The sequence below is a fragment of the Notolabrus celidotus genome, unplaced genomic scaffold (genome assembly GCF_009762535.1).
Source record: "Notolabrus celidotus isolate fNotCel1 unplaced genomic scaffold, fNotCel1.pri scaffold_281_arrow_ctg1, whole genome shotgun sequence".
NCBI lineage: Eukaryota > Metazoa > Chordata > Actinopteri > Labriformes > Labridae > Notolabrus > Notolabrus celidotus.
Window position 1 is genome coordinate 1 of NW_023260121.1, and position 54,603 is coordinate 54,603.

At 43.2% G+C, this 54,603-nt stretch overlaps 4 protein-coding genes across 6 annotated transcripts; 3 read left to right on the plus strand and 1 right to left on the minus strand.

Moving 5' to 3' along the window:
- The first annotated feature begins 8,294 nt into the window (after nucleotides 1-8,294).
- LOC117809433 (homeobox protein goosecoid-like) lies at nucleotides 8,295-11,096 on the plus strand. 2 transcript variants are annotated; one of them, XM_034678981.1, is made up of 3 exons: nucleotides 8,295-9,039; nucleotides 9,699-9,904; nucleotides 10,736-11,096. In XM_034678981.1, exons 1-3 carry the CDS (start codon nucleotides 8,643-8,645, stop codon nucleotides 10,853-10,855), a joined length of 723 nt encoding a protein of 240 aa, XP_034534872.1. In that variant the 5' UTR covers nucleotides 8,295-8,642; the 3' UTR covers nucleotides 10,856-11,096. The 2 variants fall into 2 exon arrangements, with proteins under 2 accessions (XP_034534872.1, XP_034534874.1); XM_034678983.1 differs by having other exon boundaries at nucleotides 9,702-9,904.
- Nucleotides 11,097-12,232: 1,136 nt separating this feature from the next.
- LOC117809434 (CAP-Gly domain-containing linker protein 3-like) lies at nucleotides 12,233-35,835 on the minus strand. 2 transcript variants are annotated; one of them, XM_034678984.1, is made up of 15 exons: nucleotides 35,766-35,835; nucleotides 28,007-28,426; nucleotides 24,913-25,052; nucleotides 21,562-21,655; nucleotides 21,291-21,452; nucleotides 21,043-21,161; nucleotides 20,661-20,897; nucleotides 20,112-20,162; nucleotides 19,726-19,861; nucleotides 19,383-19,538; nucleotides 19,096-19,227; nucleotides 18,874-18,997; nucleotides 18,720-18,787; nucleotides 18,540-18,612; nucleotides 12,233-18,378 (listed from the first exon to the last, which is right to left on the minus strand). In XM_034678984.1, the coding sequence occupies exons 2-15, from the start codon at nucleotides 28,401-28,403 to the stop codon at nucleotides 18,324-18,326; spliced, it is 1,944 nt and encodes a 647-aa protein (XP_034534875.1). In that variant the 5' UTR covers nucleotides 28,404-28,426; nucleotides 35,766-35,835; the 3' UTR covers nucleotides 12,233-18,323. The 2 variants fall into 2 exon arrangements, with proteins under 2 accessions (XP_034534875.1, XP_034534876.1); XM_034678985.1 differs by lacking the exon at nucleotides 20,112-20,162.
- A 4,256-nt stretch (nucleotides 35,836-40,091) lies between these two features.
- LOC117809435 (E3 ubiquitin-protein ligase TRIM39-like) lies at nucleotides 40,092-43,062 on the plus strand. Its single transcript, XM_034678986.1, is given in 3 exon segments — nucleotides 40,092-40,134; nucleotides 40,342-41,156; nucleotides 41,158-43,062. Coding segments are annotated over 2 exon segments (1,722 nt in total). The 5' UTR covers nucleotides 40,092-40,134; nucleotides 40,342-40,343; the 3' UTR covers nucleotides 42,067-43,062.
- A 1,434-nt stretch (nucleotides 43,063-44,496) lies between these two features.
- Nucleotides 44,497-49,307, plus strand: LOC117809432 (mitochondrial import inner membrane translocase subunit TIM50-like). The gene is made up of 3 exons (XM_034678980.1): nucleotides 44,497-44,934; nucleotides 47,454-47,610; nucleotides 49,237-49,307. The coding sequence occupies exons 1-3, from the start codon at nucleotides 44,512-44,514 to the stop codon at nucleotides 49,305-49,307; spliced, it is 651 nt and encodes a 216-aa protein (XP_034534871.1). The 5' UTR covers nucleotides 44,497-44,511.
- Nucleotides 49,308-54,603: the final 5,296 nt, after the last annotated feature.

Below are 54,603 nucleotides of genomic sequence, written 5' to 3' on the forward strand. Positions count from 1 at the left end.
ACTTCTGCACCGCCTCGGGTGACGAACAGCACGGCAGGAGGGAGGCTGAGTGTGTGTGTGAATGAATTCTCCCGTGTGTATTTAGGCCAACTACGTGTGTGTGTGTGTGTGTGTGTTGTGTCTCCTGCAGGCTGTGCAGAGCAGTGAAGGTCGAACACTTCTCTAATGACTGTCTCGAGCGTGTGCATTTTCAAATTACACTACATTTCTGTCTGAAGCAGGTGAACGGAGAGAGAGAGAGAGGAGGAGGAGGATGTTGAAGAGAGAAGAAGAAGAAGAGTGAGTCGCAGGAAGAGAGGCTGAATGAAGGAGAGGAGGATGAAAAGATGAAACAGAATGGGAGAGGAGTGTGAAGACAGAGACGTTACATAATGGTTTTAACAACCAGCCGTCTGTGTGTCTGCTCGCTGTCTGCACCGCCTCCTGGTGGTCGCAGCAGCACACTGCGGCGGTGAATATTCAGAGAGGGTCATTATTATGTAAGTAGGCTGAGAGATAACAGAGAGGCCGTCTTTACAGGAGGCAGATATTAAGAGGAGGAAGAGGACAGAGAGGCTTTTTTCTTTCTCGAGTTCAATCTAAAACCAGAGCTCACAAACGACTGATCATCACTTTCACTTAAAGGGATGTTTACTTTATGAGTCTGTGAGCGTGCACCTTTAAAATCCTCCCAGTCCGAGTGTCTCTGACCGCAGCCCAGGGCCCGCCGTGCGTCCTCTTGACGGCTGTGTTTCGTGATGTTAGCAGAAGTTTAACAGGAGTTTAATAGGTGAGCTCCCCGAGGTGGAGTCATCTGTGTGGAGGAAGACAAGGAGTGTAAAGAGGACACGTCCCTGTGGGGCAGCGGAGTCACTGACAGACCTTTTAACTGGATGAAGATTCCTGCAGCTTCACCTGATTCACCCTCAGTCACTGAATCAGTTTGAAGTCAATGTTTCTCTAGCTTCAACGCTGAGGCTGAAGTATTGTGCTTGTTGTGTCGACTGATTCACCAGTTTTTGTCCTTTTGGGCCAAAGTGAGGATTCGAACCCACGACCAATGCATCAAGGACATTAGCTTCTGTTCCTAAAGGTGCATTTCGACCAAGAGTCCCGGGTCTTTTAGCCCCCAGAACTACTTTCCCCTGAACTAAAAGGTTCCTGGTCCCCCATTGTTGTCTGCGTTTGGACCGTGGGCTGAAGTCCTGGGTAGATTGTGTAAATCAGGACAGTGACGTATGGAGGAAAAGAAGTAAATGCACTACACCACCAGACCAGTAGAGGGCAGTAACACAAAGAGGAATGCCATTCATCACAGATCGAAAAAACAATGACTGTGAATGGTTTTTGGAAAAAAATTGAAAAAAAAAATTTTGACAAAAAGAAATTTGACAAAAAAAAAATTGACAAAAAAAATTTTGACAAAAGAAATTTGACAAAAGAAATTTGACAAAAAAAATTTGACAAAAAGAAATTTGACAAAAAAAAAATAATTGACAAAAAAAATTTTGACAAAAGAAATTTGACAAAAGAAATTTGACAAAAAAAATTTGACAAAAAAAAGATTTGACAAAAAAAAATTTGACAAAAAAAATTGACAAAAAAAATCAATGACTGAATCAACACAACAGTTAGCTTTAAAATCCTTTTGAACTCAAAAAGCCGTGATCGCAGAGATCGGCCGGTGTTTTGGTTTAAACGGCGACCCTGTTAACTGGAGACTCTCAACCGGATGCATCCCTCATAAACGTCTTTAGACCATCATTAAATATCTGATGAGGATATTTTGAAATCTTAATAAAAACTAAACTAGTTTGCATTCCCAGGAAATCCCTCTGTGTTTCAACAGCTGTGTAAACTCCACAAACACTGACACGTTCAGCTGAAGGTCTCCAGTTTACAGGGTCACTTTTAAAACCGGAACACCGGGAGGAGAGACGCATTCACGGTGGGCTGAGAGAAGACTACTGTTACAAGCTGCTAAATCAAGAGAATCACAGCTTCTTCTTTTGAAAAGTACACACACATACAAAAAAGATAGAACAAATAAAAACTAATGAAAGAAAGAGAAATCAAGAGAATCACAGATGGAAAAAACAATGACTGTGAATGGTTTTTGGAAAAATTTGAAAAACAAAAATTTGAAAAAAAAAATTTTGCCAAAAAAGATTTTGACAAAAAAAAATTTGACAAAAAAGATTTTGACAAAAAAAATTTTGACAAAAAAAAATTTGACAATAAAAAATTTTGACAAAAAAAAATTTAACAAAATAAAAATTGACAAAAAAAATTGACAAAAAAAAATTGACAAAAAAAAATCAATGTCAGAATCAACACAACAGTTAGCCTGTTAGCATGAAGAGACTCAGCTGGTCTGTTTTAGATGGTGCTATATTTCATCACAGATGGATTCACTGAATCAACACGTGAGAGGAGATAAGCGCGAGTAGCAAAGACGTTTCAACACGGCTTTAAAATCCTTTTGAACTCAAAAAGCCGTGATCGCAGAGATCAGCAGGTGTTTTGGTTTAAACGGCGACCCTGTTAACTGGAGACTCTCAGCCGGATGGATCCCTCATAAACGTCTTTAGACCATCATTAAATATCTGATGAGGATATTTTGAAATCTTAATAAAAACTAAACTAGTTTGCATTCCCAGGAACTCCCTCTGTGTTTCAACAGCTGTGTAAACTCCACAAACACTGACACGTTCAGCTGAAGGTCTCCAGTTTACAGGGTCACTTTTAAAACCGGAACACCGGGAGGAGAGACGCATTCACGGTGGGCTGAGAGAAGACTACTGTTACAAGCTGCTAAATCAAGAGAATCACAGCTTCTTCTTTTGAAAAGTACACACACATACAAAAAAGATAGAACAAATAAAAACTAATGAAAGAAAGAGAAATCAAGAGAATCACAGATGGAAAAAAAAAAAATGACTGTAAATGGTTTTTGGAAAAAAAATTTGACAAAAAAAAATTTTGACAATTTTTTTTTGACAAAACTTTTTTTGACAAAATTTTTTGTTGACAAATTTTTTTTTTGACAAAAACAAATTGACAAAAAAGTTGACCATGTCGAAAAAATAAATTTTCCTCAAACTTGAAATTGTGCTCCAAAAGCAGAAAAACATGAAAAAAAGTGAAAATGTTGAGCCTGCAGTTTAAAACATGGAAAAAGCAATGAATGAATCAACAAGTCTAAAGTCTAAGTCTGTGAGTTTGCAGAGGACCTCGTGGCTCTGTGGTGTAATGGACAGCGCATTGGACTTCTAGTCAGACACAGGAGGAGTGATTCAAAGGTTGAGGGTTGGAGTCCCACCAGAGTCGAGCTTTATGTCGTACTGGGTCGACACCATAATGAGTGCTACATGCTTCAGAGTTGGTGTGTCCACATCACTCTGCAGTACTCCCTCTGAACACTAGGTGCTTGCATGAGGGTGCATGAAGTCTGTTGGTTTACGTCCATGATAAGGAGATCAGTCTCTGCAGGGATCCTTTCAATGTTAAAACTCTGTGCACCCTTAATCACTTAGGCCCCAAAATAAGGCCCATGTTTAAAAATAGCAGCCCCCCCCCTTTAACAAATAGCACACTGAACAGAGCTGATACTCTACATCCCAATGAAGCCGGCCAAACAAGTGACTCAGTGGTTCTGAAGCCCGGCCAGTAAAACTTGCAGAATCTTGAGGTGGAGCCAAAGAGGCATGGTGAAAAGTGTGAAGTGTAGTGCAGAGTCCACAGAGTCCTGAAACCCTGCCAACAGGCTCACTGTACAGGAGGAGTGAAACCAGTGAGCGGACATGGAAGGAAAGGATGAGCCGGTGCCAGAAGAGCACGGCGAGCAAAGAGCTGACACCCGGCCAAAAAGTCCTACGAGGCCGCCGCCGCCGCCGTCCTGCTTACTAATCAAGTACAGTACAGAGAGGAGGAGGGAGGAGGAGGGAGGAGGGCTGCATGTCTGGAGTCAGGCTGCAGAGAGCGACGGGCTTCAGGACATTCTGCTGATTCATGCTCAGAGACGAGGCCGAGGGAGACGAGGCCAAGAGAGAGAGAGAGAGAGAGAGAGTCAGAAATATACGACACCAACACCTGATCAGACAAACACACCAGCTGAGAGGAGGTTAGGATCCTGCAGGACGGATCAGTGTGCAGGAGGCGATCAATAACACACTGACAGACGACTAGTCGGTCTCTTTCACGGGTTTTTACCTTCAATAATACCACCATCACGTAAAAGCATATACTGTATAAAACATGGGTGTAGACTCAGTGACGCCATATTGGAAATGCAGACTCAGTCCACCAAGAAGCAGACCAAAACCATTTTTCCAACCAGGCTTTAAACTTTTTATATATCTGCTGTAAAACCATCTTTTTAAATGGTGTGTATGCAGCTTCCTTGGCTTTTGCAGCCAGCCTCTAGTGGACACTAAAGGAACTGCATTTTTTTTTAGCACTTCCCCACTAGCTTCATATGTCAACACCAAAGGTTTCCACTTGGTACTACACTTATCTGATTTGATGCAATCATAGGTTTCATGTCTTTATATTTAAAGCTCCAGTAGGGAGGTTTAGCCAGTTATGAGACAGACTTTATTTAATATTAGAGACTATTTATTTTTCATTTCACTGTTAAAAGACAGTAGAAGGAGATTTTTTTTCTGCCTTTAAATGTTCAGGACACAGTCAGCACATTTTTTTAGAGGTACTGCTTTGACCACAGGGGGGCGCCAACACTGACACACACCAAAAGGTTCCTCACAGGAGCTTTAAGAAGTGCATGGTCCTTTCTGCTGTAGGGGGCGCTGTAGTAACAACTTCTAGGAAACTCCTGAAATAAAGCTCCTGAAAATCTACCAAGTAAAGTGACATTTATGAATACAGAAAAAAAAAATGAAGGCCGCTAAAAATATAGAATTTGGAAGGCAGAGGAGCAAAAAATAAATAAAAAAATTTATCAAGGCATCATTTTAAAAAAAGTCAAAAATCTGACTTTAATCTCACAATTCTAGAATTCTGAGAAAAAATGACAGAGTTCTGGAATTTTGCTGCTTTTCTCAGAATTCTAGAATTTTACTACTTTTCTCAGAATTCTAGAATTTTACTACTTTTCTCAGAATTCTAGAATTTTGATATGATTGGCAAAATTCCAGAATTCTGTCACTTCAATCTCAGCATTTAAAAAAAAAGAAAAAAAGACTCCTTAAAAAATGTATTTTTGCTTGCCTGCCTTCCTAAATGTATTTGTTCCTCTGCCCCTGATCCTCTTCTGTTTATAAAAGTGAACAAAGATGTCTGAAATCTAGAGACTTATTTCCTAGTCCTGATTTTAAAGATCCAGTTGAAGTGAAATCTCAGTGTCAGAGTTTCTACCTCCCTGATGTCATGATGATTGGGTGTGTATTAGCTCCCTCTGTGATTGATGTTTGAATACACCTGAGCTCACAGGTGTTAATGTCTTAACGGTGCTTTAATCTTCTGTCACTCGTTCTCTCTCTTCTCCTCTCAGGACTCTAAACGATCCTTCTGATCACACAGACTTTAAAGACAGGAGCCTGATTGATCTGTTATTGATCACTGATTGATCTTCTCTCACAAGTCAGAGTGAGCTGACATCACACCGAGAAGGAGGGAAACATCCAACCTTACATATGAAGAAGTTTACATGATGTATATCCTCCTCTATCTAGTTCTGTTAGAGAAGATGTTTAATCAAACTTGTTATTCCAACAATACAGATCACAGATGTGTGTTTGCAGTGTGGTCAGGCTTCCCTTTACTGCAGCAGAGAGTGACATCTGCTGGCTGTTCACCGTCACTGCAGGATCTCCTGAGCCAGTGCAGAAAATACAAGAACTAACATGAAATATTAAGTGTGTGAACATCAAGACATGATGACAGACATGACTCTGTAGTGGAAGTCACTGCATTAAAAACAGACATGACTCTGTAGTGGAAGTCACTGCATTAAACAGACATGACTCTGTAGTGGAAGTCACTGCATTAAAAACAGACATGACTGTAGTGGAAGTCACTGCATTAAACACAGACACGACTCTGTAGTGGAAGTCACTGCATTAAACACAGACATGACTCTGTAGTGGAAGTCACTGCATTAAAAACAGACATGACTCTGTAGTGGAAGTCACTGCATTATAAACAGACATGACTCTGTAGTGGAAGTCACTGCATTAAAAACAGACATGACTCTGTAGTGGAAGTCACTGCATTAAACACAGACATGACTCTGTAGTGGAAGTCACTGCATTAAACACAGACATGACTCTGTAGTGGAAGTCACTGCATTAAAAACAGACATGACTCTGTAGTGGAAGTCACTGCATTAAACACAGACATGACTCTGTAGTGGAAGTCACTGCATTAAACAGACATGACTCTGTAGTGGAAGTCACTGCATTAAAAACAGACATGACTCTGTAGTGGAAGTCACTGCATTAAACACAGACATGACTCTGTAGTGGAAGTCACTGCTTTAAACACAGACATGACTCTGTAGTGGAAGTCACTGCATTAAACACAGACATGACTCTGTAGTGGAAGTCACTGCATTAAACACAGACATGACTCTGTAGTGGAAGTCACTGCATTAAAAACAGACATGACTCTGTAGTGGAAGTCACTGCATTAAACACAGACATGACTCTGTAGTGGAAGTCACTGCATTAAAAACAGACATGACTCTGTAGTGGAAGTCACTGCATTAAACACAGACATGACTCTGTAGTGGAAGTCACTGCATTAAACACAGTCATGACTCTGTAGTGGAAGTCACTGCATTAAAAACAGACATGACTCTGTAGTGGAAGTCACTGCATTAAACACAGACATGACTCTGTAGTGGAAGTCACTGCATTAAACACAGACATGACTCTGTGGTGGAAGTCACTGCATTAAACACAGACATGACTCTGTAGTGGAAGTCACTGCATTAAAAACAGACATGACTCTGTAGTGGAAGTCACTGCATTAAAAACAGACATGACTCTGTAGTGGAAGTCACTGCATTAAACAGACATGACTCCGTAGTGGAAGTCACTGCATTAAAAACAGACATGACTCTGTAGTGGAAGTCACTGCATTAAAAACAGACATGACTCTGTAGTGGAAGTCACTGCATTAAACACAGACATGACTCTGTAGTGGAAGTCACTGCATTAAACACAGACATGACTCTGTAGTTGAAGTCACTGCATTAAACACAGACATGACTCTGTAGTGGAAGTCACTGCATTAAACATAGACATGACTCTGTAGTGGAAGTCACTGCATTAAACACAGACATGACTCTGTGGCAGAAGTCACTGCATTAAAAACAGACATGACTCTGTAGTGGAAGTTACTGCATTAAAAACAGACATGACTCTGTAGTGGAAGTCACTGCATTAAACACAGACATGACTCTGTAGTGGAAGTCACTGCATTAAACAGACATGACTCCGTAGTGGAAGTCACTGCATTAAAAACAGACATGACTCTGTAGTGGAAGTCACTGCATTAAAAACAGACATGACTCTGTAGTGGAAGTCACTGCATTAAAAACAGACATGACTCTGTAGTGGAAGTCACTGCATTAAAAACAGACATGACTCTGTAGTGGAAGTCACTGCATTAAACACAGACATGACTCTGTAGTGGAAGTCACTGCATTAAACAGACATGACTCCGTAGTGGAAGTCACTGCATTAAAAACAGACATGACTCTGTAGTGGAAGTCACTGCATTATAAACAGACATGACTCTGTAGTGGAAGTCACTGCATTAAACACAGACATGACTCTGTAGTGGAAGTCACTGCATTAAACACAGACATGACTCTGTAGTTGAAGTCACTGCATTAAACACAGACATGACTCTGTAGTGGAAGTCACTGCATTAAACATAGACATGACTCTGTAGTGGAAGTCACTGCATTAAACACAGACATGACTCTGTGGCAGAAGTCACTGCATTAAAAACAGACATGACTCTGTAGTGGAAGTTACTGCATTAAAAACAGACATGACTCTGTAGTGGAAGTCACTGCATTAAACTAAGACATGGCTGTTTCAAATTTAAGAGAAGTTAATATTTTCACAAAACAATAAATTTGTCAGTTTTAACATTTTATATTTATGTGATTGTCTTTGCAGTATTTCCACTTTAACATTTGTAAACTATTTTATTAATGGTTTATTAATTTGTTTCATGGTTTGGAATTGGGTTGTACAATAAAAACATTAAACTTCATTATAAGACATTTTTTAATTTATTTAAGAGACCAAATATTGAATATTTTCAGTTAAGAGGTTGATTAAAAATGTCAGAGAGTAAAGTTGAATCACATTGAACCAATACTAGCTGATGAAACAGACTTAATAAAGTCCTGATAATCAAAGTAATAACTCCTAATGGACTTAATGTTCTTCTGTTATTGAACTCCTTTGAAGGAAGGGGAAAGTTAACAGCTGAGCTGGAGATCAAATGAGATGACTGAAGCTGTTAACAGTTGAATAAACAGTTTCCATGTTCAGTCATCATCACATCATCTCTCACTTCAAACCATCAAAGAGGTCAGGGGTCAAATCAAAGTCCAGAGTCCTCTCAGGTCCCACTGAAGTCCAGGAGTCTCATTAACACATTAAAGACCTGTCAGGTGTTTGATGGAGGAGCCACACTTTAAAGCTCCTCCTGGACCCCCTGCAGAGTCCACGAGCTTTACTCTGACCCTGATCATGGACGGGACCACAGTGACGGACTTCAGCATCGAGAGGATCCTGTCCCCCCAGCTGGGACTCAAGCCGCAGAGCAAGCACCGAGCCCCGGACGGTTACCTGCAGGGGATCCCCGGGGGTTTCAGTCCGGATTACACAGGGCTCTTCAGACCTCCTGGGGCCTTCACGGTCCCGGTCCCGGTCCCGGTCCCGGCCTCGGTGCCAGGCTGCCTGCAGTACTCGGGGATGAAGTTTGGAGAACCGTTTTACGGAGTCCATCACAGGGACTTCAGCTTCCATCCAAACACAGGAGTTTACCTGCGCTACAGCCAGCAGGACCCCACAGGTAGGTCCACCTTCAAAACCTGGTCTCTGTTTATTATTGTGTCTCAGTTTGAAAAAGAAAACTTTATTTATTCAAGGAAGAGTGACACTTATCAATCAATCAATCAAACTTTATTTATAGATCAGCTTTCATACAAAGGAATACAATTCAAAGTTATTCACAGCGACTGAAAACAAGAAGAAGAAATAAAATCACTTCTTGTTTTTTAATATTTCTGTTTAATATTTTATTTTATTATTATTTCTACTTCTTGTTTTCAGTCGATGTAAAAAAAACTTTGAATTGCATTTGATCTGTTTGAAGGGTGATCTATAAATAAATATTATCATTATTATTATTTTAAAATCACTTCTTGTTTTTAAATATTTATTTCCATTATTTTATTTTAAAAATAATAATAATATAAATCTTTATTTATAGAGCACTTTTCAAAAACTAACTACAGTTAGTGTAAGTGTCATCACTATTTCTAAATGATGTTCTGTTCATTATTATCATGGCAGCTGTTTCTCTTGGCAATTCTACAAAGAATGTAAAAATATTTTTGTTTTATTTTTTCTTACATTTTTACATTTAATTTGCAGGAAATGTTTAATAATAAAATATATATATATATATATGTTTATTAATAATAAAGTGTTTCCTTTTCTCTTCTTTAGCAGGTTATCAATGTTACCACCAAGCAGCCGTGTCTGCGCAGCCGCAGCAGCAGCAGCAGCAGCGTCAGAAGCCCCGGATGAGGACGGTGTTCACGGACAGTCAGTCCAAACAGCTCGAGGCTCTGTTCGAGTCCACGGACTATCCCACGGTGGATGCGCGCGCAGATGTGGCGAGACGCACCGGGCTGAGTGAGGAGACCGTCAGGGTGAGTCTGAAGGTTTTAATCAGTCTGAGGTTTTAAACACTGAGACTCAAGTTTACCATGATGTGAAGTTGGCATCTGATTCAACTGTTTTTATTAAGGGGACAAGGACCTGATCCAAAACCACTATACCTGGACTTTACTGTTCTGGACTAGGTCTAGATAATCTAAGACAGCCTACAGACTCTTTAAAACACAGAATCACATTTTTAAACATTTATTCTAGCTGGGGAAACACATTAAAGGGTCATTTCACAGTTTTTCCTGACTGGACCACATAAGACCAGGTCCTGATCCAGAACCCCAATACCTAGACTTGTCAAATCTGGACCAAGTTATTCTGAAGAGTGTAAAAACTCTTTAAAAACCCCATTTCAGATTTTAGAAACCTTTAATCTGTTTATGAAAATACAATGAAAAGCGATATTTAATATAAATTATTGAAAATAAAAAAAGTTAAATCGCCATTTTTTTTACATTTTCACAATGCACTACATAATTAAGTTGGGTTTTAAGAAGTCTGTAGAGTCTCTAGTCCAGATCTAACTAGTCTAGGTGTAGTGGTTTTGGATCAGGACCTAGTTTTCTTGACATTCCTGCAACAGATACATTGAGAACTACGAATCACATACTTACTTCAGCATTGTTTTGATGTTCTGCTGCTCTTTATATTAAACCCACAGACCTATAAATGGTTTTTCCCAATATTTATAATCAGCTAAGTCTTTAAGGCCCCCCTCCTGAGCTCCCCCTCATCAGGCCGACTTATTAAACCAATTTAAAATGTCTAAATCAGTAGTTAAACTCTCCTTCTTCTTCTTCTTTGTGTTTCAGGTTTGGTTCAAGAACCGCCGAGCCCGCAGGAAGAGGCAGCGCAGCGGGTCCAAGGTCAAGTCCCCCTCCCCGCACCCCTCCACAGGAGCAGAGAGGAGGATCTTCAGCTCCTTCCTCTGAACCTGACGGACCGTCCACCTGCTGCTCAGAGGTCAAACTCACCTCCTGCAGCCGCCTTCAGAGGTCAAAGGTCACCTCAGGACACTTCAAACATCTGCTCACTGCAGCTGCTCTGATGATGCGTTTAGGAGCTGCTGGGAAAGTCAGACATTTGAGGACTTGAAGTTTGGATCTCCAGTTTTAATTTATTTTGTAAATGTATTTATTGAAATCTGCTTTTTAAAAACACGGTTTTGGAAACACGAGCGCCTTTTGTTACCTTGAATATTGAAATAAATGTGGTTATAAAATCAGTCCTGTGTTGTTTTTTATATTCATCGTTTACTTTGTTTAGAAGCTGGAAAAACAGATTTAAAAAACTGAAATAAATCAGCTAAAATCACCTCCTTCTTTTTGGCTCAGGGGTACTGAAGTACTTCTACCTTTCAGAGAGAGTTGCACTTTAAAAACTGGCCACTAGGTGTCAGTGTTACACATGTACCAAGGTTTTGCAAGACCTGAAACCAGTGTGGGTGCAGATTTCAAGATGCATGCACCATTTTAGACTTTAGCTTTTTCTTTTCATGCTGCTTACTTCTAATTTAGGTACTTCACATTGCATGGAAACTATCTTCACAAACACGGTCATTTAACCTTGCAGGACACAGGATTTGCTGGTGTACTCCTGCTGTTTGTTGTTGTGTTTGAGGGTTTAAATCCAATACTGTATCAGTTTAACACTCCTAAAATACCAAATGAGCATCGTCTGTTTCATTTCCTTGCTTCAAGACGTCTCTGTTTTTAAACTCTGCTTGCTCCTGCAGTCGTCTGATTGAAGATTACAGAAACTGGCATTTATAAAATGTGTGTAGGACACATGAGAAGCAGTTTTGATCCGGATGTTTGAACTCTTTGACTAAATCTCAGTTCGGATGACAATCAAGAGCTTTACTTGTGGGGGACCTCGAGTGTTGATGTTAGCCTCAGATTAAGTTGTTTGAGTTAAATTAGACCTAAAAATAGATCCTGAGTGACGCTTAAAATCCCTCTTAAACTGAGTAAAAGGAAAACAAAGCTAGTCAATCTTTAACTCTGTGCATCATTAATTAAAATACAGTTAATAAATTTTACTTTCTGAGTAAGTCGACATCAAAACAGAAAGAAATAGTGAATAAAGGGTAAGATTAGATAAGTTTAAACTTCTCCCTACTCCTTTTAGTACATGTAAAGTAAAATGTTTCAGTGCTTGTTAATGGAACTGATGGATTTGGGGTTTTTTGTATAACTATTTCTTCTTTTTTACTTTTACATGATCCAAATAAAGACATCAAATCAAATCAAATCAAACATCTGAAAGTGTCTGCAGAGAGGAAGTCCACTGGACACGAGCGTTAGAAAAACAACATCAAATTCTTTATTATATTCATAGAGTTATTATTAGAAGCATTTCCATGCTGATGAAGAAGAAGAAGAAGAAGAAGAAGAAGAAGAAGATACACTTATTGAAAAAAACAAATCAGAAAATACTGAGAGAGAGAGAGAGAGAGAGAGAGAGAGAGAGAGAGAGAGAGAGAGAGAGAGAGAGAGAGAGCATGCAGTGAGTATCTGTTAGGATGAGGACGTCCGATTGCTCGTTCTCCCGTTTCCCCTTTTTAACGCCGTCAGCTTCTTCACACACTTTAAAAAACAGGAGTTACTCACACACGTGGACCATGAACGCACGCACGTTACAAAACCGGAGAACATAAAGTACACTTAGTGAAGTTATCAAAATATAGGCTATATACTGAAGACTCTGAAGACTCTGAAGACGCAGTAATGTTAAAAACAACCAGTGTGGAGTTAGTTTCTACGAGCTGAACAGGATAACCTTCAGACACAAACGCTGATCCATCAGGGAGGATTTAAAGGACCAAAGAGGTGTTACAGAGGGTTTTAGCTTAGCATGAGACGGTTCAATGCTAACGAATGTTTTCCACATCAGCCTGCAGAGTTTCATGACAGAGATCAGAAGCTTTCTGAGACTCAGAGCTCGTGATGCGCCCTCTAGTGGCTGTTTTAGTCATGACGGGAGAAGAGGTTTAACTTGTGGTGTTTTTCGACCGCAGGAACTTTACCCCGGAACCAGGAACTTTACCCCTAAACTAGGGACTTCACCCCTGAACTAGGAACTTTACCCCTTAACTAGGGACTTTACCCCTGAACTAGGAACTTTACCCCTGAACCAGGAACTTTACCCCTAAACTAGGGACTTTACCCCTGAACTAGGAACTTTACCCCTGAACTAGGAACTTTACCCCTGAACTAGGGACTGTACCCCTGAACTAGGAACTGTACCCCTGAACTAGGAACTTTACCCCTGAACTAGGAACTTTACCCCTGAACTAGGGACTTTCCCCCTGAACTAGGAACTTCCCCCCTGAACTAGGAACTTTACCCCTGAACTAGGAACTTTACCCCTGAACTAGGAACTTTACCCCTGAACTAGGGACTTTCCCCCTGAACTAGGGACTTCACCCCTGAACTAGGAACTTCACCCCTGAACTAGGGACTTCACCCCTGAACTAGGAACTTCACCCCGGAACTAGGAACTTTACCCCGGAACTAGGAACTTTACCCCTGAACTAGGGACTTTACCCCTGAACTAGGGACTTCACCCCTGAACTAGGGACTTCACCCCTGAACTAGGAACTTCACCCCTGAACTAGGAACTTTACCCCTGAACTAGGGACTTAACCCCTGAACTAGGGACTTTACCCCTGAACTAGGGACTTCACCCCTGAACTAGGGACTTAACCCCTGAACTAGGAACTTCACCCCGGAACTAGGAACTTTACCCCTGAACTAGGGACTTTACCCCTGAACTAGGGACTTCACCCCTGAACTAGGGACTTCACCCCTGAACTAGGGACTTAACCCCTGAACTAGGAACTTCACCCCTGAACTAGGGACTCAACCCCTGAACTAGGGACTTAACCCCTGAACTAGGAACTTCACCCCTGAACTAGGGACTTAACCCCTGAACTAGGAACTTCACCCCTGAACTAGGGACTCAACCCCTGAACTAGGGACTTCACCCCTGAACTAGGGACTTAACCCCTGAACTAGGGACTTCACCCCTGAACTAGGGACTTCACCCCTGAACTAGGGACTTAACCCCTGAACTAGGGACTTAACCCCTGAACTAGGGACTTCACCCCTGAACTAGGGACTTCACCCCAGAACTACGTGCATTTTGACTGGAGGAACCAGGGTCTAAATTTAGTTCAGGAGTAGATAATCTCCCCCCTGAAAAGCCCCTGCTTGGAGGGCAGTTTTTTTCAAAGGTCCCAGGACTTTTGGTTGAACGTGTCAGTGTTTGTGGAGTTCACACAGCTGTTGAAACACAGAGGGAGTTCCTAGAAATGCAAACTAGTTTAGTTTTTATTAAGATTTTTTTCTCCATATGTCACTGGCCTGATTTACACAATCTACCCGGGACTTCAGCCCAATGGAGGCACAGGAACCTTTTAGTTCAGGGGAAAGTAGTCCTAGGGGCTAAAAGACCCCGGAACTCTTGTTGGAAATGCACCTTTGGAGTCTTTGGGCGACGGATGGTTTCAAACAAACACTGGTGCAAGAACTTTGCAGCTACATGTAACGTCGCTTATGTCGTACTCAACCAAAACATCAAACATCAAAAACCTCTGTGGAAGTTTCAGCTGAATTTTAACTCTTTAAGCTCTGTTTTGGTCTCCACCACCTCCTACAGTTGGCTTTGTGTCCCTGCTGCTCTTCAGCGTCGCTCTTTAACTCTTTAACTTCTGAAAGAGACTCTGTGATTCAGTGGTTTTTAATCAAAGAGCCAAAACAGACAAACACCACTTTGGTCCCTTAAAGGAGGAGAACAAATCCAGAGTATGTGACGAGTCGACGAAAGCTTGTCTTCGTCGTCGTCGCTCTTCGTGGTGAGATGAGTAACCGGTGACTCACTAGTGACACTTAGTGGCCAAACCAGAGCAAGCTCCACGTTTACAGAAAGAACACCATGTTCAAACCAACGGGGACGTTATTGACTGAACCGTACGTTTACTGTTACAAAGACGAACCTCACCATCACTGTGGTCCACTGACACCGACGTTCACCGGGAGGATGGAGGAAGCAGAGGATCCTGGCGATCCTAGTGTGTGTGTGTGTGTGTGTGTGTGTGTGAAATCATAAGCTGGGGGAAGTGTTCTGTTCAGGGTTTTGGAGGTTTTGGACGAGGGACGGCTGGGAGAAGGAGCGACCGGTGAGAATTTGGGGAAGGTAAAGCGTTGAGTCGTCTGCGTATCGCTTGAATCTGAAGACGAGGGATTGGTTTCTGGACGGTTTCGATCACTCAGGAGGTTTTCTGCCTTTAATTTGAGAGGCTGAGGGGAGCTGGAGTCCGATGCAAGCCAGACAAATGTGAGTTTCTTGGTTTGATAACAGTTGGAATAAAGTTTCTTAAGATATCCCAACTAATCAGGACCTCCAGAAGAATGTGAAAGTTGAAGCTGAAGTCTTTACGGGTAGTTTTAAAGCTCGGTGGCTCGGACAGACGACATCCCAGCGTACGTTCTGTCATCGCAGGAGTTTGTGTCCAAAAAGCTAAACTGATCAGACAGGGTTCCCACTCTTTTCCAGGACATTTCCAGGGATGATCAAGCTGGTATGACCGTCTAAATTGAGTTCCTAATTTAGTTCCTAAATAGTCTAATATGTTCCTCTCAGTGGAAGTCTACATTGAAAGACGTGCAGTCTCTCTTACATGATTAAAAATGATGGCAAATTGATTATAGAAGTATGCAACCACAGATGGACAGCACTTCACTTTATTAGTGCAACCAAGTAACAATGATGGCTAACTCTCATCTCAGCTTTCTCTTTTCTCAGAAAATATAAAATTAGCTAAGAAAGAAACAAAAGAGCCAGCAGAGGACTCTGGAAGCTGCCTTACTGAAATAAATAATAATGATAATAATCAGAGGATCAGTGCATTAATGAGCTAAATAGATCTGAAGGACAAAAAATGGTCACAAATGTTGAATGGGGATGTGTGTTTTTAACCTTGTCAGGTCGCACACAGTCATGTTGGAATCATTTTACAGGACTGGAAAACTGGACAACTGTTTTCCAGGTTTTCCAGGACGCGTGGGAACCCTGTCAGAGCCTAGGCCACGTCATCCTGCAGCTCAATGAGGATGTAAAGCTCCGGTCTGGTTGAGCCGAACTGGACGCCTGATGGACTTAAGCGCTGTAGTTGTCATTAGTAGATACTGAAGCTGATTCCACGGGCACGAAAAAGAACGACTATTATCGACAGCAGTGTGCGGGAGCAACCACAAAGTGCTTCTTTAGGCTGAGGCTGCAGAGCGCGAAGACCGGCGGAGAGAAAACCTCAGAGCGTGAAGACCGGCGGAGAGAAAACCTCAGAGCGTGAAGACCGGCGGAGAGAAAACCTCAGAGCGTGAAGACCGGCGGAGAGAAAACCTCAGAGCGTGATGGATTTACTCCAGACAGGAAGAGCGACGAGTGAGGGACTGGTTTCAGAGGATGGTGGATTTAAGAAGCCAGGATGTTTCAGGACTTGTGTTTGATGTTTCAAATCTCTGAATGCATGATGCTCTTTTGTTCTGGGCTTTTGAATCTCCCAGTCCCCGAATCAGTCCCTTCCACCTTTGATTCTGAAGTTGAAGTTTCGCCGTCTGCAGCCTCGGGCCGTCAGAGTGTGAGCGTGCTCGTCTCTCTGTGTCCGTGTGCTTACAGAGCGTGAAGAGACATTAACACAGGAACAGTTTCCACACAGAGATAGGTACACTGTTTACATATTGCTGTTTGCAGGTATACTTCAAGAGAGAGTTCAACATTAAGCACACACGTATGTTTTTAGATTAACTTCTTCGTAGATGCTCACATTCACGAAAAGAGGGGATGAGAGAGGAAGGAGGGAGAGAGAGAGAGAGAGAGAGAGAGGAGGGACACAGATATGTACAACTGATTATCATCCACAAACTGATTCAGTGTTTCTGTGAAGCGGACGTCAGGGGGCTGAAAACACTTGGATTTAAAGGTTTGAAGTCTAAGTGGTGGTTTTGGGTTTGTTAGCACTTTTGGTTAGCGACAGGTTACAGCTCTTCGTTTAACTCCGAACACGGACTCATGATTCTATTTGGCAAACTCATAAAGAAAACTGTTCCACGGCGTTCACCACTAACTACAGAACCGATGGGTTCTCTTTCCTTTCTCATGCAAAGATGGATAAACTTCATCTTCCAGCTGCACGCCTCCCTCTAACTCGTCCTGGGTCCAGTCTCTTAAAGAGACCAAGAACCGTTCAGGGAGATCCTCAAACGAAGCCGACACTCAGGCGGTGACACGATGATGAAACACGATGGCGTTGGTTGACCCTGTTTTCAGTTCGACATCTGAGATTAAAGCATGCAGGTGATAAAAGGTTCAGACGGTTTTTAAGGGATTGAGATCTGATCTAAGGCCCTGACTTTGACCCGGTACAGGTGTAACCCTGGATCTCTGATACCTCTTTTCGACCCACTAAAGGGGGATCTGAGCAGAGACCGAGCTCTCCAAGGCTACGTCCAAGCTGCAACCCGACCCTGCAGTTTTCAAACTAAAACACAGACCGCATCTTCTCCTATGGTCTCAGTTTTAGGGGTTCTTGAACGCCGGAGCAGCCAGGGGCATGTCCAAAGGGCTTGCATGGGCCCCCCATTGATATCTGATAGGCCACCCCTGGTGCAACAGCAAAAGTCCCCAACTATGATTGGCAGAGGGACTTGCATCAAGGTTTTGGGATTCTGCAAACATAGACTTAAGGCCAAATCTGTTAGAGCTCCCCCTGGTGGCTCAAAGAAGTCCAGGCAGGCTCTTGAAGTTGCAAACGTTAAAAGGAGAGAGCAGTAGCGTGGACGTAGCGGATGATCCAGCGTTCGTTTGGATCGTCAGAGAGCGAGTGCAGGGCTTTCTAGTCGGGTCTGTAGTGTGCAGAGAGACCTTAAGACTGAGGGCGTTTAAGTTCTGGGTCCGATACCAGACTCTGTCAGAGTTAGTCCTTGTTGAAGCCGTCTCTTTGTGATGTTGGTGAGACCCAAATCTAGCAGCAGCAGAGTTCAAACTTAAAGCAGCACAAACAGACGAGGACGACGCTCGGACACTGAGATCAGATCGTTGATGAGTCGTGGATATCACCTCTGGGGGGAGGAGGGGGGATCGTTTAGCAGAGCTGGATTCTCAGTTTGGTTAGAGGAATGCAGGACGTTTGATCAGATACAAGGCACTATAGATTTTGCTATAGAACGGCTAAATTAGAGGGGGGCGGAGTTTCACTACGAGAAGTTTAACCGACGGACGGTGAGAGTCTGAGGAGGGGAGGAGAGAGCCAAAGTAAAAGATGAAGAGAAAGAGAGAGAGAGAGAGAGAGAAGAGTGGAGAGATCCATCCGGTGGAGGAAGAAGAAGGAGGGCGTGGTTAGGACTGCATCTCGGCACGCAGCATCCACGGGAACCAACAGCAGAACAGCAACCTGCAGGAGGAAGAGGAGGAGGAGGAGGAAGATGATGCATGAGTGAAGAGAGAGCGGAGATGCTAACAGCTCGACGCAAAACAAGAGCAGAGCTGCAGAACTTTACAGGCGTGTTTGCTCTGGATTAACCAGGACCGTCTGAGTCCTCTGTGTGGTCTCACCTGGATATGGAGCTCTCGGAGGTCAGGTCTTTAGGGGAACGCATCGTGTTGAAGTTACGCTTCGGCTGTGCCACTGCAGGAAGAAACAAACAAACATGAGACGAGTCGTTCCTGAGAGCTCGGATCCTCAGATTGTGTCTTAAACTCTGAAAGAGAAGAAGGAGAGAGACGGACACTCACTGGTGACTTGGTGGACCTTCTTCACCATGGATTTGTCGTTCTGCGAGCCGTCTTTAGGGCCTCCGATTCTGCAAAAACAAACAATGAAGGCATCAAGAAATGAAAAGTATTCAACAGAAGAATAGAAGAGGAAGAAGGAAGTGTGCAGCCTCACCTCTGCACGCGGGAGGGCGGAGCAAACACGCCGTATTTGGGCAGGCAGTTGAAGTAGCGGACGCCGAACACCGAGCCGTCGTGTTTCCCTGTCGGCTGATCCAACTCGATGCCGAACCAGTAACCTGCAGGGACCCAGACCGGGATTACAAACGTGACCTCTGTGAGTCTTAGATGTGTGTTAACATGCAGAGCGTGGAGAGCGAGCCTTCAAAGAACTCACCTGGAGCGAAGTCTGTCTTTCCATAGAAACGGACAACGCCGTTTTTCTGTCCGGCCACCAAAACCTGATCCCCAACCTCCACGTTCAGACCCTCCGGATCCAGACTGGCGACTGACGTCTTCTTCCTCTGGGCTGCAACACACACACGCACACACACACACACACATGATCAGACCAAGACACAGAAGGCGACCAGAGGAACTTTCCCCCTGAACTTCATGCGTTTCGACCCAGGAACTCTTGGTCGGAATGCACCTTTAGGCACACATGCATCAGAGCTGTGTTACCTCTCTCTCTCTCCTTCTCCTTCTTCTCTTTCTCCTTCTTGGTCTTCCCGGCGAGGCGGGAGGCCAGGTCCAGGCGGGGGGTCCTGGGTGTGGAGGTGACGGATGAAGGTGTGTGATCCAGGACTTTGCAAATCTTTGAGACGGGAGCAAAAATCCCTGAAAGAAAGAAAGAAAGATTCAAGACTCAGAGGCGGCAGACGGAGCCGGTTCGCCCTCCTGATTCATCTAAAGCCACAACCGGCTCCTCTTTTAGCTCTGTTTTGGTCTCCACCACCTCCTACAGATGGTTTTGCATCCATTGGCTCGATGCAGGGGTTCAAAAACTTGCTGCAGCAGCTGTTACCTAGCTTAGGAGGGCAGATGAAGTAGCGCACGCCGCCCACGCTGCCGTCGTTCTTCCCCTCAGGCTCATCCAGCTCCACGCCGACCCACTGACCGCTGGCGAACTCTGTCGTCCCGCAAAACCTCAGAGTGCCGCTCTGAGAGAGAGAGAGAGAGAGAGAGAGAGAGAGAGAGAGAGAGAGGGAGAGAGAGAGATCTGTAAGAATAGGTGTGTGTGCAGAGAGGTAAAAGCTGTGTGTGTTTGCTGCTGTGGTTCATGGCGGGGAGAGAGAGAGGGGGGGGGCGGGGCTGCAGATGGAGTGAAGGTAAAACAGGACCTGATTGGTCATGGGACAGGAAGTCAGTTCAGTTAGTCTACAAATCCAGCCGGCGTCCGCTCCAACAAACCTGTTTGAGGGGTTCAGGCGGGCTGTCGTCGCGGTTCAGGTCTCTCTGGAGCTACAGAGAGTGTGAGAACGCACGGTTCAGAGCTCAGACAGCACGGCGGCGGCCATGACAGCTCCACAGACATCACAGAACAACACTTTCATCCGTGCACTTTAACGCAATCTGACGGGGAAACATCAGAGGCGACTGGACTCGTTTGAGGAGCATGAACAGAAATAAAAACCTGCTCTTCATGTTTCAGGATTCAAACATTTCCCTCCCTGATCTTCCCAGGATTTATCCTGTCTCACTTTTTGCCTTGCAGGGAATAAAACAGAAAATGTCAGCTAGTATCGCCGCTAAAAGGACCTCAGCATCTCCCTCAGGTCCTCCTGATTCACCTAAAGCCACAATCGGCTCCTCTTTTAGCTCTGTTTTGGTCTCCACCACCTCCTACAGTAGGTTTTGCACCCATTGGGACCCACTTTTAAAATACACACATTAATCTAATTCAATAAAGCTCGGTGTGAAAACCACCGCCTGCGTCCCTGCTCCTCCTCAGTGTCTGACCTTCATGTCGTCCAGCACGATGCGGTCTCCCAGCTTCAGCCCCAGAGAGGTCAGCATCAGGTTCCCGGGGATGTTGTCGTAGTTGGGCAGCGTGGCTCTGGGGAGGTTACAGCTGAGGGGGACGGCGTCCAGCAGCAGCTGCCTCAGCTCTTTGGCCACCATGGCCGCCTCCGCTTTGTCCAGACTCATGTCCATCGGGTCGGGGACCACATCGGCGGGGACCTGGCTCTTATCGTTCTGCAGAGAGAGGAGGAGGAAGAGGGAGACGGTCTGACATGGCTGCAAAGTAATCTTTAAAATGTGTGAGAGTAAAGAGCAGGATGGAGGTCGATGGATGGATTTCAGAGGCAGAAGCAGGAGGAACAAAGGAAGGTGTTTTTACCCGGACGCTGGGGTTGGCTCCGTGCTCCAGCAGACACTTGACGGCTCCCAGGCAGAGGTTGGAGGCGGCGATGTGGAGAGCTGTGCCGTAGTGAAAGTCACTGCAGGTGGAGTTCAGCACTGAGGAGACAACAGAGGAGGAGGAGGAGGAGGAGGAGGAGGAGGAGGAGGAGGAGGAGGAGGAGGAGGAGGTGAATACTTCAAAGATTGAGCGAGTCGTCAGTGATCCTTGAAGAGATGTGTGTGTACCTCTGGGTTTAGCAGCTTTGAGCAGGATCCGGATCAGCTCTGGGACGTCGAAGTAAGCGGCGTAGTGCAGGGCGTTCATGTTGGTCCAGCGGCTCCTCAGACTGACGTCGGCTCCCAGAGAGATCAGCTGACTGGTGAGACGCAGAGCGGCCGACGGGTCGCCTGAAAACACAAAGACGACTCGCTGCATTAAAAACAGGTTTTGAAAGATAACAGGAGACCGGGTTATCTCTCCTTGTACTGGAGGACCCGGGTCAGTCTGGTATCTTACCGACTCCGTGGGCCCCGGCCTTGCAGCTGTAGTGCAGCAGAGTCATGTCGGTCAAACCGTCACGGTCGTTGACGTGGCAACCTCGCTTCAGGATCTGAGGAACAGACGGACACGAAGAACAGGCGCTCTTGATTTAATAAGTGAGTTTAGCTGGAAGCTGAGCGTGCGTCCTGTTTCTTTTCTTTTGCATGTGAACAAAGGAGACCAACATTTTCAGCTGCATTGACTTCATTCAAACTAAATGATGGATTATTAAAACTGAAGGAAATTCCTGAGACCTCCACCCTTCAGTCAAACATGAACATCTGGATTTATCTCTAGTCTGACGGGTCATGGTTCAGTCTGAATGACGTGAACAAAACTGGACTTTTTATAAATCATAAAAACCTCAGTTATATCATATTAATAAGTTATATACCCATATGAATAATGACTTAAAAATAAAATTAAATAGATAAATAAATAAGAAAAATAAAATATTAAGAAAAGAAGAAAAAAATTGATTAATTCATCAATTACAGTAATAATAATAAAAAGAAAAAATATAAAGAATATATATACTACTAATACTTCTATTACAGCTAATAATAATAATTATAATTATTATGAAAAATAATATTAAATAAAGATAATATATACTACTAATATTACTACCACAATTAATAATAATAATTATAATAAAATAAATAATAAATAAAGATTATATATGCTATTAATATTACTACTATAACTAATAAAAACAACTTAAATAATTTCAATAAACATTTTAATAATTAAAATAATATGTACTACTAATCCTTCTACTACAATTAATCATAATAATTATAATAAATATTAAAAATAATTTTAAATAAAGATAATGTATTCTGCTAATACTACTATTACAATTAATAAGTATAATTATAATAAAAAGAACATTAATAAAGATTATATATACTACTAATATTACTACCACAACTCATAATAATAACTATAATAATTATAATAAAATGAATAATAAATACAGATAACATAATCTACCATTACTACTAATAACAGTAATTATAATATTAATATTAGTAAAAATAATAATAATAATAAAAAGGGTAATACATAAAAATAATACATAGAACTAATAATAATGATAATAATAAATAATAATAATAAAAATACCAATAAAAAAGGAAAAGGATAGATTCTAAATAAATAAATATATAAAATGATAATAAATAACTAAATGGATAAATAAAATAAAAAGAAGAGGAAATAAATAAAGAGATGTTGATTGTTAACTTTATTTTCTGGGCTTTTGTTCCTTTACAGAGAGGACAGGAGAGTGGACAGAGTAGGAAACTGGGAGAGAGAGAAAGGAGATCAAACATGGCCGCCTGCTTTCAGGGCTAAAGCCAGAGCTACGTGGCGTACAACTTAACCACTGGGCCAATCCAGCGCCCTGATACGTCGTATTTTAAATGTATCTTATCTTTATGATTCATAAACTACATGAAAGATGAAGTGTCCACCTTTATGTCTGATTTATGGTGAACTGGTAAAAACAGGTTCCCCGTTGGTGCAGAACACCCGGTGAGAGATGTGACACTTGACTCCATCTCTCTGACTCGACTGTCTGCTCCTGTTTTTTATGCAGGCTGACTCAGCGTCCTGCTGAGTCATGGTGGAGCCACACTCCCTTCCTCTCTCTCTCATCTCTCCTCCTCCTCTTCTCTGTTTCCCTCTCATCTCTCCCTCTGCACCACTTTCTCTTCTCTCTCTCTCTCTCTCTCTCTCTCTCTCTCTCTCTTCTCTCTCTCTCTCTCTCTCTCTCTCTCTCTCTCTCTCTCTTGAATCGATGCAGCCATTTTATCTGGGTCAAAGTCACCGTGTCTGTGAGCGCTTGAGTTCTTGACATTCTGGGGACTGACCTCGGATTGGATACCAAAAGAATCAGGGAGACTTAAAGAACTGTCAAATTGAATCAGACTTTTAAGAGCTCAGGATAAAACTACAACTTCTGGTGACACTGATGCCTCCAGAAACCCGTCTCCAGGACAGGAACCTTTGCAGGAACTCAGGGGGAAGAACTGCACATCCTTTGTCTCATGCTCAAAACCAAAAAGCATGTTCCCCTGATGATATTCAGGCTCAAACCCTCCCTTAAAGCTCTGCAGCTCTGCAGCTCTGTGCAGCTTGCTCTTGTTTTGCATCTGATTCAGAGACGAGCTGTCAGCATCTCCAACTTCCTGCACAGAGCTGCACTGTGCGCTCTCTTCCTGACAGATCTGTCGTCCTTCAGAGGTGGAATTGTTCCGATCCTTTTACCCTCAACTCTTTCGGGTTTATTTGCATGTAAAGGATCCTCTTCATCTCCAGATTCATGCTTCATAACTTAATTAATTATGCAGAAATGATTCTTCTGCAATGCCGTTTGGGAGCATTTAACCCTTTGCATGCACTCTGTGAATCAGACGGTGTCTCTTTGTCTCATTCGTTCTGGTTTAACCGTCACAAAGCTTTACACACACTTCCTGTTGTTGTTTTCTTAAGAATCTCCTGCTGCAGAAAAGTGTGTTTGTTTCTTTCTTTGTGCTCCAACAGATCGATGTGAAGTCCAGCAGCTTTAAACCTCTACGCTGGAAATTGAATCCCGTGGAGATGGATCGCTGTGGCTGCGTGTTTGTTGTTAAGTGTAATGGAATAAATGATGCATAGAAGCAGCTCCTGCTTTCTGCAAAACAAAGAGACGAGTTCTCTGATCGTCAGAGGTCTTCGGACTGCAGGAGGAGAAATATCAGCGTCTTAAACTCTGAAATAGTTAGCCTTTAAACATCCTGTTTGCAGGTGTTTCTGCAGCAGCTTTCAGTCAGAGTGAAGTCAATGTAATGTCTTTTAAATGACAGAAATGTTTGCATTTCACAGTCGAGCTCTCAGTGAGTTTAGAATGATTCTGCAGTCGTCAAACTGAAGCAGAGTTTGTGTTTGTGGCGACATTTGGATCACGATGCTCGCCTCAGAGAGAATAAGAGAGAGAGACGTCCAGCATTCAGCTCTACACGGCTCAGGGAGCTTTCATTGTTCATCATGTGTGTGTGTGTGTGTGTGTGTGTGTGTGTGTGTGTGTGTGTGTGTGTGTGTGTGTGTTGTATCTGGGTCAATGTGACAAAGACGACTGAGTGCTGTTTCAGGCTTCATGCCAGAAACGACGAGGCCGGGCGATCCGAGCAGATCAACACAACAGCTCGACTGTTAGAGTCCTCAGAGCGCCGCAGCCTGACTTCTTCTTCTTCTTCTTCTTCTTCTTCTTCTTCTTCTTTAACGTTTGATTCTTAACGTGCAGGACATCTGCAGACGTGTCAGCGTTTTGCATGCTCTCACCTCGTTGCCGATGATGTCGATCTTGTGCTGCACCTGGGGAACCCACTGACGCACGATGGCGAACAGCTCGGGGATGGTGGTGCGGGGATCCATGAGGATCTCCAAACAGGCCGGGTCATTGGGGTCGAAGAAGGTGAAGGCTGGAGACGGATAGAAAAGAGATTAGAGATTAGAGATGAAGGTTTAGAGGATGACAACAGAAGAAGAAGATGCCAGAGAGTTTGCGTCGCCCTCATGAAGTCAGAAGTAACCGGTGAGCGTTGCACTTTCTCGTCCTGCCAGCTCGGCAGTCTGAGCGCCCGACAGATTTAATTTCACTGAGTGACTAAAATCACCTCCAGGACGGACTTTAAGGTTCCTCTCTGCCAACAGATCCTTCAAGTCCAACGTGAGCTTTGGTCACACTCAGACAGGGAGTCTGAAATCTGCAGAATCATTGATTCAATGACTTAAAGACATTAAAATACATCCTTCTTACAAGCTAAACAACATTTCAGAGATGCATTCATCCTCAATTTAGTCTGGCTGCAGAAAAAACAACAACATGGGGATGCAGGAATGTCAAACTCCAGACTAATCAGACCCCTCTCATGAGTTTTGTTCCCTTCTCATACAGGCCGGGGTTAAATTTAAATGATTTCATACAAAATACGGCGAGGGACTCTGCAGTAGCCTGGTTCTTGGAGAGTAAGTTAGAGTGATGGAGAGCCAGCAGTATCCACCTGTCACTCAAAGAAGCCCCGCCCCTAATTCTCCCCTCCCTTTAACCCTTAACCTGCTGTAAACAGGTGAGCTGGTCAGCCTCTAGTGGACACTTGAGGAACTGCAGTTCAGTTTGAATCGTGTGAAACCTTCAGTTCAACATTTAGCAATGACTCAGAGCAGCCAGTCAGAGCTGCTCTGTATTCACTGCTGCTCACACACACACACACACACACACACACACACACACACACACACACACACACACACACACACACACAGAGTGTATAATGGAGCTGGTCGGTCTGAGTTCGTCTCATGAATACTAATCACTCTCTCGTCCGTGCAGCAGCTTCTCAAACCATCGATCCGTCAGAGACTTCATGAAGCGACGACCCTCTGCTGGGTTTTCACCACATATGAACTCTGTGTGTGTGTGTGTGTGTGTGTGTGTGTGTGTGTGTGTGTGTGTGTGTGTGTGTGTGTGTGTGTGTGTGTGTGTGTGTGTGTAGCCTCATAGACATTCAGCACAGGCATCCTCTCCCTGTGTTGTGTACCGATGTTGTTGTGTTGGTCTGCTGCCCTTTTTATTCAATTCCTGCAGGAAGTTTTTCTAAATCTGGTTTATTTCACTTTTAACATTTCAAAATAAAGACTCTTAACTGATAAATGCATGAAGAAAATTCAATATTTTACAGAACTATCAAATCAAATCTGAAGTTTGTGCAGATTATGATAAACTAGGCTTTATTTTTCAGAGTGCTGCAGACATTCAGTGCATGAAATCCTGAGTTTAAGGTGGAATGACAGATGTTAGGTGTTATGATGTATTTAAGGTGGAATGACAGATGTTAGGTGTTATGATGTATTTAAGGTGGAATGACAGATGTTAGGTGTTATGATGTATTTAAGGTGGAATGACAGATGTTAGGTGTTATGATGGGATGTATTTAAGGTGGAATGGCAGATGTTAGGTGTTATGATGTATTTAAGGTGGAATGGCAGATGTAAGGTGTTATGATGTATTTAAGGTGGAATGGCAGATGTAAGGTGTTATGATGTATTTAAGGTGGAATGGCAGATGTAAGGTGTTATGATGTATTTAAGGTGGAATGACAGATGTAAGGTGTTATGATGTATTTAAGGTGGAATGACAGATGTAAGGTGTTATGATGGGATGTATTTAAGGTGGAATGACAGATGTTAGGTGTTATGATGTATTTAAGGTGGAATGACAGATGTAAGGTGTTATGACAGGCTGTATTTAAGGTGGAATGGTAGATGTAAGGTGTTATGATGGGATGTATTTAAGGTGGAATGACGGATGTAAGGTGTTATGATGTATTTAAGGTGGAATGACAGATGTAAGGTGTTATGATGTATTTAAGGTGGAATGACAGATGTTAGGTGTTATGATGTATTTAAGGTGGAATGACAGATGTAAGGTGTTATGATGTATTTAAGGTGGAATGACAGATGTAAGGTGTTATGATGTATTTAATGTGGAATGACAGATGTAAGGTGTTATGATGGGATGTATTTAAGGTGGAATGACAGATGTAAGGTGTTATGATGGGATGTATTTAAGGTGGAATGACAGATGTAAGGTGTTATGATGTATTTAAGGTGGAATGGCAGATGTTAGGTGTTATGATGTATTTAAGGTGGAATGACAGATGTAAGGTGTTATGATGGGATGTATTTAAGGTGGAATGACAGATGTTAGGTGTTATGATGTATTTAAGGTGGAATGACAGATGTTAGGTGTTATGATGTATTTAAGGTGGAATGACAGATGTAAGGTGTTATGATGTATTTAAGGTGGAATGACAGATGTAAGGTGTTATGATGTATTTAAGGTGGAATGACAGATGTAAGGTGTTATGATGGGATGTATTTAAGGTGGAATGACAGATGTAAGGTGTTGTGATATGATGTATTTAAGGTGGAATGACAGATGTAAGGTGTTATGATGTATTTAAGGTGGAATGACAGATGTTAGGTGTTAGGATGTATTTAAGGTGGAATGACAGATGTTAGGTGTTATGATGTATTTAAGGTGGAATGACAGATGTAAGGGTGTTATGATGTATTTAAGGTGGAATGACAGATGTTAGGTGTTATGATGTATTTAAGGTGGAATGACAGATGTAAGGTGTTATGATGTATTTAAGGTGGAATGACAGATGTAAGGTGTTAGGATAGACCATATTTAAGGTGGAATGACAGATGTTAGGTGTTGTGATGGGATGTATTTAAGGTGGAATGACAGATGTAAGGTGTTATGATGTATTTAAGGTGGAATGACAGATGTAAGGTGTTAGGATAGACTGTATTTAAGGTGGAATGACGGTGTTATAGGAAAGACTGTATTTAAGGTGGAATGACTCACTGTAGTCTTTGGGCAGTGGGGCCTGAGCGGACGGGTGTACCATGGCTCTGCGGCGCGGCTCGTGAACCGGGCTCTGGTACTCGGACACGGACAGTGGCTCCGCCTCCAGCTCCGCCTCCTGCTCCCTGCAGGTCAGCGGCTCCTCCTCTTCCTCTCCCCGCTCCTCTCTCTCCTCTCTCTCCTCCTCCTGCTCGTCATCCTCTTCGTCGTCCACCCCGGCCCTCTCCTCCCCCTCGAGCTCGTACTCCTCCTCCTCCTCTTCCACTTCTTTCTCCTCCTCCTCTTCCTCCTCCTCCGTCAGAGCCTCCTCCTCCTCTTTCTGGACCCGGCCCTCCTCCTGCTCCTCCCGGTCGTGCCTCTCCTTCTCCTGCACCTCCAAGTTCTCCTCTTTAGTCATGGTGAGGGATGCTGCAGCTCGGCCTGTCGGAGAGGAAGAAGTAACCTCAAATATTATGTTTCTTATTTTATTTTCAGACATCAAAACTGAACAAACACGGTGGAGAATGAGGCTCTATGGGGACGGCTCACTTTTGGGGCCAGCCTCTAGTGGACATTTGAGGAAGTGCAGTGTTTGGCACTCCTTCATTGGCTCCTCAGAGGTTTCTTTTTAAAGATGGAATATGATGGCACTTGGACTAACAAGGATGCACATGGCTCAGTTTCAACCCGGCCCATCAGTAGATGTAACAGCCGCCCTACAAGGAAGCTCAGACCCATCCTGAACCAGGACTGGTCCCGTGATCCAGCACGATGAAACCAGGCCGATCTGCCTCTCCTCTCTCTGCTCCAGCTTTCAGCCCCTCCTTGTTTTCTCTGTTCTGCATCATCAGACGACTGCTATGTTTAGCTCCTGCATGTGTGTGTGTGTGTGTGTGTGTGTTTGTGTGTGTTTGTGTGTGTGAGAGAAAAGATGAGTAGAAGCTAAGCTAACAAGCTACTGATAACAGGAGTAGCTTAAGAAGCTTATTGTAACACTCTCTGTCCATCATTAGATGTTGACGGGACTGAGTGGATGAAAATCTGCTCTCTGCTTCAGAGACGCTGAATCCATCCTGCAGACACTCCCTCCATCAGCACAACATCCGATGAAGGAAGGAAGGAATGAAGGAGGGAGGGAGGGAGGGAAGGAAGGAAATGTACAAATCCTGACACACAGACTGTACAAGGGTTTTTAAATCCAGGTAACTCCTGACTGTGTCCTCTTCCTCTAACATAAACATCGTCTTTCAGCTCCCACATTTGGGTTTTTGCTTATTATCTTTTTCAACCCTAACCTCCAGAATCTGTGAACCAGAAACCAAAAGACTGTGGAGAGTCACGGCAAGGCTGAATGATCTGCTACAATCCAAATGAAACTCTGTCAGGTTAAGCACAAATCCAGAAACGGCGCTAAATCAAAACATAAGAAAAACACTGCAAGTCAAGACTCGACAGTGGAAGTGCTCCAGGCCAGTAGGGGGCGCTCACAAGAGGTTCAGAACAGTTCATGACTTAGTATCAATCATGGGGAAAAGTGAGGAAGATGTTGCAGTGAACACATCATCATCCTCACTGACTAAACATGACCTGCAGTTGCTGCAAACTTGACTTCCTTTGGGGCATTTTTCCCAAAGAGAGGTAGGAAACACAGGGAGCAGAGAGCGAGGGAAGACATCCAGCAAATGATCGAGGCTGGGAGTCGACCCAGGGACCTGTGCAGCCTCTGTGCATGGGGCGCACCTCCAAAACTTCTAAGCCGTATGCTTTCTTATCCAAACAATAAAGCTACCATGAGGTCACACGGCCCCCTTCAGGCCTGGAGCACCTCCATCATCATGCCTTCTTTTTATTTTTGCACATATGTTGTGTTTTTTTTTCCGTTCACAGCCTCTCCATCGTTACATTTGGTCTCTTGCATGTGATTATAAACATGCATCGCTTCTGAATTTGCATCACATGTCTCCTAATGAAGCTCATCTTGTCATGATCCTCATCATGGCAGCCCTCTCCTCTCCCTCTTTGTGTGTGTTTTGTCATTTCCCTGTCTGTTGCTCCTCCTCCTGTGTCTCTTCCCCTTGTTTGTGTCTTCTGGGTGAATGTGGGCGGGGTTTCCATTCTGCAGGCAGCACCAGGTGAAGCCACTCAATAATCAACCCTCTCCTATAAAGACTCCGGATTCTATCCTACTCGTTGCCAGATCGTACTTCAGTTTTTCAGTGGTATACTGAGTCCGTGGCTCCTCAAACATGTTTTTGTTCTGCTTGTCTTTGTGTGTGTCAAGCTGACGTCCTTGTGTATTTTCATTTAGATTCAGAGTTTGCCGTGCATGCTTCCTGCTCTTGTGCTGATCGCTTCCCTGTCTGCTGCTGAACCTGCCTGCCTTTGCCTGAGCTCCAGTTACCCTCTGTGGAAGGACTCTGGAAAGAGGGACTGCTCTGCTCGTTACCCACAGCGCCATTACCACGGAGTTAACTCTGAATAAACACTTGTCTTTTTCACAATCCAGCTTGCCTGAGTTTTGCATTTGGGTCCAGTCCTAGTGACAATCATAACACATCTGGGGCGTTGCAGATCGGTCAGCCCGAGGATGAACCATTAAAAACAAAGAAAGTAATGAAAATGTTTGTTAAATTAAAAAATTGTATCAAAATGCGCCAAGGAATGTAGAAACACGAGCAGCATATTAAACTAAACACATCTCTTCTTCTTTCCCTCTGAACTGAAAGAGGCCGAGTAGATTTATATGACTCACCCTGCATTTGAAATGTCAGCGTTGCATTGAACTCAAGAAACAACCACAAAGATCGCCTTTAAAATCCTCTGACAGAGTTTGTGGACATGAGAGTCAGACTGAAACAAGTCCTCTGAGGAGCAGCCAGTACAACCAGTGACCCAGTGTTAATCTGTCTGCACGAATCTGAGGCTTAGAGCACACACACACACACACATATACACAGATCATTTAGTGGGTCAAATGAGGGACGTGAGATGCATCTATAGTCTGAGGAGCTCAGTTGGTGTCAGTTGCATCAGTCTTCTTAAAGAAGAGGGGATTGGGATGTGATGCAGGATCAAACATGGCTGAAGGAACCTGAGTTTGAACATCTTAAACTGGATCTTTAAACACCGTGACATCTGACTTTAGTAAGATAATAAAAGCTACAGTCATGTACAATGAAACTAAGAAGTGCTTCCCCTCACATTGCACAGTTTACTTGCAGAAAATGTAAAGTATATATATTGAACTGTTTATTCTGAGCTCGTTCAGCTGAAATAAACAAATGAAACACGTGTAGAGACGATCACAGGCGTGTTTCCTCCAGCCTCACGTGCAGAAGTAAAGTCCCGTCTGGACGGTTTCACTCCTCAGTTTGCTGTAATTACTCGTCTCTGTGTTTCGCTCTGTGTTTTCATGTGATCTGGAGTCTCAGCTGCTCGCTTCGTGCATGAACAGAGAAGCAATCAGCACCCAGAACAGGACCGAGCCGAGGGCACGACAGAGGTTACGCAACACTGACATGAGTCAGCGTGGACGCAGGCTGAGATGAACGCAGACAGAGACGAGGAGAGGAGAGGACATCATTATTACTATGTTCCAGGTTCTGATGAAACCTGTTTACAGTTCAAATATCTCCTGATGCATCATTAACACAGACTTAAGGTAAGGCTGATGATGGACCGGACATCAGAGGAGGAGATTTAGGAGCAGGTGCAGGGAGATCACCTCATCGTCTGCATAAGGCCGTGTAATTCAAACCTGAAGCAGCAAAAGATGTTTATATTTTCATGAACGCTACTATGTGACTCAAAATCAGAACAAGTCAGATCTTAGAGTCACAGAAAACATGAGGATTAAAGGGGAACCTTAGGCCTTACGTTCAAATGCACATGACAGACTGTAATGGCTGCAACTAGACGTAGAGAGAAGCAGCAGCTGATCAGAGCAGGTCCTTTAAAAGTATCATCTGGTGGCTGCAGAGTGACTCAGATTGTTATTCTTAGCGTCTGAATACATCAAGGTTTTTTCATTTAGCTGTCTTTGGAGACGACAGGATGCTGGACGGAGCAGGAAACTGGTAGAGTGAGGGAAAGAGGCTGCAGGCTGGAATTGAGCCTACATTGATATTCTTACGGCCAGATTCCATCACATCCGTGTTTTTGGTGCGTTAACACCTTCATTTGGAGACGACAGGACGGTGGATGGAGCAGGAGACTGGGAGAGACTGCAGGCTGGAATGGAGCAGCCATGAAACAGGCTGTAACGTCTGCAACGTCATCTTTGGGAACGTCCACTAAGACGTCTTCTTTTAGTCCCTCACAGGCTCAGGGGGATATTCTAAGTGTCTGATCCCTGCAGAGAGAGATGCATATCTCACCGTCGAGTCTCCTACAGCCTGGATTGGTTTGTTTATTTGTCTTAATGTGCATCACATGAATGAAATGAAGTTAAGGTGTTAACTTAGATTCGGGAGCAGGACCACGCCTAAACCACACCCTCAATCACCTGACAAGCCTTCTTAAACGTAGCCAGCCTACTCAAACTGCTTGTCCGTGATTCTTCAACCCACCCTCCCTCACCTTACTCTCCTGCACTTAACCTATTTCCTTGTCCTCTACTACTCAACTCGTGCTCGCTCCTTCTATGCCCTGTCTACTTCCAGGTACAACCTGGGTCAAGATCAGCTCCGGCAGGATAACGCTGAGACGGAACCCCCATCCTGAGTCTCCTTCTGCTGGGCACACCACGCACAACTAATTCATTAAATGTTCAACTTATATCCTTGTGTGGCGTGGTCCTTGCTAGTGAATGTTGGATACAAGCTAACCAGGACATGAACAAAGGAAATGATGAAGTATTTTATTAGGGGAGCGTTTGACTTTAACTCTTCTTTGTTAACATGAATGTTCTCATTACGCCCTGCAGGTCTGCATGAGGTTCGTCCAAGTGGTGTCGCCGTACCTGTCTGTCGTGCGTCTCCATGCTTGAGCTGATTATTCGTGTTGTTTTGGAGATGCAGATCTGTGAATCTGCAGCACGTGATTCCAGAAATGTTTTCTATAACAGGGGTTCCCAAACTGTTCATCCCGCTACCCCCAAAATATCGCTGCCAAAGACTCGTGACCCCCACTGTCCCTCAGAGTGATTTAATGTGGTTTAATTAGCTGGTCTGCAGAAAATGACCCTCCCTATATGAGCCTGTGTCTGTGTTTCCTGTGTGTTATGAATGACGATGCTGCTTCTGATGCTTTAGATCATTCACTGTTCACTAACTCTAAACTTAGCAGTCATCTGGAGACAAAGAAAGGCAGAAAACTCATTACACTTTCAATTCTCAAGGTTTAATTTCATGTTTAGCGACTATTTCTGTAGATATTTTTACTATAATGGGTAAAATCTACTATTTTAAGAAAAACACATTCTTGAAGACATCTCACGACCCCTCATTTGTGTCTTGTGACCCCCCAGGAGGCCCCGACCCACACTTTGGGAACCCCTGTATTAGAGTAGAAGTGCAAAAGCTCTGATGTGTCCTCACAGTATAAGACTGAGAAGTATCTCTGAAGTAGAACATTTCTACCACCTACCTCTGTGCAAAGTCAAATGATCCATTAGAATGAGACATGACTCTGTAGTGGAAGTCACTGCAGTAAACACAGACATGACTCTGTAGTGGAAGTCACTGCATTAAACAGACATGACTCTGTAGTGGAAGTCACTGCATTAAACACAGACATGACTCTGTAGTGGAAGTCACTGCATTAAACACAGACATGACTCTGTAGTGGAAGTCACTGCATTAAACACAGACATGACTCTGTAGTGGATGTCACTGCATTAAAAACAGACATGACTCTGTAGTGGAAGTCACTGCATTAAACACAGACATGACTCTGTAGTGGAAGTCACTGCATTAAACACAGACATGACTCTGTAGTGGAAGTCACTGCATTAAAAACAGACATGACTCTGTAGTGGAAGTCACTGCATTAAACACAGACATGACTCTGTAGTGGAAGTCACTGCATTAAACACAGACATGACTCTGTAGTGGAAGTCCCTGCATTAAACACAGACATGACTCTGTAGTGGAAGTCACTGCATTAAAAACAGACATGACTCTGTAGTGGAAGTCACTGCATTAAACACAGACATGACTCTGTAGTGGAAGTCACTGCATTAAACACAGACATGACTCTGTAGTGGAAGTCACTGCATTAAACACAGACATGACTCTGTAGTGGAAGTCACTGCATTAAAAACAGACATGACTCTGTAGTGGAAGTCACTGCATTAAACACAGACATGACTCTGTAGTGGAAGTCACTGCATTAAACACAGACATGACTCTGTAGTGGAAGTCACTGCATTAAAAACAGACATGACTCTGTAGTGGAGGTCACTGCATTAAAAACAGACATGACTCTGTAGTTGATGTCACTGCATTAAAAACAGACATCCCCAGGTTGTCTTTTATATAAAAGCATTTTAATTTTAAACCAGTGCTACAGTGTGTCTTGGAGTTTTTGAAGGATAGTAGCAGCTTTTATTTCACTTCTTTTACTCAACCACATATCCATAAAAAAATAAGACATTCAAGTTATATCTCTAAGATTAAATTACAGGTTACAGATTAAGATATTAACTGAGTGAAAACATACAAATGAGATATTGTACTCTACATCTGGGGTTGAAAAAATGTTTTATGAGTCCCCTAGTACCTACATTTTCTATTTTCAATGGTTTATTTCACATGTAGCTTCTATTTCTGTAGATATGTTTTACTATAATGAGTAAAATGTAATATTTCTAGATTACTCTAAAGGTAAAAACATTCTGGATGCCATCTCACGACCCCACATTTGTGCCTCGCGGCCCTCAAAGGGGTCCCGACCCACACTTTGGGAACCCCTGTTCTAAATAACAAAGCAGATGAATGTTGTATTTCATTGTGATGATTTTAAAGATGGATGATTCTATTTAATGACCTTGGAGTGAATCATAATAACATGTTCTGGTTACTCAGACTGGGGGAGGATCTCTTACACACACACACACACACACACACACAGCTCCTGTGGGAACACTGGTCCAACTGGAAACCACCAGAATAAACCTTAATAATCTGAATTTAAACCGAGCACATTAAATCCACGCAGAACCCACGACCTGATGTTTCTATCTGTGTGTGTGTGAGATTTAAAGGGTGTGTGAGCGCCATGTGATGAGGACCAGCAGCCTGAGAGAGGAGGAAGGAGGAGGAAGGAGGGAGGGAGGCCATGGCAGCATCCTCCTCCATCCAGCCTCCATTTTACAACAAACCAACACGGGGGACTCAAATACAGCAAAAACACGCAGAAATGAAAAAACACGCAGGTTCAGATCACAGCCCACAGACATGTCTGTGATCCACGATCCATAAAAACACGAGGATTAAACCCCACAGAGTCCTGATCGGGGTTTGTGCCAATGTGCGTAGTAACAGGCAGGATGGGAAAAACGCCCCACGGACAGACAATGAAAACACGCACCAGCTGAACACGCACAGAGGAGAGTGTGTGTGTGTCGGATCCACGCACATTCACACACACACTCCTCGGTTTAATGTTTATATTTGATCCTGTTTGATGGAAAACAGGTTCATGTCACATCTCCATCTTCTCTCTCACAAAACACGAGACAAAGCACAACCTCAGGATAAACATGTCACGAGCGTGAACAGCGTGGGGAAGAGGAGGAGGAGAAGGTGGAGGTGAAGAAAAGAAAGGAAGAGGTTCTTACCTGAAAACAAGCCGCAGGATGTCCGACGATGAAGGTCCTCTCTGTCTGCTCTGTGATGGCTGCAAACAACACTGAGTCTCTCTCTCTCTCTCTCTCTCTCTCTCTCTCTCTCTCTCTCTCTCTCTCGCTCTCTCTCTCTCTCACGTGATCTCTTTGAATGAAGCTCTGCTGGCGTCACAAATACATTAAAATAATAAACATTAGATACTCTGTCGTGGAAATCACTGTTTAATGCAGTGACTTCCACTACAGAGTCATGTCCGTGTTTAATGCAGTGACTTCCACTACAGAGTCATGTCTGTGTTTAATGCAGTGACTTCCACTACAGAGTCATGTCTGTGTTTAATGCAGTGACTTCCACTACAGAGTCATGTCTGTTTTTAATGCAGTGACTTCCACTACAGAGTCATGTCTGTGTTTAATGCAGTGACTTCCACTACAGAGTCATGTCTGTGTTTAATGCAGTGACTTCCACTACAGAGTCATGTCTGTGTTTAATGCAGTGACTTCCACTACAAAGTCATGTCTGTGTTTAATGCAGTGACTTCCACTACAGAGTCATGTCTGTGTTTAATGCAGTGACTTCCACTACAGAGTCATGTCTGTGTTTAATGCAGTGACTTCCACTACAGAGTCATGTCTGTGTTTAATGCAGTGACTTCCACTACAGAGTCATGTCTGTGTTTAATGCAGTGACTTCCACTACAGAGTCATGTCTGTGTTTAATGCAGTGACTTCCACTACAGAGTCATGTCTGTTTTTAATGCAGTGACTTCCACTACAGAGTCATGTCTGTGTTTAATGCAGTGACTTCCACTACAGAGTCATGTCTGTTTATAATGCAGTGACTTCCACTACAGAGTCATGTCTGTTTTTAATGCAGTGACTTCCACTACAGAGTCATGTCTGTGTTTAATGCAGTGACTTCCACTACAGAGTCATGTCTGTGTTTAATGCAGTGACTTCCACTACAGAGTCATGTCTGTTTTTAATGCAGTGACTTCCACTACAGAGTCATGTCTGTGTTTAATGCAGTGACTTCCACTACAGAGTCATGTCTGTTTTTAATGCAGTGACTTCCACTACAGAGTCATGTCTGTGTTTAATGCAGTGACTTCCACTACAGAGTCATGTCTGTGTTTAATGCAGTGACTTCCACTACAGAGTCATGTCTGTGTTTAATGCAGTGACTTCCACTACAGAGTCATGTCTGTTTTTAATGCAGTGACTTCCACTACAGAGTCATGTCTGTGTTTAATGCAGTGACTTCCACTACAGAGTCATGTCTGTTTATAATGCAGTGACTTCCACTCCAGAGTCATGTCTGTTTTTAATGCAGTGACTTCCACTCCAGAGTCATGTCTGTGTTTAATGCAGTGACTTCAACTACAGAGTCATGTCTGTGTTTAATGCAGTGACTTCCACTACAGAGTCATGTCTGTTTTTAATGCAGTGACTTCCACTACAGAGTCATGTCTGTGTTTAATGCAGTGACTTCCACTACAGAGTCATGTCTGTTTTTAATGCAGTGACTTCCACTACAGAGTCATGTCTTTGTTTAATGCAGTGACTTCCACTACAGAGTCATGTCTGTGTTTAATGCAGTGACTTCCACTACAGAGTCATGTCTGTGTTTAATGCAGTGACTTCCACTACAGAGTCATGTCTGTGTTTAATGCAGTGACTTCCACTACAGAGTCATGTCTGTGTTTAATGCAGTGACTTCCACTACAGAGTCATGTCTGTTTTTAATGCAGTGACTTCCACTACAGAGTCATGTCTGTGTTTAATGCAGTGACTTCCACTACAGAGTCATGTCTGTGTTTAATGCAGTGACTTCCACTACAGAGTCATGTCTGTGTTTAATGCAGTGACTTCCACTACAGAGTCATGTCTGTTTTTAATGCAGTGACTTCCACTACAGAGTCATGTCTGTGTTTAATGCAGTGACTTCCACTACAGAGTCATGTCTGTTTATAATGCAGTGACTTCCACTACAGAGTCATGTCTGTTTTTAATGCAGTGACTTCCACTACAGAGTCATGTCTGTGTTTAATGCAGTGACTTCCACTACAGAGTCATGTCTGTGTTTAATGCAGTGACTTCCACTACAGAGTCATGTCTGTTTTAATGCAGTGACTTCCACTACAGAGTCATGTCTGTGTTTAATGCAGTGACTTCCACTACAGAGTCATGTCTGTGTTTAATGCAGTGACTTCCACTACAGAGTCATGTCTGTGTTTAATGCAGTGACTTCCACTACAGAGTCATGTCTGTGTTTAATGCAGTGACTTCCACTACAGAGTCATGTCTGTGTTTAATGCAGTGACTCCACTACAGAGTCATGTCTGTGTTTAATGCAGTGACTTCCACTACAGAGTCATGTCTGTGTTTAATGCAGTGACTTCCACTACAGAGTCATGTCTGTGTTTAATGCAGTGACTTCCACTACAGAGTCATGTCTGTGTTTAATGCAGTGACTTCCACTACAGAGTCATGTCTGTGTTTAATGCAGTGACTTCCACTACAGAGTCATGTCTGTGTTTAATGCAGTGACTTCCACTACAGAGTCATGTCTGTGTTTAATGCAGTGACTTCCACTACAGAGTCATGTCTGTGTTTAATGCAGTGACTTCCACTACAGAGTCATGTCTGTGTTTAATGCAGTGACTTCCACTACAGAGTCATGTCTGTGTTTAATGCAGTGACTTCCACTACAGAGTCATGTCTGTGTTTAATGCAGTGACTTCCACTACAGAGTCATGTCTGTTTTTAATGCAGTGACTTCCACTACAGAGTCATGTCTGTGTTTAATGCAGTGACTTCCACTACAGAGTCATGTCTGTGTTTAATGCAGTGACTTCCACTACAGAGTCATGTCTGTGTTTAATGCAGTGACTTCCACTACAGAGTCATGTCTGTGTTTAATGCAGTGACTTCCACTACAGAGTCATGTCTGTGTTTAATGCAGTGACTTCCACTACAGAGTCATGTCTGTTTTTAATGCAGTGACTTCCACTACAGAGTCATGTCTGTGTTTAATGCAGTGACTTCCACTACAGAGTCATGTCTGTTTATAATGCAGTGACTTCCACTACAGAGAGATGTCTGTTTTTAATGCAGTGACTTCCACTACAGAGTCAATTCTGTGTTTAATGCAGTGACTTCCACTACAGAGTCATGTCTGTGTTTAATGCAGTGACTTCCACTACAGAGTCATGTCTGTTTTTAATGCAGTGACTTCCACTACAGAGTCATGTCTGTGTTTAATGCAGTGACTTCCACTACAGAGTCATGTCTGTGTTTAATGCAGTGACTTCCACTACAGAGTCATGTCTGTGTTTAATGCAGTGACTTCCACTACAGAGTCATGTCTGTTTTTAATGCAGTGACTTCCACTACAGAGTCATGTCTGTGTTTAATGCAGTGACTTCCACTACAGAGTCATGTCTGTGTTTAATGCAGTGACTTCCACTACAGAGTCATGTCTGTGTTTAATGCAGTGACTTCCACTACAGAGTCATGTCTGTGTTTAATGCAGTGACTTCCACTACAGAGTCATGTCTGTTTTTAATGCAGTGACTTCCACTACAGAGTCATGTCTGTTTTTAATGCAGTGACTTCCACTACAGAGTCATGTCTGTTATTAATGCAGTGACTTCCACTACAGAGTCATGTCTGTTTTAATGCAGTGACTTCCACTACAGAGTCATGTCTGTGTTTAATCACTTTATTTAAAACAATCTTTTCTTTCTTCTGAATTTTGTCCTCACAAAGATAGAATGAACACACATACACACACACACACACACACACACACACACACACACACACACACACACACACACACACACACACACACACACACACACAGAGGGAGGTGTTCAGTGCAGAGGAGGCGTGTCCAGTCAGCTTCAAGGAAAGTGAAACTTAGTCCGGAGCTGAAACTGCAGACAGTAACAACAGCAGAGAGATCTGAGCAGGTGAGATCTTTGACTTTATCACCTGTTCTGATTCTTTATTTCTAAAAGCTGATTATCGTTTCACCGTCAGTAGTGACTCAAAAACCAAACAAACCTGCTCGTAAAGTTTCACTGTCAGCCCTGAACTCTGAGGCCTCACCCTGACCTATATTCCTTGCACATGTCCCTTGTTTCATGCTGCGTTCGAGCTCCAGCTCCTTAATGTGTGTTTATTGTGCAACACTTTTTAACTATATAATGCATTTTATAGCTCATGTTGTTATTATAACTCAGAGCAGAGACGGATAGTAGTAGTTGTAGCAGCTGGAGTCTGGCACGTCCACAGCAGCAGAGATCCAGAGGAACCTACGAGACAAGGGAGCTCAGGGACTCCAGAAAGGTCTATGGTTAGTAACTTTAATGGGACAGGAAGAGTTAAAGTGAGAGACAGGCAGAGAGAGGAGAGAGAGGGAAAGACAGGATCCCAGTGTGTCAGTCTAAGCCTATAGCAGCAGAACTAAGGGTCATTAATCTATGGCACATATAGTCGATTCAAAGCATGCTGGGTTTATTTGCTATCATCCTCCTGATCTCTCCCGTCCTCTCTCCTCCAGATATGGCCTCTGCAAACGCTGAAGACAACTTTTTGTGTTCAATCTGTTTGGACATTTTCAACGAGCCTGTCTCGACTCCCTGTGGACACAACTACTGCAAACCCTGCATCACCGGCTACTGGGCCACCCAGGACTCCAGCCAGTGCCCGCTGTGCAAAGAGGAGTTCCAGACGACCCCTGACCTGCACGTCAACACAGAATTCAGAGACATGCTGGAGCTTTTCAAGAAGAGACGATGTGCAGCTGATGTGAGAAGTTCCCCTCCCGGGCCTGCGGATGTGCTGTGCGACCTCTGCCACGTGACGGCCAAGCGTAGCGCCCTGAAGTCCTGCCTGGTTTGTCTGGCCTCGTACTGCAGCGGTCACCTGAAGCCACATCACTCGGTTCAGGCTCTGAAGTGGCACAAGCTCGTCAACCCTGTGAAGACTTTGGGAGACAGGATGTGCAAGAAACACAACAAGGTGATCGAATTTTTCTGCAAGCAAGACCAGAGCTGTGTGTGCGTCCTGTGCCTGAAGGACCACCACGAGATGCACGAGGCGGTCTCTCTGGAGGAAGAGTTGAAGGAGAGGAAAACTAAGCTCAAGTCTGCAAAGAGGGAGGTCAACAGCACCCTGGCCGAGAGGCACCACACAATCCAGGGCATTCAAAGCTCCATGATGCAAAGCCGAGCTGAACTGGAGAGAACAAAAGTGGAAACTGGGAAGGCCTTGGATGCTCTGGTGGCCTTGATTGTGTCCAAAAAGATGATGCTGATGGAGCTGCTGGAGGGGAAGCAGAGAGCCGCAGAGCAGCAGGCTGAAACAGTCGTCCGTACAACTGCAGCTGGAGATTGTGGAGAATAATCTGAGACTGGCCGAGCTGGAAGAACTTTCAAAGAGTGACGACGACTTCAAACTCCTCAAGGACCTCCCACCTGTGTCCTCGTCCCCAAACACAAGACATCCCTTCTCAGTCCGAAGTCTTCTGCAGGTGGAGACGGTGAGGAGTGCGATGGCCAAAATGGAGGAGGTGCTAAACGAGCAGATGGAGAGCATCACCCGAGAAATCTACCACGAAGAACAGAGACGGACCGAGAACCCGTTTGATGATGAGCTTGGGATCATCCAGGTGCAACATGCAATAAACCTGACTCTGGATCCCAACACAGCACACCCCTCCCTCATCCTCTCAGAGGACGGGACACAAGTGAGGGATGGAGGCGAACGAAGGAACATCCCTGACATCCCCACCCGGTTTGACCCTCTCCATGTTGTCCTGGGAGAAGAGGGGTTCTCCTCTGGGAAGTTCTACTATGAAGTTCAGCTTGAAGGGCAAACCACGTGGGAAATCGGAGTGGTGAGAGAATCCATCAACAGGAAATGCATCGATTTACCCCTCACCCCCGAAAACGGATGCTGGACTCTGGGTTGTTATTGGGGACGCTGCCAGGCCAACACAAATCCTCCTGCGGTCCTGACCCCGTCCAAAGTGCCCGAGAGGGTCGGAGTGTTTGTGGATTACGAAGGAGGTTTGGTCTCTTTTTATGACGTAGATGTCAGAGCTCTGATCTACACCTTTACAGGATGTGCCTTCACAGCAGGCCGGCCATTTCTGAGAAGCGTGCTAACGTTCAGGGGTTACGTGGGCATGCCTGCAAATACCAAGATCCGGCCTCTGTTCCGACCCAGCGCTGAGCAGGAGAGCGACACAGCTGCTCTGAGGATCATCCCGGTCAGACGCTGAGTTCAGCATGCACATGGCTGTGTGGCGGAGTATTTAGAGTGCACAATGCTGCTGTCCATGAGGTCTGTCTTTGCATTTATGAATTCAGGTTGTGTGCACAGCTTCCATTTACTCAGGTTTGAAATTATAAACATGCAACTTCGGCTTAGACTTCAAATTAACCTAAAAAAAAAGAAGTTTTAATAATAAATGTAATTTATATTTTTGTTAATTATGTATGAATAATTGTGTTTTCCTTTTACATAATGAAACCTCCACAAAAACTGTGATAGAAATATTCACCAGGATGTGAGAATGTTGAATGCTCAAACCTTCTGTGTGTACTCATCTGTGTTTGCTGCCCTCTGGTGGTCTGGGTGATGTATTACATCTATGTCTGAATATAAATGGGTGAAGCCATGTCCCTGTGGAAGAGATAGCAGTGCTCAGGGTGACAGGTAATGGTGATTAATCATTCACATCACTTTGCTAATCAGCAGTGATCCAGTTGAGTTTTCTTGTGTAATCATTAAAGATGATTGGGACCTTTGTAAGTGTGTTATATGCGTATCGCCCTCTAGTGGTCACAGCGGCTCACTGCCAATACTTCCTGCCAATACTTCCTGTTAAGGAACTTGAATTGAAAATGTTTTAAAAGTTTTGAATGTGTTAATTGTTGTTGGTGAACTCTGCCCTGTGTTTACATAGTGCTGACACACTTTACTGCCCTCTGCTGGCCACTCTTAGTCACTACACCTATAAGAGGAGGTTGGAGATGTGGCTCTGCAGCTTGAATCATTGCATCAGTAATGGATAATGATGAAAGATGCCGAAACTTAACTCTAAAGTATGTATTTAGAGATTTGAATTGCTTTGTGTTACTTTAACTTGAACATCTTTGTGTTTCTGAGATGTTGATGAGAAAACCTGGCACCCTTTGTCAGTCCAATCTTTGTTTATGAGGTGTTTTAGTGAAGAAGCCTTCAAAATAAAGTTTGACATTTTTTTGAAACACTGGTTTTCTTTTGTGTGGATTCTTTTTGCAGACAAAGTTTATATAAAAATAAGACCAGAGATAAAACTTATTGAATAATCCTTTAATTTAAAAGTTGTGCCATGCCAAGAAGAAACTTTCTCTCATACTACTCACAGAAAAAACAAACTGAAGTCTAACCTTCCTTCTCTCTTTCATGCAAATTATATAATGACATTACATTGAATCTACTTAGGGGTATGGAAGAGGATTAGGGGCTGATGAAAACAAGATTTCTGGAGAGCAGGCGTGTGTGTGTAATTTACAGGACTATGACTTCGATCTCAAGATTCTAGAATTCTGAGATCTCTCTTTCTCTTCTTTTCTTTTCATCATTGTTCTAAATATTAATCCCTCTAATTCATCTTTTTTTGTTTTGTTTTTTATTTGTATGTAGATATTCTGTTCTACATTGATGCTTTGTCTTTGTGTTGATTGTTTTCTTTAGGAGGGCCACTCGACAAGCCTGTTATGTTTTTTTTTTTTGGATAGATTTATTATTTAGTTGACCTGTTATATCTTGGCTCGTGTTATTGAACAGCAAGGGGGTTCGTTTTGTTCTTTTATATGTGCCATAAATAAATAAAACAAAGAAGTAATTCTGAGTATTCTGGAATCTTGAGACTTTGATCTCAAGATTCCAGAATTCTGGGATCAAAGACAGAGAATTCTGGAATCTTGAGATCAAAGACATAATTCTGACTTTGATCTCAAGATTCTAGAATTCTGACATCATTGACGGAATTCTGACTTTGATCTCAAGATTCCAGAATTCTGACTTTGATCTCAAGATTATAGAATTCTGACATCGTGGACGGAATTCTGAAGAGAAGGTCAGAATTCTGTCTTTGATCTCAAGATTCTAGAATTCTGACTTTGATCTCAAGATTCTAGAATTCTGACATCATTGACAGAATTCTGTCTTTGATCTCAAGATTCTAGAATTCTGACATCATTGACAGAATTCTGTCTTTGATCTCAAGATTCTAGAATTCTGACTTTGATCTCAAGATTCTAGAATTCTGACATCATAGACGGAATACTGAAGAGAAAGTCAGAATTCTGTCTTTGATCTCAAGATTCTAGAATTCTGACTATGATCTCAAGATTCTAGAATTCTGACTTTGATCTCAAGATTCTGGAATTCTGAGATCAAAGACAGAATTCTGAAGAGAAAGTCATAATTCTGTCTTTGATGTCAGAATTCTAGAATCTTGAGATAAATCAATTGATTCACAGCCAATAGAGAGCGCTTTTTCAGCATTATGCAACGTATTATTTTCTGTTGAATTCATATTTTTATGTCAAGCTTTTTTACTCCACCTTCAGAGTACCTCTTGTTCTGTATGGGGCTGTTTTATTCAGCCTTTTATCTCAACATGAGTAAAGGTGATATAATTGCCTCAACTGTGGGCACTTTGCCATCAACCATCATGGCAGTTTTGTGTCGCAATCGAAGGTCAGACTCACTCTCGCTTCTGATTGGACCAGCCCATCTAAGTCCCGCCCTCCCTCTCCTCCATGTGGCCTCTCTCTTCTCTGACCGCGCCTCCCGCCTGTCAATCAAACTCCTCTCAGCCAATCAGGAGCTTTTGTCCTTTCGACTCGCGCCCCATACGTCCGCCGGCGAGCCAGAGCTTCCATCCAACATGTCGGCAGCGTTCCCCATGTGTGTGCGGGCCAGCCGGGGCCTCCTGGGGGGCACCCGGGGCCTCCTGCGGCTCCACGGCGGGGCGGTGGTGGATCCGGTCCGGACGCTCTCCACGGAGAAGCCGCCGGCCGGGGCGGGAGGTGCGACGGGAGGGCTGGCTCAGGCGATCCTCCAGGAGAGGCTCCAGCAGCAGCAGCAGAGCCAGGTGAGGAAGCTAGCTATCTGAGGGGCGCTTCATATATGTACCTGTACGGGGCGGAGAGCGAGGACAGAGGGGCTCAAGCTAACCCCGCCCGCCTGAGGTGTCCCTCTGAATCAAATCGAGCTCACTCCTCTGACATTTGGGCTAAAAGCTAAAAAATGTCACCTTAAACTGTAACACAGGGGGTTTAATGATTATTAAGCACGTGACAGTTGTTCCAAACATCAAGTTAAGACATGTGACATGTCCCTCACAGGCTGCCGTAGTTCCTCCCTCAGTGTGCTGAATGAATGAGATTAAAGGTAGCTAACAGGTTAGCTAGTTACATGAAGGTTGTGTGTGTGTCCCTGTGTCTCCCCTCAAACACACACACACTCTTAACAGCTGCTTTCTGAGTCATTCTCCAATATTAGTGTGTTCATGTGTGTGTGAGCTGGCTAGCTGTAGCTACCTGTGACAGCTAGCTCAGTTAGCCTCAGTGTGCTGAATGAATGATATTAAAGGTAGCTACCAGGTAAGCTAGCTAATGTTAGCTTAAATGTTACATGAAGGTTGTGTGTGTGTTTGAGGGGAGACACAGCGACACACACACACACACACACACACTTAACAGCTGCTTTCTGAGTCATTCTCCAACATTAGTGTGTTCATGTGTGTGTGAGCTGGCTAGCTGTAGCTACCTGTGACAGCTAGCTCAGTTAGCCTCAGTGTGCTGTCACCTGTACCTGCTCCCTGTAGGGTCCAGGTTCCAGCCTGGTTCTGGTCTCTCACTCTCTCCAGACTCTGTGTTCTATCTGTGAGGGGTTTTTAGATAAACTGTGTTAACGGCCAAGGTTTGTTTGGTTTGAAGGTCAGTTAAGACCCCCCTCCTCCTCCTCCTCTTCCTCCCCGGGCTCAGTCAGACCCCCCTCCTCTCAGGACTGAGGCAAACACAGGTGAGACAGGCAGGCTGCTTTAGCTGCTGAACATGTTTTAAGGTAAACTGCTGTCACTTCCCTTAAGGCAGAAACATGTGATAAGATCACTAGCTCTCATTTCTCTAACTGGTATTCACTCTGCAGTAGAGATACAAGCGGTGTTACGTCATACTTGGGGGCGGGGCATCCACATGGGGGCAAAAAAAGTCATCTTCCCCAATTTAAAAATTTTTTTCACTGAGTCATTACTGTCAAATTACAAACTTCCTTTAACAGGCAGAAACCTCCAGCAGGGCCAGACTCATGTTAGACACACATCTGCTGAGACCGTGTTGGAGAGAGGGATAGAGGGAGATGAAGAGAGAGAGAGATGATAGTGGGGAGACGGATAGTAGTAGTTGTAGCAGCTGGAGTCTGGACCACGTCCACAGCAGCAGAGATCCAGAGGAACCTACGAGACAAGGGAGCTCAGGGACTCCAGAAAGGTCCAAGAAAAGAGAGAAGAGAGGGAGACCAGAAGAAAGAAAAAGAGGAGAAGAAATGATGAGGGAAAGGATGGAAGGAAAGGATGGGGTAAGAAAAGGAGATAGAAAGGATTTAGAAACATGGAAAAAAGAAAGAAAGAAAGAAAGAAAGAAAGAAAGAAAGAATGAAAGGAAATATGAATGAAAGAAAGGAATGGAAGGAAAAAGGAATAAAAGAGAGAAAGAAAGAAGGAAATAATGAAATAAAAATGAAAGAAATGAAGAATTAATAAAAAGGGAAAAGAGAAAGTAGTAAAGAAAGCAAGAAAGAAAGCAAGGCCAGAAAATAAGGACGAAAGAAAAAAAGAAAGGAATAAAAGAGAGAAAGAAAAAGGGATGGAATGAAAGGAAAGAAAGACAGAAGGAAAAAGGAATGACAGAAAGAAAGGAGGGGATAAGAAAAGGAAACATAAAGGATGAAGAAACATGGAAATAACAAAGATAAAGAAAGAAAGAAAGGAAGGAAGACAGAAGAAGATAAAGAAGGAATGGAAGAGAGAAAGAACAGAAAAGGTCAGAAGGAACAAAAGAGAGGAAGAAGCAAGGAATTAAAGGAAAAGGGAATGAAAAAGAAAGAAAGAAGGAAGGAATGAAAAGAAAGATGGAAGCAAGAAAGAAAGAAAGAAAGAAAGAAAGAAAGAAAGAAAGGATGAATAACAGACCTCAAAAAAGGAATCTCCAGCAGAGATCCAGAGGAACCTACGAGACAAGGGAGCTCAGGGACTCCAGAAAGGTCTATGGTTAGTAACTTTAATGGGACAGAAGAGTTAAAGTGAGAGACAGGCAGAGAGAGGAGAGAGAGGGTAAGACAGGATCCCAGTGTGTCAGTCTAAGCCTATAGCAGCATAACTAAGACCTGGTCCAAGCCTGATCCAGCTCTAACTATAAGCTTTATCAAAAAGGAAAGTTTGAAGCCTACTCTTAAAAGTAGAGAGGGGGTCTGCCTGATTGATTCCAAAGGAGAGGGGCCTGATCCCTGGATCCCAGTGTGTCAGTCTGAGCCTGTAGCAGTCTTAAAACACCCCATCAAGGTGAAGCCATGATCCTCGTTCGATGAGATGTTTGTTGTCGTCTTCTGCAGGGTCAGCCGCCTCCCGATGGCGGCGAGGGAGAGAAGGAGGGAGAGCAGAAGGACGACAAGAAGCAGAAGGAGAACACGGCCTACGCTAAGAAGATGGTGCTCCGCCTGGCCGGGCTCATGGGGGTCGGCGGGGCGGTCGGCATGGTCTACATATTCGGTGAGTGTGGAAACTTTGAGCCTCACACACACACACACACAGTGAGGGAAACAGAGCACTGAGGGGTTATTACAGGTCATATGACATCATGTTGTTGTGGATGTTTCTCCTCTCTGACGTCTGGTGTCCGTGACCTCGATGTGAAGCCACAGCTCTCAGCTAACCTTCAAACAATCTGTTGTTTTTAAAACACCAGCCGTGGATTGTCACCGTTAACCACTAAAGAAAGCACCAAAAGGAGTCCGAAGAGAGTCCGCATTAGTCCACATTCCTAAATGGGATTCTTCCTGACCTTAAACCCCTCCTATCGTCTTCATCAGCGAGAGGTGATGCTGTTAACATGATTGGTTTATCGCTTCCAGCTGCCTCTTCCTGTCCTGCAGGGACGGCCCACCGAGGGGCGGAGCTAGCTGCTGTCAGTCAGGAGAGTTAGGTGTCAGTGTGTCCTCAGAGTTGACTCAGACCGGGGAACAATGGAGGTTTCATTTTCCACGTAGGACACGTGACACTCAGAGGGTTTGAGATTCGGATGCAAGCTTTTTCTTTTGGGATGCTGAGGAGTTAAAAACAGAGGATTTGTGGAGGTGTGTGTGAGGCGGCTGTCAGATGAGGGAAGGGGGGAGTGGAGCATCCGATCCCCCTCGTTTGACTTTGTCTCCTTTCTTCCTCGTCTTCTCTCCATCCTGGAATAATTCTCTTGGAATACCGAACTGGAGTATGCACGTCTGATTCTGGATTTTTAAAAGCGTGGGGAGATATTCTGGATTATTACCACGTGCACATTTCTTCGTGTGTTTTTTCCTGCAGAGAGGTTTGTGAAATCTTCTGTTGTCACAAGGTGAGGGTGACGTGTGGGGGAATATTTACAGGTGATAGTGGTAAACCTGCAGGAATGCATGTGTTGTGTGCAGAAGACATTTGTTCCTTCCTCTTTTGTGACTGGATATGATTCTGTGTTGTATTGAGCTGCAACTTGAGGAGCTTTTGAGGTCATAGCATTCAGAAGAGAGACTTCAGGTCTCCAGTTTTTGCTGTCAAACATTTAAAAACCGAGAGGCAGCGATGTTACGGTGATAAAAAGCACAGATGGAGGTAAATCTTCATGTTTCCTTCTTGAGTTTTCTCCTCCCTTCTGTTTTTATCCATGCAAACGTCAGACGGATGTCGATGCTGGAATGTCAGAGTCTTAGTGTGATGTCTGCAAGGGTTAAACACCTGCAGGATGCTGAAACGTGGGTTTATAATCCAGGAATGTCATGCATCTGACACTGCACATACCGCTTTCTGATGAAGCATCACATCTGAGCAACATGCACCCTTTGAAAGAGTTGATTTAAAGGTCAAAATCTGTGCAGGAACATTTTATTGGCTCGTCTGCAGACTTGTCTCTCTCTCCTATGATTTAAAGACAGAATGTAAAGCAGGTAAAGGTTGTGATCAGATGTTTGATGACAGCTGTCAGAGCTGTGTGGAGGTGTTGAGATCTCTTGGCGCACAAACAGTTAAAGCTTGAAATCAAAGATGAAGTTTGACGTTGTTGTTGTCTCATTTTCTGAAGTAAACAGAGCTTAACTTTAGAGGAACATCATCATCTCTAACTTGTTGTTTTCCTCTTCTTTTTTTCAGGCACCAACTCAGCGGATGAACAAGGAAACCCGGTGAGTTTAATCCTCACACACACACACACACACACATGATAACCCTGCAGGTGTGACTCTGCACACATGATGAACGCGCGCCGTCACTTTTAATGTGTCTTTTAAAACCCTGTGAAGACGCGCTCACTCGTCCGTCCTCGTGCACGTTGATCTCTCAGTCCTGCTGCTGCTGCTGCGGCACACTTCATCACGCCGCCGCGACTCTCCCTTCATCCTTTGAAACGCGGCGGCGCTCTGCTCACCTCTCAGCCTAAGAGATCCTGTTCCTGTTGTAAAGGTCAGACGGCCCTGAGGCGTTGGACGTCTGTGGGAGGCGTGAGTGTGGGAGAGGAAGGAGCACACTTATCTCACCTGCAGCGTCCCCCTCTTTGGGTCTTTGTTCTGCAGCAGCACACTTCACAGGTCGGTGCGACGGCAGGTTCTCGTCTGAGGGACTTCAAAGAGGACGGGTATCCCGCCTCCGCTCTCTGATGACCCTCATGTCCGGTCCTGACGGGCTCCTCTGCGGGGATGTGAGAACACTCCAAGCTCCTAAACGTGGAGATTCAGAGCGTGGGAAAAGTTTGATGGAGCATTGAGGCGACAATGAGGGATTAACATCTGAGTATATGAGATTAAATTCATGTCATCACTCCAGGGAAGTCGTCAGGGTTCCCATAGATCCTTAAAAAGTCTGAATTTGAGACGCTGAATACTCAAACAAGTCTGCACCATCTTCCTCTGGATGTCATTCTTCCTCAGTTAAAGGAAATGTGGTTTTAGGATGAAGAAGACAGAAAGTGGATCACCTGCAGAAGCAAACATGAGGTGACCTGCAGGATTAGACTTTAAATACATGTTTACTAGATAAACTTTGCGTTTCTTCTGCTGTGCAAAAAGGTTTTAATCTTCAAAAGTCTGCAGCAACTCCAAGAGAACTTTTCCCCTCATCAGATTATCGTCGTCTTGCAAAACTTTCAAACTCTTTTCTTGAAATCTCAGCTTTTATTTTCATGCAGTTGGACATCCCTAAAGACATGCATGAGGAGATATTCACAGGGAATGTAACGCCTTGTTAGCAGCTCTGCTGTTGGAGGTGTTGCTCTGGGAAGGAGTCTTCAAAGGACACACTTCTCCACGTTAGGATCCTTTTGTTCAAACCGGAGGGAGCTGAAAGTCTCAGGACGGCTTCCTGCTCTGGAGCAGGTTTTCATTTGTTTGACGTCTTTGACTTTTTCCTCTTGTTGCATAGAAAACACTCAACCTAGATGCTGCAGAATACTCTTACAGATGTATGTCTCGTGCACATAAATAGGATGCCTCAAAGATCCAGATTCACATCCATGTTTATCACTTATCCCGGTGGAGTCCAGCTGAGGTGTGAACGTGGGAGAGATGAGCCGCTCCTTTGTCTCCGTTCATTTCCTCACATCCAGGGAGGATCATGACGTCCTTCAAAGCGCACACTTATCTCACCTTGACGTCTCCTCCAGACGACACACTTCTCACTTCTCACGTCGGCGTCCGAGGAGCCTTCAAAGCACACACTTATCTCACCTCCTCGCTCCTCTCGAGTCTTTCCCGGCTTCGCGCTCCACATTTGCTAAACAGGACGACGACGTGTGGCGTGTGCCGGCGGGGCCCGAGACCCGGGAAGTGTGGTCCGCTTCAAAGAGGACGCCTCGGTGGTGTTTGGAGCGTGCACGATGTGAGGTCAGAGGTGTTTGAGCTACAAGGGGATAACCTTTTCATTTATTAACTTTGATAAAACATCAGGAAGGAGTGAAGGTCGCTTTAATCTGAAGCAGATATGAGACTCTGATTTATCTCCTGCAGAGCATCAGGCGCTGCAGGATCGTCAGGGCAGCATGTTTTTGCTCTCCGCATTCTTGCAACCATCTCCATCCGTGGGAATCTTTTTAAAGGACGTTTGGTTTTTGGTCGTCCTCTGCAGGGACGTGAGGATACGGGAACCAAGACCAAGATCCTCCGTTCCCGTTGTCACACGTTGTAAACCCTCCGACTGTATCCTGTCTAGCCAACAGACAGACTGACTCACTTCAAAGCTGAGGCACACTTCTCCCACCTCCTCCTCCACCTCCTTCCTAAAGAGGGCACATGTCCCAGCTGTCAACAGAGAGAAGCTACGGGAACAAGTTCTTCAAAGGATGCACAGAGCGACGACACACTTCTTCAGCTCTCGTTGGTGTTTTCAGTCTGCAGGAAGGACGACGTCACAGATTAAATCCCCCCCCCTCTCATCGTCTTTATGTGATGATAGTTTGTGCACATGCTGAGTTTACAAGACATCGTGAACAGAGTCTGTGTTAATGACATGAGGATGGAGAACAGCTGTAGCATCGCAGCGTGCACGGAGTCAGACTATTTTTAGCTCTGATGAAGTTTAAATAATGAACAGGTGTGCACATTTTTATAAAGTCGTTTTCTCTCTGCAGGTTTAGATGCAACACGAGGCGAATGCATCAGATGCAATATCATATCCAATCTTAGTTTAATGCAGATTAAACCTTTAAGTTTTATTAATAAATGGATGAAGATTACCTTCATCCACTAATCTGGATTATCCTGATCCCACCAGATTCAGGCTGGACTTCAGAAATAAGTCAAACATTTCCTCAGAGTGATGTTTGAACGGTTTCACTCTTTAATCTCTGAAACGTGAAATATTAAATTAAATAGACGTCAAGGCTGTGAAGAAAGGATATTTTCTGAAATAGCTTCAACATTAAACTTAAAATATTTAATGAAGAGCAGCTGTGAGGATGTTACAGTTTGTGTGAGTCTCGGCCCACCCCCTGTGGACAAAAGTTGTTGTCCCATGTAGAGCTCTGATCTTTAAAAGTCAGGTTGTTTGTTCCAAACCATTAAACCTTGAAGTGTAATATTTCACCTGCTGGTCTCCTTGTAAAATCAAAAATTAAATAATGAAATAAAATAAAATAAAATATAGGTAGATAAATAAATAAATAAAATGTAGGTAAATAAATGTATAGATAAATAAAATTAAGATAAATAAAATAAATAAAGATAAATAAAATAAATATAAATAAATAAAAACATAAAATAATGATAAATAAAATAAAGATAAATACAATAAATATAGATAAATAAATAAAATGAGATATAGATAAATAAAATAAATAAAGATAAATAAAATAAAGATAAATAAATAAAAACATAAAATAATGATAAATAAAATAAAGATAAATACAATAAATGTAAATAAATAAAAACATTAAATAATGATAAATAAAATAAAGATAAATACAATAAATATAGATAAATAAATAAAATGAGATATATATAAATAAAATAAATAAAGATAAATAAAATAAATATAAATAAATAAAAACATAAAATAATGATAAATAAAATAAAGATAAATAAAATAAATATAAATAAATAAAAACATAAAATAATGATAAATAAAATAAAGATAAATACAATAAATGTAAATAAATAAAAACATAAAATAATGATAAATAAAATAAAGATAAATAAAATAAATATAGATAAATAAAAACATAAAATAAAGATAAATAAATATAGATAAATAAAATAAATATAGATACATAAATAAAGATAAATAAAATAAATAAAGATAAATGAAATAAGATATAGATAAATAAAAACATAAAATAAAGATAAATAAATAAATATATAGATAAGATAAAATAAAGATAAAAATGAACTATAAATAGATAAATAAAATGAAATATAGATAAATAAATAATTAAATAAATACAGTGATATATAATTATTTTAGTCTGTCTACAGACTGGAATCCTGAAAAACAAACTTTATGCTCTGCTAATTTCAGCAGATTAGATGCTTTTAGCGACATGAACCATTAAACACTAGGATCACTTTTCAACACATTGTGTTTATTATTTGGTGGGAGCTCTTCATGCTTCTGTTTTGGAGACAGGACCGTGACTACATTAATTAATTTCTCAGTTGTTTAAACAGAAATGTAAAGTCCTTCTAGCTGATTAATCTGAAGGACAGAGCGCTCAGAGCGTCCTCATGCCTGTGCTGGTTCCTCATGTCTCTGGTGGAGTGGTTATAAGTCAGTTAAACCAGACACAGCCTACATACAACTTTACCTCCATTTATAGATCAACATACTGACAAACCACGCCCACTACCTGATGACATCATCACCTGTGCTCCTTTACATCCAGGTAGTAGATCTGCAGAGTGTCATGGAAGATGCACAAAGAGGTTGTGTCTTTAGAGCTTCTGAAAATGTTGAAAAAAAACTGTCAGATAATTTAGTGAAGTCTCAAAGAGAGCTAAAACAGACAACCCTTTCCCTCATGTGGGTTTGATGAATGTTGAATCAGGACTGTGGGAACGAGCGAGGAACACGAAGCTGTCAGGGAAACTGACGGAGCCGTGACAATAGGTCTTTAGAGGGGAGCGAGACACTAACATGTGGGGGTGAATTGAAGTCAGCTGCTGCTCGTAGAGTCGGAGCGAGGTGTGAAGGAGGGCCGTTAAAGCCTCACCGACACCTCGGTGCTGCTGCAGGGCTGAGGGGACGGGAGCTGTTTCCCACACTGAGAACACACCCGATGAGTCCAGGTCACAGGATCCTGAAGTCCTGTTATCAATGAAGTCTGTGGAGCTGAGATGTTTTATTAGTCATAGTAAAAGTTGATTAATAACCTTTATTTCTTCAAGCTTTTCTACTTTTCAACAACTATAACTCAAAGAAGCCGGCGCCCAGACGTAGGGAAATACATGCACAGATAAATGAACGCATCATTTATCCATGCACAGTTTGTTTTTGTCCTGCAGTGGTTTGTTTGTGTCGCTTCACTTCCAAGAAAAGGAAACACACGTGCAGTTCTGCTCCATAACCACCAGGTGGAGCTCCACACCAGATCTGTGAGCGTCCCCTCAGCCTCACTACCTCTCCCTCTTCCTCTCCATCCTCCATATTTTATACATTATTCTCCTCCCTCCCGTCGTCAGTCCAGTTGTTTTATTATCCCAGATGGAGAACATTGTTTTCAGTGAAGCATGCAAAAAACAACTAAACTAGTTCTTGCATGTAAAAAACAATAAAACAGAGTCGTACAGCGAAACCATGAAATGACAGATTTTAAAATTTAATGAACTCGACACCTCGCCAGAAGAGGATATATTCCCCTGACAATTTGAATCACACGTCTTTTAAACTCTGCAGAAGATTCAGTCATCTCAGTGTGATTACACTTCTTGGATCGTACATCCTAAAATGATTACCAAAATAAAAGCACAGTATGTTTTCTGGCTGACTCTCCGGTGTGCAGCTGCCTGCTGTTAAATTATTAGAATATGTTCAATA

Bases quoted from the DNA above. Each gene is read 5' to 3' on its own strand.
- LOC117809433 (XM_034678981.1), top strand. From the start codon at position 8,643: ATGGAGGAGCCACACTTTAAAGCTCCTCCTGGACCCCCTGCAGAGTCC. The intron at 9,040-9,698 runs GTAGGTCCACCT...TCTCTTCTTTAG, and splicing joins CAGCCAGCAGGACCCCACAG to CAGGTTATCAATGTTACCAC. The intron at 9,905-10,735 runs GTGAGTCTGAAG...TTTGTGTTTCAG, and splicing joins TGAGTGAGGAGACCGTCAGG to GTTTGGTTCAAGAACCGCCG.
- LOC117809432 (XM_034678980.1), top strand. From the start codon at position 44,512: ATGGCAGTTTTGTGTCGCAATCGAAGGTCAGACTCACTCTCGCTTCTG. The intron at 44,935-47,453 runs GTGAGGAAGCTA...CGTCTTCTGCAG, and splicing joins AGCAGCAGCAGCAGAGCCAG to GGTCAGCCGCCTCCCGATGG. The intron at 47,611-49,236 runs GTGAGTGTGGAA...TCTTTTTTTCAG, and splicing joins CGGCATGGTCTACATATTCG to GCACCAACTCAGCGGATGAA.
- LOC117809434 (XM_034678984.1), bottom strand. From the start codon at position 28,403: ATGACTAAAGAGGAGAACTTGGAGGTGCAGGAGAAGGAGAGGCACGAC. The intron at 20,898-21,042 runs GTAAAAACACCT...CTCTCTCTGCAG, and splicing joins GAGCCAACCCCAGCGTCCGG to AACGATAAGAGCCAGGTCCC. The intron at 20,163-20,660 runs GTCAGACACTGA...CACTCTCTGTAG, and splicing joins TCGTGCTGGACGACATGAAG to CTCCAGAGAGACCTGAACCG.